Here is a 72,089-nt window from a genome sequence, read left to right as displayed (position 1 = left end):
CTGGATTGTCGGCGACGATTATTGCAACAAGAAGAAGACCTGTCCTTAGTTTTCATTTAGAAGCAAAATATGCAGAAATGGACTGCAAAATGAAATCTACGCGAAAAACTGGGTAAGGAGCACCTGGACTGCAAAAATCAACCCCGAAAAAGTCAACAATCAAAGTCAACGGTCAACTGCTAGTCAACAGTCAACGGTCGGTCAACGGTCAGGCAGATGACGTCAAAAGATGACGTGGCGATGACGTCAAAAGATCAATGGATGCTGACGCAGCTAGGGCTGACGTGGCAGAGGTGATGACGTCAGCAAATCAGGTTCCGGTGCGTGGGAGCGCGTGGCGGCGCGTGGCGTAGATAGGACGTGCGTGCAAGAAAACTACGGCGCGTGGTGGTGCGTGATCAGCATCACAACAGCTTTGAACGACGCGTGGGGGCACGTGCGGTCTCCGTTGGCGGTGAGGCTTCCACGAGTGTGTAGATCGGCGCAGGACGATCTCAGTGGTACCTTCAAAAATGAAATCGAAGCAATATTCGTAGCGGTGATGCAAAGAGCAGTGGTCTGTGCAGTGTGAAACTCCTTAACGACGGCGGCTGCAGGTCCGAAACCCAAGGACGACAGCTGGATGACGTCGGAGGTTCAACGGCGAGAGGTTGCGGTGGCAGTTGTGATGGCGGAAGCGTTAGTAAAAGAAAGGAAGTCTCACTAATGAAGACAAGACTGCTAAGAAAAGGTCAGAGCAGTGGCTCTGATACCATGTTAGAGATACTGAATGATTGTATTGTATTTCTCAAGTAATAGAATATACATATGTGCCTTTATATAGGAGGCAGAGTGTGTAGTGCAAGTAAGTGTGTTGTACAAGTAAACAAGGTGGGCCTAAAGCCCACATACCCTAATACACGTTAACACACGTAATTTTTCTTGAATTTTATTAATTATCTCTTCACACTTGCTATCATTGCAATAAGGCCATTCGGCTTGGTTCATGAAAACTTTTGAGATATATTGACCTTGATCTCCTTGTTCGTTTCTTGACAAATCTTCCATTATTTTCACCGCCGCAGCCACGTCCACGGGTCTCCACTTCTCAGATTATTCACAAATTTTGAGGATGTGCTGCATCATCAAATTTTCGCTGTAAAACATCGAATGGAAATTTCACCAGCAACGCCACACCTTCTAGATCTTAATCTCCTTTAAGCCCTCTAGGGCATGTGTTGCTGATCTGTCATTCTCAAAATGGCATTTAAGATACGCCATTTGAATCTTCAAAAACTGCTTCTTTAGATCCATAGTCATTGTATGCCAGTAATTCTTGAATCGCACCGTGTTGTATGATGAGTGAGGTTTAAGAATTTTGATTTTTTTCCTTGTTATAGCTCTTTCTTGGACCTCTTCCTTTCTTTCTTGCCGTTCTTAATCTCATGCTTTATAGTTGTCAAATACATGACATCTTGTCTCTTCATAATTTTGCCTTTTAGAACCCAAAGTTTTTTCTTGGAGTCATCATTAATACCCGTTGGGATCGATAGAGCAGAATTGCAGGTTTCCAGCGCCTCACTGTAACGAGCTAATCTATAGAGGACTTTTGCATGGGTGATGGAGAAGGGGAGCGACCCAAGACAATTCGTGGGACTCTATTAAGTGTTCATGCATCAAGGCCACCCTATCCCACAACCCAAGCTTCGCTCTTGCTCACAATGCCTTATGCTCCATCTATATGACTCTAGCTTTGCTCTTGCTCACAATGCCCTGTGCTCCATCTATATGACTGTTGAGGACTTGATGCATGAACACTTAATAGAGTCCCTGAAATCCTCCAACATTGCCATGATGAATTGTCTTGCATCGCTCCCCTTCTTCATCACCCATGCAAAAGTCCTCTATAGATTAGCCTGTTACTGTGAGGCGCTGGAAACATGCAATTCCGCTCTATCGATCCCAATAGGTATTAATGATGACTCCAAGAAAGAACTTCGGGTTTTGAAAGGAAAAATTATGAAGAGTCAAGATGCCATGTATTTGGCAACTGTAAAGCATGAGATTCAAGAATGGCAAGAAAGAAAGGAAGAGATCCAAGAAAGAGCTATAACAACAAGGCAAAAAATCAAAATTCTTAAACCTCACTCATCATATAACACGGCACGATTCAAGAATTACTGGCATACAATGACTATGGATCTAAAGAAGTAGTTTTTAAAGATTTAGGGGCCGTTTGGTAATATTGTTCTAGTAACGTTGTTTGTATTTTTTGGAAATATGTGTGGGTGAAAAAGTGTGTAAAAATATGTATGATGTTGTTTAAAAATTGAAAACATGGGCTTAAACATATATACCAAATGAGTCCTCAAATTCTTGGGTTTCTTGATTATTGGACAGTGGAGGTTGAGAGGGGGAAGTTGGTGTATTGGTTTTCATTTTGGAGGGAAGTGTGGTTTGAATCTAATTGCTTCTGTGAAGGGAGCTGATATGGGTGAACTGTAAATATATATATATATATATATATATATATATGAAGAGATAGAAAGGCCCGGAAGCCCAAAAAGGGAAAAAGGGAATTGACCTATATTTTTATTAGGTGAAAGTACACATATTGTACCTGCGCTTAATGACCCATATCTTTACTAGGTGAGAATACACATTCTATTTGGGCTAAATAATCCATAAAAGTTTTGGGTTTTATGGACGGACCGGTCGTAGGCTCATGCCGAAAAAATTGATGATTTATGCTTTTTATTAAATGAAAAATAAAAACAGTAGATGAGAATTATAAATGTTAATCTCAAATTCTTTGTAAAATGATGTGATTATTTTCTAACAAAGTATATATACCAAAACACAAATTTTATATTAAATGAAAAATAAGCATATGAATGCAAACATAAAAGCTACTAATCAAAAACCAACTCATAATTAATTATATTAAATGCCCAATAAATGAAACCACACAAATTTTTTATGTTCAAGCATTCAAGTTAAGTTAAAGAGAAATAATATGTCCACAATATTTTTACAACAAATTTTAAGTGGCAGGTTATTACTTGTTGTTATTGTTGGGGTAAAAAAGTAATTTTAGTGTTAGATTCAAATTTGAATTAATAACAACAAACCACTTATGATTTGTTGTGAAAATATTATAAAAATGTTGTGATGTAGTGCATCTCTTAGTTAAAACACATACAACATTAACATAAAACCTATTTTTATGTTCCAAAGTCCTTAACACTAAAGACATTCTAGGGACATGTGTATATCAGCAATAGCATTTGTGTATGATTTCACCTATATATGTAATAAAGGTGAGTTATGCTTCTGTAGCAATGAGCTTTGGGAGATTAAAAGTAAGAGAAAATGAGAGAAGCAAGAGTTTTATGCATAAATATTAAACAGGGAATGAATCCAATTGACAAGATTCAAATTAATTTACCAAGAATTCTTATCATGCATATATCAGACAGTAGCCTAACTTCCTGTTCATTTAAAGCAAACCAATTATCCAAGGGGACAAACTACCATGTGTTAAGAGCATCTACCAGTGGTCCAAGCATGAAGGCCATTTCCTCCCAATTAATTAACGTTCAAATCTGGAATAACTTCAAACAAAAAACAAACTCAATATCTAAAACATAGAGAATCTCATAGTATGGACAATCTTGTTTGGTTCTCCAAGAAATCAAGACTAGTCTTCCTTACTAAGATCAATTCCTATCTAATAAGCAATATGTGGCATTTCTATATAAAAAACAATACAAAGTGGAATGAAAGATTAAGATCTCTAGCAAATTCAAAATCAGCTATTTTTAGCAGATGAAAATTAAGGTGTTTTTTTATTCTTCTCCTCTTCTATGACCAATCCCTGCCTCCCACCTTAAAACTACATGTGATGTGACATGGAAGGCAAGAAATGATTTTTTAGGGGAAAAAATTTTAATGGCAACAGTTAGCAATGCAAAAGACACAGAAAAACATAGAAGCTCATGTTTTTAAGGCCTTACAGGTTCTCTAGCTTTGTTAGAGCACCAAAGCTACTTGGGATTAGGCCTCCATTAAGTGATTTAGCTTGAAGTAAACTGTAAAAGATAAAGTGCAGTCAACATAATATATTTTAAATACCTTAATGTAAAGAAAACTCAAATTAATATTGAAATGATAGTAATGCTAGGGAAATCGATGCACACAAGTCTTTCAGTTTTGTAAGAGTCCCAAATAATTCTAGAAACATTCTAGTAAAGCCATTATTAGATGCCCATCTGAACAAGAAAAGATCAATCCATAAATGAATTTACAACTAACATAAGAGATCTAATGATTCAATTCCTACTTACACAAAAAACCGATTAGTGTTTTGATCTGATAATAAAGAGTTATATTCAATAATACAATAGTGATAATATGAACTGTTAATAATTTTCTTCGAATTTTGTTGTGGGAAAGTAATAATATTAAATAGTATTCATTTTAGATTGAAATCATCTTTTATAAAAACTATTTTAGTTCACATATGAGTTTGGATATCAAACATCTACCTTTATGGCAAACATACAATCTTATTTATATTATATTATATAGAAATCATGTCTTTTAGTTCTATATATCAAATTGGATATCTCTAAAGAAAAACTTAAATTCATAGAATTCATGTTATACACAAATCATGTCTTGGAATTCATTTATATAAAAATGCTTGTAATGCCCCAGCCCATTGTAAAAAATGAAAAAGAAAAAAAGAAGGAAAAAAAAAGGGATCAGGTTTTATGGAGTCACACATGCCCACCTACCCGTTTGTTCCCCACCACATATCCTTACAAAATATCTCACTCTCTTCTCTTTGGCCAGCCATACCTCACTCTGCTCTCTTTTCTTCTCTTTTCTCACAAACACACTAAACAATGCTCTCTCACTCCCTCACACTTCCCCACCGGTACCACACTACCTACCACCATCTCCACCGTCATTTTTTCGGCAAGATCATCGGAAAAATCCTTAGGAATCTCTAAACATCTTCATCCATTTTATTTGAGATAAAAATTTCTAATCTTTTTGGTGGGTTTTTTATGCTTTTGCTAGAGGTTCTCTTTATCTAAACTTTAGAAATGATATTCATGTGATTTATGAGCTTTTTGGGTGATATTCTTGTGATTATGTATATGGGTTTTTATTTGGTGGACTTAATTTGATGAGTGGGTTATGAATTATATTGAAAATTAATAATATTCAAAAGTGTTATGAATTATTATGTTAAAAAAAATCCTAGTTAGATACACGATTTCATTAAAAAAAATTATCTTAAAAAGACGTGGTAAGTTATTTTCTGAAACAGAAAGAGAGTAAAAAAAAAAATTTAAGGGATATTTCTAAAAGGTTATAAATTATTATGAAAAAGGTACTAATTAAGAGTAAATTAAGGGCCGGATGAATCATAGTCAAATACACAATTTTCTAAGAAACACTCTTTAAAAGAAACTTCAGAATTGCCTTTTACAATTGGTGACTTTGTTGTATCTTAAAGGTAAATTGATCTTAATTCAAAAACTCTTTCGAACAGAGTAATTATCATCTTAAAGAAAGTGTTTTCAAGACATCTCAAAGTCATGTTATTTTCTGATCATTATCAATTTCCTTGACACTTCATGAATTGCACATAATTTGCAATTGATACAAGCTGAATGAATATCAGACACACTAACCTTATATGCATGCATATCTACGAATGTTTTAAGCTCAGCCCGTCCAAGAAGTAGGGAATGCCTTTCACCAAGAAGCCAATCCAACAGCTGCTACATGAAGAAGCCTCGAGTTATATTGTTAACGTGCTTCTCAAAAAAAAAAAAAAAAGAGTTATATTGTTAACAAACGATGCCCTTTTACCTTTTAAAGACATTATTTTTCTTATATTACTTAGATCAAGCATATAATCTTTGTCAATTTTCACTGAAGGAGACAATAAGAACTTTCTCTTGGTATATATATATATAAGGCAAGATATTTTGGTAATAATGTAATGTGTGGTTGAAATTTGTTTCTAGTACTCCTTACAAACGATTCATCCTTTATACTTTTTGAATGACATAAAGAGGAAGTAGATATAAGTTAATCCATCTCCTATATTAGAAATAAGATCTTAATAATATAAGAAAAGTGTAATTTTATCAAGAACCTATCAACATTACGTTGAGAATGAACCAAACTGGACCTAATGGACTGAAATGGGCGAACTAGACTGGAGTGGCCAAATGTTAAAATCATTTGAAATCTGAAGATCTGTTTGGTCTAATTTTCCTTTCATCCCTTTGTTCATGTATCCGCTTTATGTACAAGTTTAATGTTACTAATACGGATTTTAAATCTCTGATATAGATAAGCCCTATCATTATAATAAAAAATTTCATTTAATTAAATGGATTGGTAAGGTTGGTGATATCTAAAATGGCATACTTCATTCTCAAATGCCAAAAAGCAGACTAATACTTTTAGTTTTAAGAATTAATATCAAATATGCTTATAAAAAAAAAAAGAATTAATATCAAATAATTTAACTCATTCATAATAGCCTTTGTGCCATGGCCACAAAACAATCCATCACTTAAAAATAATTTAGAGGCCAAACTACAACCAGGGGAAAGAAAACTACAAAATATTGCTCTTTGGTAAATGTGAGACCTTCCAATTTCTGCATTCTCCATGATGGAACTTGTTGGAAAGTTTAAAAATTTTGAGGGTTTGAACTTGGGTAATTACTCCAAGTTAACAATTCTCCCTTCTAGTTTAAATTTTATAAATTGTTATAAATATACCTATATCCTTAACTTTGTGGCGTTTTTCCCCCTTCTTATGCAATGGCATTCTCCTAGATGGATTCAACGAAAACAAATTTTCCTTGCTAAATAATCTCAAAAAGTTGAGGCAAAAATAACTATATATATCATCAATGAGTTTAGTCAATTTGGTTGAAAGATTTCTGCATGATTTTCCTGCAGTAAAAAACCTGACAATACCGTCATGGTCCAGAAAATTATTAGACATGTGTTATTGATCCTCTCTCTCTCTCTTTCTCATATTTCTTTTTTACAATTATTTGTACCATTTTAGATGGGTTGCTGGCAATTTTCCATTGGAAAGGTTGAGAATTTAGATTGGGAAGAAGATTCTGACAATTCTAAGTGGATTGCTTTGTTAAGAAATATGGACTACTAGACAACTACTTTCAAAATTAAAGGATTGATGTTGAAGAAAGGTTTAGATGACATTTTGATCACAAACAATTTATTCATCAGAATATGCATCTTCATTTTGCATTAATTTGTTATGCTTTCTATTTGGTGATTATCAATTCCAGTTACTAAGAACAGTATCTATGTCATGAAATTTTCTTCATGGATTTGTCTTCCAGTTTCCCTTATTTTTCCTCTCGTATGTTGACAATATATAACAATGGTCAATGGTACAGCAACCACTGACCAAACACAAATTTGTGTCACAGTTGCCATAAATCATTCACATATGCACATTTCATTTGCAAACATAAACAAAACTATTAAGCGATTGAATTATTATGTTAATCTGCAAAGGTGGTATGTTTCATGGGTCAAATGTTCCTGAAGAAGTACATTGAGACACAAATTTACTGGACACTTGGACGTGGTAGTACTCTTCTTAATGTTTCATCATTAAGAAAGAAGAAGGCAATAGCATATTAAAGCAAGCTCATGGTACCTCTCAGAGAGAAATGACAGTATGTGTCCCATTCTGTTAAAGATTTCCAACCTCCATTACCGGACTCTCTTTCCTATCTGCTGCCAGTCGCATGGGTGTTAGAGAACTGAACACAGTGCAAACTAAGATTGAAAGGGGAAAATTCCAACTAAGATTAATCACATGCATCAAGAGTTTTTCAACAAATATCAATAGTGTTTCATCCAAGACAATTTATTACTTCTAAATGGGTCTAGTCAGATTCAAGTTCTCTTGGGTGCTACTCTCTCATCCAATTTGACACCCTGAGCTTGATAAAAATATTTCCAGTGAAAGTCATCAAAGTTGATGCGTCTAAGGGACATTTTTTCCATATTTCCTGCACTGCTTCCAGCTTTATTTAGCTCAGCAAGGCGCTTTTGTTTGGCCTCATTCTCAATCTGCCTCTGATACTCCAAATGCTCTTCAAGCATTCTTTGCTCTTTCTCCTCCTCAGGTGTAAGTTTCCGTTCCTCTTGCTCCAATTCATCAGTGGTTACAGGACCAACAATCTCAGGATTAGGAGGATCATCTCCACCATGTGCAGCATGAAAGGAACTGAAGTAAAACACAATGAACTTTATTTCAGCCTAGAGATTGGGAGCACATATGGCCACATATTCACACAATTTACATGTGTTTTAGTCAATGAGAATGTTAAACTAATAACAAACAAAAGGACTTACATTTGCTCCAAATTTTCCTGCTTCTCCTCACTACATGCAGTTGCCTACAATAGAAAATTGATATTTTTGGGATGTTAGTTTGTATAATCGATTCTCTTTGTTTTGTGGGAACCGGGAACTCCCTGCTGATCTATATCTTTTTTTTCTTTATTTCTATTTCAAACAAGTATGCGTTTTATCAAATTTAATTAAACCCAATCTCAGGAGCTTTCCTATTTCTTAATTTATTAGTCATCCAATTATTCCATTCCTTATTAAAGAAAAAAATATTAAATATTGTTAAATGTCTGTTTAATTATGCAGTTATCTAGCTGCTGTGATAATCTGTTTCAATGTGTGTTTGTTCAATGTCTAACGTATGTCATATGCATTAGATTACTCAATTTATGACTCTTTCACAGTTCATATCCTAAATTACTGCTATTCTAATAAACTTGATCCACATTTTCCTAACTTGGCTACTCTACATCTGAAATACCCATTTCTTTTAGTATCTTCCAGTTTTGTTTCAACTTTTAACTCTAGCTCCTCCATATCTTAAGTCTTATGCATCCAATTAAAGTATATTAGTCCAATTTCTGCCTATTATGTTAATATTTAACATGTTTAGATGCTTTTTAGTTCCTGCCCTTTCTCCATTTATTCATATTAATTTATACTTGGCTAGCTTTAGACAACTGCAATTACCATAAAAACGAAACAGAACAATAACTACTTTTAATTCTTCTGACTTCCTGTGATCTTTTTTCTTCTTTTCGTCCTTGGATTTTTCCTGTCCTTGTCTTGCATTACCTCCTCCTTTGTCAGAGTTTTTCTTGTCATTAAGATCAAGTTCTGATAACAATGCTGCTTCTGCAGCCTTAGACTTCTTTTCTGCATCCTTGTTAGCCAGATCTTCCATTTGTGCCTATTGATGGAGAATATTACACCAAAAACATCAAATCATATCCGGTAAGAAGGTAGATAAATGAAAACCTTCAGCAAAACAGCACAGAGAATCCAACACAAACCCGCATAAATGACTTCAGCAGGGGCACCATAATTGATCGGTAGTGATAAGCAGTTACCATATCAATTTTCTTCCCTGTCTGCTGCATAGCAGTAGTTGTTGTCCTGATTATAGCATCAAATTTGTAAAGCTGCAACAACAAACATTATGAAATTCAATCATCCTTTGGAATATAACAATTCATCAAGAAAGATATTTAATATCAAACACAAACACTACAAAGAGAGACTTTGAATTTCAGATTAAACAACTTGGAAAATTTGCCCTGTTCTTAAATTTGGCTATATCATACCTTTTCAACTATTTCATCAATCTGCTTTTTGATCCCCAGTTTTATTTCATTGTCCACAGGTTTTCTCAAAATATTCCATATGATATCCAACTCGAAAATATCATCATTTGTCCTCTGAATGTGCCTATGCCTCTCTAACAAGAGATACTCGTAACTCAATGATTTGTACCCTGACATCTCTTCTCGTCTCTTATCTTCTTCAACACACAAACTCTCCAAATTCTGCCATACCTTAATGTCTCTCAAATACTGTATTTTTTTTCTCACAAATGTTCTGCATCCGATGAAATTCAGCCTCATAGATTTTGAAAAACTCTTTCCCTTGACTTCTACTGGTTTCTCTCAAATTTGTCCACTGCTTCAATTGCTCCCCAATATTAGTAACCCCCTTCAATAACCAATCCACAATATCATCTTTACATTCATCATCATTTAATTCGGTTTCCTCATCAGCACTAGAAGTAATAACAACAGCTCCATCATTTGGCACAACAAGCTCTCCACGCAACATTCTCTTGTCCAAAACTACACAAGAGAAGTCCTCATTGAATACGACCTTCTCATGATTAGCAAAACAAGGCTCACCCCTGACCCCATCCTTCGCAAGACTGAAGCAGAGACTCTGTAACCCACAAGTATTGTCGAGATCATCCAAGAACTCGAACACAAGATTAAGCTCCGGGATGTCAAGAAAGCACGTGGAGAGCAGCGTCTGGTTCATCCAATGTTCCTCAAGCAGCTGTTCCGGGATTCGCTTCTTCAGAATTTCCATTATGAGGTCCATCAACCTCGAAAAATAACTTGAAACAAAACATCTAAGCTCCAAGAACATGTGTAACCTTGCTCGAATTCTATTAATCATGTCGGCACGCCCTCTATCTTTGCAATAAGGCCAGTCCTCCTGGAACATGAAAATTTCAGACTCATTTAGGCCTTCATCTTCACACTTGTTTCTTGACAAATCTTCCATCATTTTCTTAGCGGCAACCACGTCCACGGGTCTCCATTTTCTTGATTCACCGATGTCATGGACTGAATCTAATACAATTTCTGCCTCTACAGATCGTAACTCATCGGATAAAGTCCCTAAATGCACACTCTTCATATGATCCGCATTCAATTTGACTTCGAAAAACCTCTCGCTGCAAAGACAACACGTCCAATACTGTGGCCTTGGCAAGATTCAAGGCTTACGGGGAAAGAGAGAATCTTTTTTCTTTTATTGGGAATGGTAGTCTTTTCTGGCTATAAACCCGAGTTTTAAGTGACAGCAGCTAAGGGCGCCGAGAGCAAGCGCGGAGTTTGGGTGGTGGGATACGGTGGCCTTGGCAAGATTCAAGGCTTCTCATCGTAGAATATTTATGTTGTTCTCATCGTAGAATTCAATCATAGTGTCACACACTTCTTTTGTGATGGTGGGTGATTGATCATCAACATCGTATTTGGAAGTTGAGAGGGTGATGGGGGTGCACGTGCATTATGTTTCTTGGTGTTCATTTTGGAGGGAAATGGAGAATAGAGAAGGAATGGTTTTGGTTTGAATCTATTGCTTTTGTGAAGAAAGCCGAAATGGGTAAAGTAAATGTATGTATGTATATATATATATGAAGAAAAACAAAGGCCCGAAAGCCCAAGAGAGAAAAAAGAGAATGGACCTATCACAAATGGGCCTTATGAAGATGAGGTACCCCACAAGGCCACAAGTAAGTTTGAAATCCATGATCCTTAAGTTGGACATCACGATCTGCAATGTGCAATTCAGCTGGGCTAAATTCCCCATAAATCTAAATGGACTATAACCACAAACAAGTATAGTTTTACGTAGGCTGAAATATATGAAGAGAAACAAATGCCTAAAAGCCCAAGATCGAGAAAACAAATGGTATTAAGCAATCACAAAATGGGCCTTATGCCCCACGTTTCTCACCGTATTTATATTTTAAACGGCAGAAATTTTTTATTCAAAACAAAGCAAACTATACACTAGGAGCAAACTTGCTCTGTACAAGATGGAGGCATCGGAAATAGGGAAATGGATCCCCTCCATTTCCCTTTGAAATGGAGAGGCTCCAGTTCACGGTGGGGATTGAGTCCAAAATGATCCACGCTCAAAAATTGGACACATCATTTAAAATGTGTCACCACACTTAATTGGAGTTCAGTTGACTTAACTGGGGTTTAACTCAACCGAACAAAAAAAACTCAAGTTAAACTCTTAACCCTTACCAACTGTTCAAACTCTCTCTCTCTCAAATTTCAAACTCTCTCAACCTCCCACTTCTAGGATACTCAACTCAAACCCATCAGCAAAATCAAAGGAAAAAATTAGCTCACCAGAGATCCCGACACCCATACACGCATCCTCTTTAAACCCAGATCAAAGAGAGAGTAAGGGTTGGGGTTTGGAGAGAATCGGGTGTAGAGAGAGACGCTTTTCAGACCCAAATCAGAGAAGGTTAGGGTTCGGGTTTGTCCTCTTTAAATCCAGATCAGAGAGAGAGTAAGGGTTGGGGTTTGGAGAGAATCGGGTGTAGAGAGAGACATTGATGCTTTTTAGACCCAAATCAGAGAAGGTTAGGGTTTGGGTTTGGAGAAAATCGGGAGGGAAATGAGATTGAGAGACAGAGAAAGAGATTTTGGTCGAAGGAGAGAAGAAGCCACCATCGGAGGTGGTGGTTGCGGTGAGCCAACCTTGCCGATTTGGTTCAGGCCCAAATCAGAGAAGGTTAAGGTTTGGGTTTTGGGAAAATCGGGAAAGAGAGAAGTTGGTGCTCAATCTCCAAGGCTATCGCTAGCAGCCACTGTGTTCCGCTCCACCAATTCCGGCCGTGGTTCCGATGAAGTTCCTCTATCTCCCTCTTTGATTTTTCCTTATTTTAATTTTCTCAACAAAAAAAAAAAGATTTTTTAATTTTTAGTATTTTATTAGGATTTTGTTTTCTTTTGATAAAGAAATTGAATTCCCTGTTGTGCTTGGGAAAAAAATAATGTGGAATTTGTGTTATTGGCTACAGATTGTTCTTGGTCGAGCTTCATCTTGCAACCACCCTACTGCTGGCGGCGGTGCATATAGACGGTGTTTACACCATTGGTGGCCGCTGGTACCCTTCTTTTTCTCTTTATTTTCTCTTCTTTTTATTTGCTTTTTAGATATGACTGAAACCCCCATTTTGTTTCAATTTTTATTAGTGACTAGGTTTCCTTCTGCATAAAACAATGGAGGTTTTTGGGTACAGCCAAATGTGCTGTGATTGAAGGGAAAGTGGCTTGCTTGTAGTTGTTGTGTGTTGTTGTCTTTGACATCAGTAAAGTAATTGTGTTGCTTGGTATATGCTAAAAAAATTATTATGAAATTTCTCTTTTTGTCCTAATTTTTCTTAGGTACCTATTATTTTCCTAAATTGCAGATGGGTATTTTGCATGTTGTAGTTCATTTTAAAGCTATAAACTGTGGCTCTTGATAGGCTAACTTGAGGGGAAAATTTTTGCTTGCTTGAATTGTTACCAATCATACTTAACAAGTTTAGCCCAAATTTTAAGTAGTCAATTTAGATTTTTATATGTTAAGGCCTCCCTCAAACATTCTGGGTTTTTGGTTCAAAAGAATGTTTGAAAATTTGGTGAAATGTTTTTTCTTTTAATAAATCTTCAAATATTTCTAGATGAACTTTAATTCTTGGGCATTTCAATGTTATACGGATATGTTACTGATTTATGAACTCTAATTCTAATTGGGCATTTCTAAGTTATACAAATATGGTACTGATCTATACAATAAAGCAGAGATTGCATTTAAATTTAGGCACAAATGAGCTTATGAACAAGAGTTTGTTTTATGAATTTTCCCCATTTATTGTGGCCAAAGCTTAGATGGATTAATAGCTATATGTCTCTTGTTTTCTTGTTAACAGAATCTGTATGTATATATGGTGGTTTACCTACTTGTTTTCCTTTTAAATAAACAAGCATATATCTTTTGTCATTTTTCACCATGAGAGGACTAAATCCCAAACTTTTGTGAAGTTTTGCTTTGCTGATTTAAAGTTGTTATATATTCATCATAATCTTTAAGTTGATGAATGCGTTTTACCATTGTCAAACTAATTCATGAATTTTTCTAATTCATGTTCCATGTTTTTCTTGATTAGCTATAAACCGAAAATTACTTCAAATAATGATTTTTTTAATTGCTTAATGGTGAGCGAGTATTTGCTCTAGCAGACATTTGAAATGAATTCCTCAAAAGTTAGGATTTTTTTTTTTTTTTTTTGTCCAAATTGGAGTATTTCTTGATCTGTTTTTTTTTTTTTTTTTTTTTTTTTTTTTTTTTTTTTTTTTTTTTTCATGTGTATGATAGTATGATGAGTTTAAGTGTTTATAGTCTAGCTGCTTGTGCAGACTGTGAGCAGAGTAACATTAAGACTAAACATGCCTTTACAGGTATGGTTTTCTTTTTTGGAACTGTCATAAATACTGAAGTGTTCAGGGTTGATGCATTGTTTCTTTTTTATTCTACTCGTGATCGGTGCATTGTTCTTTTTTCTTGCATATGATTAATGATGCCATATACAAACAATATTGAAAAACAAGTAACAATAATTTTGTGCATCATGGTGTAGGGCTTCGAGTAACAATTGATTGCAAGCCAGAAAATGGACACTTAAAGACAAGAGGGGTAGGGAAACTCGATGAAGAAGGAAAGTTCAAAATGTCTATTCATCGTAAGATTGTAAAAGATGGCAAACTGAATGAAGAATGCTATTCACAGCTTCACAGTGCATTAGCTGCACCATGCCCTGCACATAATGGCCTAGAGTCTTCAAAAGTAGTATTGTGACATTTGTTATTGTAAGGATTGTAAGGATTGAATTTTGATTGTAAGGATTGTGATAGTTGTTATTGTAAGGATTGAATTTAAGGATTGAATTTTAATTGTAAGGATTGTGACAGGTGGAATGTGGATATTTACAGATATTTGTAAGTAAAGATTTTGATAGTTGTGGGCTATTGGTATTTGTAGATATTTTTAAGTAGGTGTAAGGGTGTGCTGCATAGGTGGTGCGGGTAAAGCCACTGTGTGTAAGGGTGTGTAGGGGACTCTGCATGTGGGTGTGCACAAGTAGTCAGTTGGTTATGTGGAGTGTTTATAAGAAGAGGAAAAGGATAGTAAAACTCATGCAGATAAGGATTGTAAAACTCATGCAAAAGAAAAATTGACACACCAATTAACATGCATACAGCTCAAAACTTGTCATATTTGTATAAATTTTTTCTCCTCACAGCAACACTTACATATGAAAACAACTCTTGCCTAGCATAACAATTATGTAAAAAAACATATTTATGCCATGCAATACCAGACCTATGCAGTAACATGAATTATGCAGTAACAGTAACATCAATTATGCAGTAACAGTAACATAATTATGCAATAATTTTAACAGTAATTATGCAAAAACTTTAACAATAATTATGCAGTAAAAGTAACAGTAATTATGCAGTAACTTTTAACAGTAATTATGCAGTAAAAACAACTCTTGCCTAGCATAACAATTATGCAGAAAAACATATTTATGCCATGCAGTAACATCAATTATGCAGTAACAGTAACATCAATTATGCAGTAACTTCAACATTATGCAGTAACAGTAATATTAATTATGCAGTAACTTTAACAGTAATTATGCAGTAAAGTAACAGTAATTATGCAGTAACTTTTAACAGTAATTATGCAGTAAAAACAACTCTTGCCTAGCATAACAATTATGCAGAAAAACATATTTATGCCATGCAATACTAGACCTATGCAGTAACATCAATTATGCAGTAACAGTAACATCAATTATGCAGTAACTTCAACATTATGCAGTAACAGTAATATTAATTATGCAGTAACTTTAACAGTAATTATACAGTAAAAGTAATAGTAATTATGCAGTAACTTTAACAGTAATTATGCAGTAAAAACAACTCTTGCCTAGCATAACAATTATGCAGAAAAACATATTTATGCCATGCAATACCAGACCTATGCAGTAACATCAATTATGCAGTAATAGTAACATCAATTATGCAGTAACTTTAACAGTAATTATGCAGTAAAAGTAACAGTACTTATGCAGAAATTATGCAGAAATAGTAACAATTTTTGCAGCAACAAATAATTATGCAGAAATTAACACCTTGCAAAGATACATCTGACATGCAAATTAAGTATTCTTTCCAAATAATAAAAAATCTAAACATTTTGAATATGACTAAATTTTGGACCATCAAAACTCCAGTCCTAAACTAGGAAAATTACAAATCAAGAACACTTAATCTGGACATGCATCCTAGATTATAAAACATGATCCTAAACTAGAGACCTCCACTTGCAACACTTTCTTGAGTCAAGAGACCTCCAGCGCCATTAATTTTGTCGTTGGAGCCTACAACACTTGATGTACTCTCTAAATGTGATGCTAATGCAACACTTGCAGATGAGCCTCCTTGATGTACTGCAGAACTTGTAGAAACCGACTACAAAAAATCCAATTACACATTACACATATCACAAGCTTAGTATTAAAATTATCAAATCATGCATCTAAACTATTATTAATATCAAAATAAAATATATAATTGTAAATATCTTTACCATTAAAAGTTGTGTAAAACTAGTAATATTTCCAGAAAATATATCCTCAGTTTCCTTTTGTGCCATGACGTCATGTGCATATATTTCCTGTAAAAATTGTACTAGTTTAGCAACAATAATAATATACTATATTAATGTGTAAAAATAAAACAGAATGGTGAAAATAAGGATAATTGAAGATTACCTCCTGCACTTTTCTTTTCTTTGTTTGCTTCTTTGATGTGCCTTCCTTTGGTTTCCTCATCTTTTCTATCCATGATTTCGTCCTACGCTTTTTATTACGATGAACCTCTCTTTTCTTTATCCCTTTTGGTACAATCGTAATCGAAGCACATAATTGATCTTTTTTGTTTGCAAAATCAGTGGAAGGCCTAATGATGTCTTCTTCTACATTAGCTTTGCAATTCCTAAGGTCACAAAGTTTTTTTTTCAAATCTGCAATTGCTAAGCTTAGGATATTATGGACTTCTTTAGTTTCACACGCCTCATTCACCAATTGAATATATTTTGGACATAAATTTCGAAATCGATCTACATATTCCAGTTGAGTATCTGAGTTAATGTTATGTGTTGTGCAATTTTTTCCGCTTCCATCTTTTGCATCTCTTCTCCACCTCTTCATGATATATCTATTAGGAATCAACTTGATATCTAATACATCAAGAACTTTCAAACCATGCCTACATAAAATACCAAATGACTCAAACTTTCTGCAACTACAAGATAGAGTCTTATCTAATGGATTCCACATGACCTCATATTTTCCATTTTGATTGAAAACTCCAACCACATAACTATGTGTTTGACTCACATTGCGTTCTAGGATGGAAAGTGCCATTACCTCTTCAACTTCTGTCTGAAATAAATCAAACAACTTAGGTGTGTACACTGTTGCTACTTGGTTAAGCACAGGAGAGCTTTTGAGCTTTAATCTTGGAAATTTCTGTCAAGAGTTGTATTCTGCTTCTAACTCCTTATCCCGCTTTTGATTGACAATTGTTTCAAAATGAGTGAAAAACTCTACTATATTAAGATCAGTACGCAAGCAATCCTTCAAGTCAGTATTGAAACTCTCACTAAGCTGGGTTGTCTTCATTCCTGCAGTGAAAGTTCTCTTAACATATGCTTGGGCCCATTTTTCCTTCAATTTAAATAGATCAATTAGCCATTTATTTTCACGAACATTGTACTTATCTAGCATTTCATTCCAAGCTGTAAGAAATTCATCTTCACCGTTATACTCATAGATACATGCTAAGAAATCAGCGTTAAATTGAGGCTCAGTTTTTAGTAAATGACCCAAGTGTTTCTCAGCATTCTGCCACATATGTCAACTACACAATGCATGATATGTCTCAGGCATGACTACTTTTATTGCAGCTGACATTGCTGCATCTTGATCTGTGAAAATAGTGATTGGCTTTTTTTCAGACATTGCTTCTAAGAAAGTCTCAAATAACCATACAAAAGACTCAATCGTTTCATTATATAAAAGTGCACCTCCAAATACAACAGTTTCTCTATGGTGATTGAGACCCAAAAATACTCCAAGTGGCCTTGCATCTCTATTTGTGCTATACGTTGTATTAAACGTTATTACATCACCGAAGTGGCTATAGTCAATGATCATTCTTGCATCGCCCCAAAAGATATTAGTAATCAACTCTTCACAGTCCAATTGAGTAGCAAAATAATATGAAGGATTTTCCTTAAGTTGACGACTAAAATATCTTCCCAAGCTAGCAGCTGCCCCATGCTCCATGTCTCTCTATCGCTTACTACGTAAGTAGTTTTTATGATTTTGCTTGGTAAAACCAAGATTTTCATATCCACCAACTTGCTTACTAAGAAGCTCATAAGATTGCTTTAGTCTTAATCCCGATTCATGTGCCAAATCAATTTCAATAGCATGAGTTGCATCCACTTTCTGTTGTGATGGCATCATGTGCACAGTTGATGGAAGGTGGAGATAATGGTTATGCTCAGCAATAAATTCACTCACCACATATTTTTTACTATCTCGATTAAGTACAATAACCAAACGTGCTTCACAACCACATCTTGTTTTTGCTCGTGGATTCTTTACATTCTGATCTCTCTTGTCTTTGCCTCGAACTCCCTCCTTTGCACACACAAATCTTCTTGAAGTAACCACACCAGTCTTTTTACATTTATTTACATACTCTTTTCTAATACTAAAACCAGCCTTTCAGCCATATTCATTATAAAAACCATATGCAATCTCATCCGCTTCAAATTCCATCCCTTTAAATGGGGTAGATTCCATGGGCACATGAGAAGGAACATGTATTCCCATCATTATCCCTAGAAAAAATTGAACATAAATTTATTATAACTTTCACCTATCATTTATTTTCAAAATAGAGATGATGTAAAAAAAAAAAAAAAATTAAGGATGTAATGAATGATCAACATACTAATGAGGATGTACCTCATATGAGAGAAATGTTATATATTTTTGTTACTAAACATAAAAATTCAAGATGACCAAGCATGATTTCAACTTAACTCACTCAAAGGGCAGTCAATTTAAACATGATAGTAATAAACATGTTCTTTAAAATCTTGCATTCATAATATGCCATCAAGAATCATTATAAAGGAATCTTCTTATTATGATTAAAGAACTTATTTATTATGAGATGTTTTTTTTTTTTTCAAAGGAGAAATTTATTAATTGAAATATCTAAACCTTGTGATCAACACCACAACAGTATCTTTTTGATCACCTCTCTATATATGTCCATAATCCACATTAAGCATACAAGTAATCATTTTTTAATTTCACATGAACTCATCATTGATACTATTTTCTTATGAACCGATTATAATAGACTATATTAACAGCTGTGGAAATATATATATTTTTTTAAATTGTGCCACTAAACTTATTGATTACACTATGAATTAGGATCATGTGTGTAAGGATTTTAGTGTTGATCCATTCCATAACATTTTATGGTAATAAATTCAAATTTATTGATGTAATTTTATCCGTTTGAAAATCTAGTTAGTTTTCTAATTTATATTTAGAGCTACTCAAAGAAATGCTTACTAAAAAGGTTTGCTTGAGCAAAAGATCGATGAAGTGCGATGTGAGGTGTGCTCAAGCAAGATGGTAAACTTGCTTAAGTGGAACATTAAAGGTCCGAGATTTTGCATGTCTCTCGCTTGAGTGAGGTCGTAAAAATATACTTTTCTAATCTACTTTCCGAAGTGGTTTCTCCATTAAAGATATTCTTCTTTGATTTTCCACTTCATCACCAAATGTTATGTCATGCTTAATGTGCTTTTTATATTACTTATTGATTTGTTAATTACTTAACTATAGTTAAAAATTAATTGTTTGAGTGGATCACTTCACCAATATAATTTGATAATTTTGCTCATTAATTCACATTGGGGTCTAAACAGAAATTTCAATGTTCAATCTTATTTAATTATAAAGTATGGTGAGATTTATCACAAAATATTTGACAAGATACTTACCTTTTTGAGTGACAAATTTACTTTGATAAAGTTCCCTTATCAGCAAATCTCTACAATTAGTCATTTAAATATCAAAGTTGCACGTGTTAATGACAGGTGTTTTTTTTTTTTTTTTTTTTCAAAAAAGCTACTAAAAAAGGCATATTCATTGGTCATAAGGGCCATGACTAGAGTACACTTGCTATACCATCCTTTTGTTTTTAGGGAAAGCATTCAAAAATTAACTCATTTTCTTTTTTTGTGAGTAAAACTCGTTTTCTTATGTTCAGTAATCAGGGGCAGCTGCACATACATTTTAGGGGTTCATATTAGGGGGTTCAAATGAACCCCCTGACTTGAAAAAATTTATTTGAACATCAGCTACTATGAAGAAGGTCTTTGATCAAACCATTAGGGACCTGTAAGTCTTAACTGTGATTCTTATTGTGTAGTTTCTTATCATGGCAATCTCATTGCTATTTGAGTGTTTTGTTTTCTTGATTCATCATTGGCAATATTGGTGAGAAAAGATTATTCTTTGGATAGTTTCTTTTGAATTACATAGTTAGTTTTCGGAGTTTAGTCTTGTTTATTCATTCATTATATCTTGTTTCTCTATTATTATATGACAACAATTGCCTAAGACGTTAATTTTTTACTGCTTTTCTTACATTATAAGAGAGGTGAATAAGAAAGTGCTTAAAGTCCCTGGAATTGAGCAGCAGGTAAAAAATTTTCCTTTAATTTTTTTTGCTTATTTGGGTTTCCAAAACTTTGATTGATTCGTCTCTGTCAATATCTGGGGGCAATGGTGGTGAGGTTGAACAATAATTGCCCATGTGTTGTCCCTATGTTTATTATTGAAAGATCTTTGTCTGGTGATTATCACTCCTCTGTATTAGGCTATTGCTCCTTGACAACAATATAAATGCAGAAAAATGATCAAACATCAAATAAGATAAGCATAAACAAGTTTACGGATATACCTTTGTTTTGGCAAGATAGAAACAGAGATGCTTTGAAGCTGAACTTGTTCTCTGAACCTTCTGCGAAGCTCTTTTTTTTTTTTTTTTTTTGGTTAAAATCTATGAAGCTTTGAACGTGGGATGGCAAGATAGAAATAGAGATGTCTTACATTCTTTGAACCTTCTGTGAAGCTTTTTTTTTGGTTAAAATCTATGAAGCATTGAACGTGGGATATATCTCTAACCTTCTGTGAAGCTTTTCCCTTCTATAAGTTTTTTTTTTTTTTTTTTTTTTTTTTTTTTTTTTTTTTTTTTTTTTTTTTTTTTTTTTTTTTTTCAGTGCACAGATATACCTCTAACTCTGTTTCACTTTTCCCTCCAAAAAGTTTTTTTTTGTCCGGTTGAGTTAAATAAATCCTTCGGTTTAAGTGTTTAACTGGGGTTAAGTGTAGTGTTTTCATTTTAAATGATGTGGCACTTTTTTAGCCCTTGATAATTTTGAACTCAATGCCCACCGTGAACTGGAGCCTCTCCATTGCACTTTGAAATGGAGAGGATCCGGTTCCGGAGGCATCTCACCAACTGAAAGGCTTCTGAAACAATACCTAATCTCTAGCATACATGACATGTTCTAGAGCAGATACAATATCTACCCAGTCTACCGTAAAAAAATCACAACAACGTTCCCATATATTTATCTATCTGTACAGAATTAAGAAGAAATGGGGGGCATTCCTCCACCCAAATTCCTATAGAATTTCTCTTGAGAGCTTCCTTTGCTATTACATGAGCTGCTTGATTACATAAAAAATTTGTAAAGCTAAAAATTTGTTCCGAAAGGGGTAAGACATTTCTTAGGATTTTGTAGAGCTAGGAATATATCTGCGTAATCACCTCCAAGCATTATATCATACAAACTCAAGTCAGCAGCAAAAGATAAAGCAAGTAGGGCAGCTTCAGCCATGAGTTGCACTTTGTCTCCATAATTCTGGAATTTTGTACAGCAAACCGCAATAGTCTCACCTTCACCATCTCTGATTATAATGCCTCCAGTTGGCTCATTCTTCTTTTTCTCAATGGCAATGTTAATCTTGCATAGATGGGATGGAGGGGGTTTCCATTTATTACTTTAAACATGTGGGCAATTTGTTGGCAATCTGTTGCAGTAAGCTTTCCATATTAGAATTTTGATCCGCAATGGAAGTTTCACCTCCCATATACCCTTCCACAGAAATTGACTGTTATTTGGATTTGAACATTCCCCTGCTGTGTGGCATTTTTAACAGTGACTACTCCACAAGTTGTCCCATCCCATATCAATATGTCTTTATGATTTCTATGACTTAGAGGGATGGATTTACTAATTTGAGCCTCATTTGGTGTAAACACAGCATCAATAATTTCATGTTTCCAGCAACAAGTATTTCAGTCAATCAGGAGGTTTACTGTGGTATGATCAGGAAGGGAGTTTGGTGGGTTTTGCACCCTGTATGTGGTTGAGCATGGTAGCCAGCGATCCTTCTAAATCAGAATCTTCTCTCCTGTACCCACTCTCCATCTAGATCCTTGTTCAATGACATGTTTTGCTCCAACAATGTTTCTCCACGTGTATGAAGAATTTTGGGGAGTATTTGCTGTAAGAAAAGATGAACGCGGAAAATACTTCGCTTTTAGGACTCTAAACAGCAAAGAGTGGGGATTTTTTTTATTATCAATCTCCAACGTTGTCTAGCCAACATAGAAGGATTGAATAACTTGAGATTTTTGAATCCCAATCCTCCTTTCTTACGCTTGCATAATTTAGGTCAACCAATCCAATGTATCTTTTTTTCTTGTTCTTTTTGGCCCTACCAAAATTGACTCACCATTGAGGTAATTTTAGCACATAGTCCATCCGGAAGCTTGAAGTAACTCATGGCGTAAGTAGGGATAGCATGTATGATGGCTATTGAGGACTACTTTTTCATGCCTCATGGCATTACTTCATTGGCAACTCACGCCACATCAATATATTATTGATTTTTGGGTATATTTATTTAAAACCCAAAATAAGCTTATATTTTATTCAACTACAACAACTGAGCTCATATGGCCCACAACATCTTCACTTTAAGAGGTAGATTTACGGTCCATATTTCCTCTTCATCAATTGGGCTCACGACCCACAACATCATCAACATCAATATACGAAATAGGCTCAAGCAATGAATCAAAACTCATGACCTGCATTACCTCTATCACATTAATGGAAAGCAGCTTTTCCAACAAAAGCTCGTATGTACAAAATGACAACAAAGCCTAAGGTACGTCATCTCATCTTTAGCTCATGATCCAAGCCCATGAGTCTATTTGGGGAAACTTTGGGAGTTATGGTTTGGAAGGCCAAGAAGTATGTTTAGTAAAATTTCAACGGTTTAAAGTTGATAAAAAAAACATCTTGTTTGGCATGTCTTCTCCAACTTCTTGAACTCTGACAAGTCAGTGTGTAGCGAGTAACATATGATAAGTCTCTTTTATCACATAAACACTTAAAATGATAAGACTCCCCATTACTCTTTGACTAAAACTTAATACTCATCGTATAAAAAATATTCAAAAACTCCAATCATCTAAATGCTAACAAAATAACTATTCATTTTATTTCCAGCTGTTGCCATACAAATTTAGAAACCTAATTATATTATTCCACATAAACCATATTACTACTTTCAGCTAAAATCCAACTCAAACACATGGCTAAATTTGATTGGCTATCTTCAATTTTCAAATATAAAATATTCATGAAATTTTTAATACCCAACTACCATCTGCCATAATCAGACCAAATATTCCCCTGCCAGCTGCCAGAGCAGAGCATTAAATGCTCCTTTTGCTCACCAAGATTAAGTCAAAACACAATAAGACCTTGACTAAATCTCTAAAGTTTCATTAATTAGCAATCAATCATTCTATTACTTACTAAAAATGCATTGTAGTAGAATTTTAGACCAAAAATATAAATACCCAAAAGAGGAAACCTTTCAAGCAGAACACCAGTAGTGTGTTCATCACTTGACACCTGGCTAAAAGTGACATCACCAACCATTTAATGCTCAAATCCCAGTAGCCAGATGCTATACCCAAAATAGCAAAATATCCTTAAAAGAGATATTACCATTTTCAGTTAAATTCATGAAATAAATACTGAATATTCTCTCCAACAACCTGACATCATCCAGCTGACCTCATCTACTTCAACCTCAAGCAATAATTGTCTTCTAACAGGTTGTGACAGCTTTTTCAGATAAATGTAACAATTTTTTCAGAACAAATGGGACAGCTGACCCAGCAGCCTTAGCATTACAGAATTTCTTTATTTGGTTAAAAATCAAAACCAACTAAAGAAAATATATTTTTCTTACTAAAATCCTTTCCTTTTTTGTTGGTCTTTCCTCCAACTGATATTACCCAAAACAGCAAAAACCCCTTAAAGCTGAACATATCATTTTCGGCTAAATCTTAGGATGGATTTACTAAAAATTTATTGTTGATTGGGACAAATTTTGGTTGAGATTCTTTTCTAAATACCCCCTTAAGCTCAGCTATAAATAGAACCCCCATCAATACACCAAAGCACACCAATAGAGAAGAACAATTCTCTCATAAACTTCTCTATTTTCCCTCTTCCTCTAATTATCTTCTTAAGCTCTTAATGAGGTTCTGAGTTTTTAGTTTCCAAATTAGAAACTAAGCTCTTTAGCCCTTAGCTCACAAATGCCCCTCATATCACTACTCATAAGCCTTTATCTATCCTCTAGTAGAAAATCCCAACAACATTGTTAAACACACTACAACACCATTACTCTTCTTATACTCATTCTCTCACTCTCCAAATTCAGAAAATACATCTATCTTGTTGCTCATATCTCCAAATACCTAAACACATCTCCATACTTTTCTCTTAGAAAATCTTTCCTCTTGGAAAGCAACACAAGCCATCACTATAATCTTTCCAGTAGCTCTAACATAATTCCTTTACCATCTTACATATGTCTCATACATCTCACAAAGTAAATATCTCACAAAATACTCATACAGATCTCTCATATTTCTTACAAATTACATCTCTCACAAATTATACATTCATATTCCTCATATATATATTACAAACTCATCTCTCACCAAGTATCCATACTTCTTACCCATACATATTACAAATACTACATCCCACAAAACATCTATAGCTTTTACCATCTCCATTCACCTTAAGAGATATCAAACACTCATACTAAAGCTCATCACATGGAAGGCACAAACCTATCTTACAAAAGCCATTTTCATGGAAGGCAATGTTATTCATAACTTCACAATAACTAAAAGAGCATTATCAAGGGGAAGTTCATTTAAGTGCATGATAAATGAGACAAACTTAACCAGCCTCTACACATAGCTAGACATACTCTCTCTCCCTCCAGTTGAACCCATTTTTTCCCTTCAATCTTGAACTAATCATGGCATATTGCCTCTCCACTGATAGAGTTATTTTGCCGGAATGCTATCAACTCATTGATGCTATACAGCTAGAGTTGCAAACCATAGAAAGATAAGTCACCACATTTACATATCTCTAAATTTACATTATTGAATATATGAACCTTTAAATACATATTACTTTATTTCAACTACTATTACAACTATTAATCAAAGCTATTATATCAAACACATATTATTTATTTATTCAACCATTATCATTTTTTTTTTTTTGAGAATACTAAGTATTAACACACACACACGGAGAGAGGGGAGAAAATTTTTTAAAGAAACTTACAGTGGTTGTTATTCATCCATTATCATGATTCTTAGACTTTGGGCTTCACCCATTTTGTAGGCCTAAAAATATGCCAAAAGCCATTGGACTATTTGGCCCAATATCGAGTTCTAGACACAACTTCCCATACAAATCTGGGTCTAGCAAGGTCACCCCTCCAGCGGACAACATGTGGCTGTGCAATGAAAAAGGGCCCCCGACAATGGCTTTAATCAAAATTTCTTTTCTTGCTTGTGAGAGATACTTGTGTTTCCAGCCATCTAGTTTGCGTTGGATCCGAGTTTTTTTGTCTACACTCCATACTTGTTTCTATGTTGGTCCTCATGATTGTAGTGATTTCTTTAGCAATGCTCTATTTACATTGTTGCTGAAAAACAATGAGATTTTGTCACAATTAAGCTTTTGCCCTAATACTTCTTCATACACTTGAAGGATCTTGTAGAACATAACAATCCCCTCTTCTTGCTCCACAGAATAATATACTATCACTTGCAAACAACAAATGTGATAAATAGGGTCCTCCCTTACTAATGGCCACACCTCTCAGTCCACCAGTATTTTTCAGCTTGCTTGATCAATACCGTAAGACCTTTTGCACAAATTAGGAACAAATAAGGTGATAGCGGGTCATCTTGTCTCAACTCTTTGCTAGGCTTGATATACCCCTTAGGCTCTCCATTCAACATAACAGAATATGTTACCAATGAGATACATTCCATGATGAGAGCCACGCATCTTTCTAAAAATCTCAATTTCAACATCATTTGTTTCAAATAATCCCACTCTACTCAGTCAAATGCCTTACCCATATCTAATTTTATTGCCATGTGAGCTATTTTACCTCTCCTTTTATTCTTCATATAGTGGAGAACCTCAAAAGCTAACAACACATTATCTGTGATCAAGCATCCTGGCATAGAAGCACTTTGGTTGTCTGATATAACATAAGGAAATACATTCTTGAATCTGTTTGCTAGCACCTTCGAGACAATCCTGTAGACCACGTTGCACAAATTGATGGGGTGAAATTGCGTCATAAAATATGGAGAAGTCATTTTTGGAATAAGAACTATGTGAGTGAAATTGATACTTCGAAGCATCTTCCCAAAATGGAGACAATCTAATACCGCATTTGTAACATCCTGGCCCACTATGTGCAAGAAATTTTGGAAAAATAAGGTCATCACGCCATCAGGCCAGGTGCTTTTAAGGGATGCATATGGAAGAGGGTGATTTTAACCTCATTCTCAATGAAAGGCTTTAACAGCTGTGAATTCATATCATCTGTTACCACACTTTCTACAAGCTCAGTTACCTTCTCAATGTAGATGGGATTGGATGAAGAGAAAAGAGATTGGAAGTACTCAGTTGTGATGTTTTCCAAACCCTCAGGAGTTGAAACCAAATCTCCTTCTCTGTTACGCAACTGGGATATTTGGTTGGTTCGTTTTCTTTGGCTTGCACAAGCGTGAAAAAACGTCGTATTTAGATTGCCATTTTGTAGCCAGTTCACCCTAGATCGTTGCTGCCAATAGGCTTCTTCTTGCTCAAGCAAGATATTAAGCTCACTACGCAGTTTTTTAGCTTCATCCCATTTAGTTTCATCATTCAGATCTTGTTCACATATTTGCAAATGAGCTTGTTTTCTTGTTAATGCATTTAGTATAGCTTGCACCTCAGTTTTCTTCCAAGCTAACAATTGCTTTCTATATTCTTTTTTTTTTTTTTTTTGGACTGACGGGACGTTACATGTGAAGCATTGAATTTCTTCATTACCTTTGAGGTAGAATCCTGCTTCATTGAGTGTCATGTGAATCAGCAAAGTTTTCTTAAGTATAGTAATTAGGTTTTTTCTAGTTATCTTTACTAGTTTAAATAATTCCAAACATTGGACTGTATTTTTGGATGGATCATTTGAAGACCTGATGATTCTAAGATGGGATCATAGTTGTGTTGCCAAAGTAAATAAATAATAAGGCAACTGAATTAGAAAGGAAATATGTGTGAAGTGATCTTTAAGGATGGTGAAGTGCTAGGCTGCGAAGCATATGATTGTGATTTGACTCTTGTGAGTGGCCACTAAGAAAGTATTTGAGGATAGCCACCCCTCCTTGAATCCCAGTTAGAGGAACACTAGGAAATGGCCTTTATTATATGAACTGGAATAAAGGATCTTCATAGTTTTCTTCATTTTGTGTATCAACCTTCTTGGTAGCTTTGTTAACTTTCTACCCAACAAATGTTGTTTCCCTTGAAATGCGCTGCCCTAATTTTTGTCTCTATGCACCTGACCAAAAATGATCTAGAAATTAGACTTGCTAGTGGCTAATGCACAAATATCTTCCATTATCTAATGTGTTATTAATCACATAAAAGTAATTCAAATGTTTATTTTTTAGTAGTTGAAGTGCACCAATCATATTCATCGTCGTTTGTAAAACTTTAGTATTAGTTTTAAAATTTTTCCCTTTTGACAGTAAACCAACACTTGATTCAACAAAAAGGCCTACTACCATTCAATCTCCACTTGGGACCAAACCATGCTAACTTGACTACACTACACTTCTGAAACAAATGAACCTCTGTCTCGCATTCTAAATCACAATAACAGCAGCTAGTATCACAAATCTAGACTTGAAAGTCATCTCCCTTTTAAAGTGAGACCATCAACCTTTCATGAATTTTGCTTTTCCATAGCATTTTCCACAAATTACCATTACTCTGATTGATCCAGTCTCATGTTATCGTTCCTGCCATTAGGAAGAGAGATAAAAATTTCATCTAAAAAGTGAGGATTACTACAGTGAGCACGTTGGAAAAAAGAGAGAAGATGGCATCAGTGCCTACTAAAAGTTTCAGGTATACGTTTTGATGACTTAAATCTCAAACTTTCTTAAGTGAAAAAATCATTATAAATAAAACAGAAACTGAAACATTAGCCGGACTCCCATTAAAAGCACACATACGTGCACACATACTCCTCCTTTCCAGTCAAACAATTCAATGAAAATTAAAACCAGATTTGTGAAAAACAAAGGGCAGAGTACCTATAACATATTTTCAAAATACAGTCATGGCTGGTGCAAACATTGTGGTTGATGAACAGAAAAAGTGAAAAAAAATCATGTCATTTAGATTGGTTAACTGCAATTATCATCATAAATGGTGAACCTTTATGATGATTATTGCAGAGATGCTTTTCTGCTCTTTTTTTTTTTTTTTTTTTTTTTTTTTATTTAGTAAATGGTAAATCTGATTGGCTAGAAGTAAATATCAAATATGGCGAATATGGGGTAGAAATGGTGAACCTTTCATTCAACCAGGAAATTCTTAAGAGTAAAAACTAGAAAGTAACTTTTTCCTTCAGTATCATTATCCTTTTGTTACACATAACCATAAGGCCACCTTTCTTATCTACATGCTCCTCTTGTATGTCTGTCCTAGTCAGATTCAGGTGGTTTGGAGTGCTACGGCTGTCCAAGTCCGCTTGATTTCTCATCTGATTTGGCCTCATTCTCTGCACTGGTACCAACCTCATTTTGCTCAGCAAGGCGCTTTTGTTTGGCCTCATTCTCAATCTGCCTCTGTAATTCCAGATGCTCTTCAAGCATTCTTAGATTTTTCTGCTCCTCAGGTGTAAGTTTCCTTTCCTCTTGCTCCAATTCGTCAGTGGTTACAGAAACAACAATCTCAGGATTAGGATTAGGAGGATCATCTCCCCCATGTGCAGCCGGAAAGGAACTGAAACACAGCAAAGTTGAAAACATGATGAGCTTTATTTAAGCCTAGAGATTGGGAGCACATATGGCCACAAATTTACACAACTTACATGTGTTTTAGTCAATGCAAATGTTAAAGTATGAACAAAACAAAGACTTACATTTGCTGCACATTTTCCTGCTGCTCCTCACTACCTCCAGTTGCCTACAATAAGAAATTGTATATTTTTGGGACATTAGTTTGCTTAATCGATTCTCTTTGTTTTGTGGGAACTGGGAACTCCCTTCAGATCTTATATTTTTCATTCTTTCTTTCTATTACAAACAGGTATGCATTTTATCAAACTCAGGTACTTTCCTATCTCTACTTTCTTAATTTATTAGTCATATCCAATTATTCCATTCCTTATTAAAGGAAAAAAAATTATGTTATATTTTGTTACATTGCTCTGCATCTGCGAAGTTTATATCTTAATACCATTCCTTTTACACAATCGTCCAGTTTTGTTTCAACTTTTAACTCTAGCTCCTCCATATCTTAAGTCTTAAAGCATCCAATTAAAGTATGTTTGTCCAATTTCTGTCATATTGTGTTAATATTTAACATGTTTAGAGGCTCTTATTTTCCCAGTTTTAGTTCCTGCCCTTCCTCCATTTATTCTGATTAATTTATACTTGGCTAGCTTAAGACAACTGTAATTACCATAAAGACGAAACAGAACAATAACCACTAAACAATACCTTAAATTCCTTTGCCTTTCTGTGATCTTTTTTCTTCTTTTTGACCTTGGATTTTCCCTGCCCTTGTGTTGAATTACCTCCTCCTTTGTCGGAGTTCTTCTTGTCATCAAGATTAAGTTCTGATAACAACTCTTTTTCTGCAGCCTTAGACTTCTCTTCGGCATCCTCATTAGCCAGATCTTCCAGGCGTGCCTATAAAAGGAGAATATTACACCAAAAACATCATATCATATATGGTGAGAAGGTAACTATATGAAAACCTTCAACGAAAAAGCACTCAAAATCGAATACAAACCTGCATGAATGACTTCAGCAGGGGTACCATAATTGATCGGTAGTCATAAGAAGTTACCGTATCAATTTTCTTGCCCGTCTGCTTCATAGCAATAGTAGTTGTCCTGATTATAGAATCGAATTTGTAAAGCTGCAACAACAAACATACAGAAATTTAATCATCCTATGGAATATAATATTTCATCAAGCAAAATATTTAATATCAAACACATAACTACACAGAAAGACATTGAATTTCACATCAAACAACTTGGAAAATTTGACATGTTCATAAATTTGGCTATACCATACCTTTTCAGCCAGCTCATCAATCTGCTTCTTGATCCCCAATTTTATTTCATTGTCCACATGATCTACTTTTAAAATATTCCATATGATATCCGACTCAACAATATCACCATCTGTCCTCTTAATGTGTTTATGCTGCTCTAACAAGAGATACTCGTAACTCCATGGTTTGTACCCTGAAATCTCTTCTCGTCTCTTGTCTTCTTCAACACAGATACTCTCCAAATTCTTCCATACCTTAATGTCTCTCAAATACTCTATTTTCTTTTCACAAAAGTTCTGCATCCGGTGAAATTCAGCCTCATAGATCTTGAAAAACTCCATCGCTTGACTTTTACTAGTTTCTCTAAAATTTGTCCACTGCATTAATCGCTCACCAATACTAATATTAGTACCACCCAATAACCAATCCACAATAGCATCTTTACATTCATCATCATTTAATACGGTTTCAGCATCAGCATTAGAAGTAATGGCGGCTCCATCATTTGGCACCACAAGCTCTCCGCGCAACATTCTCTTGTCGAAAACTACACAAGAGAAGTCCTCGTTGAATACAATCTTCTCATGATTAGCCACACAAGCCATACCTCTAACCTCATCCCTTGCAAGACTGACACTGAGACTCTGTAACCCACAAATATTATGGAGATCATCCAAGAACTCATACACACGATTAAGCTCTGAGATGTCAAGAAAGCATGCCGTGAGCACAGTGCGATCCATCCAATGTTCCTTAAGCAGCTGTTCCGGGATTCGCTTCTTAAGCATTTCCATTATCAAGTCCATGAACACTGAAAGATGACTTGAAACAAAAAATCTAATCTTCAAGTACACACGTAACCTTGATCGAATTTTATCAATTATCAGGTCACGCCTGGTATCCTCGCAATAAGGCCATTCCTTCTGGTTCATGAAAACTTCAGACTCTTCTAGGCCTTCATCTCCACGCTTGTTTCTTGACAAATCTTCCATCATTTTCTTAGCAGCAACAACGTCCACGGGTCTCCACTTTCTTGATTTAACGGTGTCATGGACTGAATCAAATTCAATTTCCGGCTCAACTGATCGAAGCTCATCGGATAAAGTCCCTAAATGCACACTCTTCATATGATCCGCATTCAATTCGACTTCGAAAAACCTCTCCCCGCAAAGACAACAAGTTGAAAACTTCCAATTTTTTGCCGCCTTCACATGCTCCAGCGCCTGCATCACCACCGCCACAGCCTCCGGTGAATCTTTCTTAGCAAATTGAAGTAATAGCTCCACACTCAGCAAATCCTTCTTCAGCTCCATACTCATCCTGTCATTCCAGTAAGCCTTGACTCGTGCCGCCACCGTGTCAACATTAGCCGCGACTTTCTTGACATTCTTGAGCTTTCTTTTGTTGTCCGTGTCCGACAAGGGTGTTTCCAAGTTCTTCCTCGCCGTAATAGCTCTCTGCTCGATCTCTTCCTTTCTGTCTTGTAGTTCTTGAATCTCACCCTTCATCTTTCCCAAAGATTTAGCGTCTACGAGATACTTGCTTTGCAATTTGATGAGTCTGAGCTGCTTTCTGAGCGATTCAATTTCGTGTTCCCCGTCAAGTTTCAATCTTTCTTCTACCACGGTGGGGTGTTCGATGGCCAAACCAGTGTCGCATGCTTCGATCACGGCTTCGAAGCCAGCATCGGCGTCGTATTGGGCTAATTTGACGAGTGCTACAACATGAAAGAACCAGAAGGAGAGGGAGACGGAGCATAACTCGACAGCTCGCTTGGAGGACTTGACGGAACTCCTGACATGTTCGAGTTGGAGAAGACGGTCGTCGTCGTCGTTGGCGTCGGCAGCGGGGCTGTCCAAATTGGCGACTTTTAATTGGATGAAGCTGAGGGCGCTGTGAGCGAGGGCGGAGTTTGGGTGGCGGGATAGGGTGGACTTGAGAAGACTCAAGGCTTCGGCGGGGTTGCCATTGTGGTTTGCACTCAGGGCATGATTGACTTCTTCGGTGATGGTGGGTGATTCATCATCAACGTCGGAGGAAGGAGGAGGTTGAGAGGGAGAGGGTGGTGCATTGTGTTTCTTGTTACTCATTTTTGGAGGGAAATGGAGAATAGAGAAAGTGTGGTTGTTTGAATCTAATTGCTTTTTCTTTTACAATCTAATGGTTGAAGTTAACCGAATATATGAAAAAAAAAGGAAACCAATCGTAAAATGGGCCTTAAGCCCACTCAATATCACTCATTCCAAACGACCCATGAATTTAAATGGGCTGAAAAAATGACCCATAAATAAAACCCACAAGCAAGTCAGTTTTTGCATAGGCTAAACTACCCTTATTTTCACAAATTTAAAATACAAATATACTAAATGAGACTGACCCATGAAAGGCCCAAAATCCCAAGAGGTGAAAAAGAAGAAGAAGGGAATTAAGCAATCATAAAAATGGGCCAGCATTTCTCATCTATATATATATAAAACCGAAGCCTCTGCTAGTTCCATAATTTTCCACGTCAGCATTTTTTTTTTTTTTTTAATTTTTAAATATGATTTTATTCTTTTTATAAAATATATATATAAATAGTCTCCGTCTATTGATAAGCAACTTTAAGTTTTTCTATCGATCTCTCTCTCTCTCACACAATGGCTGACAACTCCACTGCCACCACCACCACGACAGTGCCACTGCCTCAAGAAAACACCATGGCGACAGCTGCTACTCTGCCGTCACCACCGCCACAAGAAATCCCTGTTCCAAAGACGGAGATGAAACGCTGGGTGACGAAGAAGACGACGAGCCTTTGGAGGACACAGCTACAGCAGGACAAAGTCGTCGCCGAACTCAACGTCGAGGCCTTAACCATCGACGACACCAAAACGCTCACATCACTGCGGTACCATCAATCTCTCACATCACCAAGATTTGAATTTCTTTATTTCCCTGATCCTAATTAGGGTTTCGATCAACTCAATACCTTTGCTGCTACTTTTTGTTAAAATATAATAAAGTACTGATTTTGATTATAGTTTGAGATCCTGATTTGAATTTCTTTATTTGCCTGATCCTAATTAGGGTTTCGATCAACTCAATACCTTTGCTGCTACTTTTGGTTAAAATGTAATAAAGTACTGATTTTGATTATAGTTTGAGATCCTAATTAGGGTTTTGAATCTTTATCATTGATATTAATTTTTGTTTTGATGCTTATACAATGTGGCAAGAGATATAGTGTTCTATAGTTTTAATTCCTATTATTATGTTACTTGGAACATGAATGCAGAAACACATATGTATAGTTGAATCTGTCAAAAGAACTGCTGAAGGATTTATAAATTGAGATGAAATTCCAGAAGCCAAGTAAAATTCAAGCTATTAGTTTGCCCATGATTTTGACTCCTCCCCATAAGGATTTGATAGCCTAGGCGCATAATGGTTTTTCTGTCAATTTAAGGATTTCGTTTTTAATTAGGTTTTTCTGTCAATTTAGGGATTTCAATTCCTAATCCCTTTTTCTCTCTATTCATTTTTGTTGAAGTCAGGGAAACACTCATAGAAAATTAAATTCTACAAGTTTTGTAAGAAAGTGGAGATAGTATTGAAGAGGCTCCCAACTGTCAAAATCTGACAACAATCCTACAGGTTTTGCTTTACTTTCAAGTTTTGCTTTATTTTGCTATCTAGGTTTTTTAGCACATCTGATTTAGCTTAGCTTAATCGTATGTTTGATTAAATAATTATTTGGGCACCTAAAACGCCAGCCTTCTTTGTCTCCACTCAGTCCCCTAATTTTTTTTTTTTTCAAACCTTCATGTTTATTTTTGTGTTGTTCCTTCCTTGCAACAACAAAGCAGGTTTCATTCTTAATTTTTGTTCTTCCATTCACTTTTATTTAGATTTAATATTCCTGATTAATTTCTGCTTTTTTATTGCCTTTCTCTTCAGTCTTTTCCTCCATTCGAATCAAGGTTAAAGGTATGGTATTCGTTTGCCTCTGTACTAAATTTCTGAATTTTTTTTAGTATAGGGTTAGCTATTTGTCTATGTACATCTAATTTCTAAATATTGTAGTGTTCTCTTTACATTTAAAGAACTAATGAAACTCAATTTGAATTGGTACTTATCATGTATAAATAAATTTTTTTTTTGAATTTTTAGTAATTAATAATTGCATTGGTATGCTGTTGAGACACACAATCCAAATAAAATTGTAAAAGTGTCATGAAGGTTGGTTGAATTTTACTCTATTTTAATGATCATGTTGATTATATGTGCGCTTTACCTATAAACAATTGCATTGTTGTATCTTCTGGAGCTTTATTTTTATAGACTTAACTTGAATGTTTTAAAGCTAGAACTGACATGAGCACATTAACCATCCTGCCCCAGGAGGCAAATTTCATAATAGCTAAATCTCCAAGTTCTAAGTCTTTTTACTATGAAATCTTAAGTAAGTGACCAGGAAGACAGGGAAAGCCCTGAAACAGCAAACATATATGATTGGTAGTATTTAAAACATGAGCATTAAGAACCTTGGCTCTCAAATCTTCTTATTTATACCAAGTTAACTTGATTAACAATACTGGGGATTATGACATGTTCTAATTCTACACCTAATTACATACACATCTATGGGATTTATTTTTTATTTTTAATATCATTATTGGTTTATTTCAGTTTAATCTAAACTGTATATGTAATACTATGGCTCTATTTGGATTTTGAAGTATTATAGCTTATTACCAGAAGTATTTGCTATATAAAATGCAAAAACTGCATGTACTGCTCAAACTTATGCTTTAAATTTAATTTTTACTCTTCAGCTTGCTTTACTTTTGTAAATTAAAGGGTTTAGGGGTTTATCTAACAAACTAAGTCTTGAGTCTAAATATTCAGAGGATAAATGATTTTCACAGCAAGTAGGACTTCATTTCTGATTGTAGTTGCTGTTGGATTCATATGTTATTTGTACTGCTCATTTTGCATCTATGTTCATCAAATTTTCACTTGCTTTGAACTTCTCCAATCCCAAAACAAAGAGAGAAGGAATGAAAATTCCACTGACATGAGCACCAGCCTAAGCACCATCTTTACCAGTTACAACTCCAGCTTCCAATTCAATATAACAAATTCTGCCAACACAGATGGAATGATATCAAAATTTGATTGATCCAGATAGGCTTTTCAGTTTTTTATGATGGGTTTTGCTTGGTTTTGTATTTTGTATTATGCATAATTGGTTGTTGTGCATTTGGTTGGAGTCAGTGATACGCTATTGTTATGATGAATATTTGTGCATAGTACTTTCAAATGATCATCTAAACAACATTTACAAGCAATAAAATTTTAGTGTTTAAACAATTTACAACTATTAACGCATGATAGATAACATTATTCTAACAGTAAGACTCCAGCATTACTTCTTTTTTTTATTTTATTTTTTATTATAGATTAAAAGTTCTGGTTTTAAACATAATTGTCATTGAACTGTTCATGCTCTTTTCCCAGTTAATTGAAGTACTTTTATTAATTTATTGTCAATATTCCTTCCCAAATTCAGAGCCCAGATTCTATTTCCAGAATTCTCTTAAAATAGTAGTGTCTAAATACAATATAATTTTACCTTTTAGGGTAAAAACAACTTCAGAAAAAATAGCAATATTCATAAATAACAACAAATCCAATTTGGGAAGTCAAAATAGCCATAACTCACCCAAATATATCACATGATTTTTTTTTTCATGATTGGTCCTGCATGATGGGCACACTTCACATGTCAATTGTCAAATAATTGTACATTGTATGCATGACTATATTTGAGGAATACTATAATCTCAGCTGCTTACAAATATGATATTTAAGATGTATATGTTGTGGCCTATCTTAAACCTCAAATGAAATGGAATTGTATTGTGTTTTGGTTTAGGTTCTTTAAATTTGGGTTTAGATATGATTTAGGTCTGGGTATTTTGATTGGATTGGATTGGATTACATTGCATTTAGGTTTTGGCTTAGATTCAGTTTGAGTAAGAAATTTGGGTTAGAATTGTTTTTAATATCAGTTACCTGTGTTAGATTTGGTATTTCTTTTGGATATTTGGGTTAAATTTGTTTTGAGTATGTCTTGGCTCCAAAGAGAAATCTCTGGAGATCTACATGGATTGATTTAGTTCTGAAGAACATAGATTCATGTTACCAAAAAATAAAGCTCTGTTTGTCATTTCATTTATGCTGTTTTTAATTTTTTTGTTGAAATATATTCCCCTCTTTATATTTTCATTTCCCATGTTTCTTTTCTACCATTGTTGTCAAGTTTTTTCAGTATATATTTTTCTAAAATTAAAATTTTTCCTGGGTTATGATATAAAGGCCATGTTGTTCACATATCACAATGAGTAGGTCAATTTTATTATTAAATTGTATTTCGTTAGTATACACACACACTCTGTAATGTTAGAGATGAGTTTTGTCATATTTGATCAACGAGGCTAATAATGCAAACTTTGCATCTGAATTGGATTTCCATTTCTACTTTAGTATGTCAAATATTTGAGCTTCAAGTCTCAATATCTATTTATTTCAATTTTTTGTTTAATGATGTGCTCTGCCTGTTTGTTAAAAGAACTGAGTCAATAAATTTTTCAGAAATTGTTGTTTCCTTTATGGCATGAGATTAACAATATGAACTATTTGAACTACCCTTTATTCTTTTGTTATGGAATTGTTGTTTTAAATTTTAATGCATCTTAATTTGTGATAATATCTTGCTATCTTGGAGGGTTAGTCATGTTGTGCAAGTCCACTAGATTCACCATGTACATTCTCATTTTTGTAAGATTTCAACTTTTTTTAAAAAAAAAAATCTGAATTTTAAAAATCGTTCACTGGGTGAATTACTAAATACTCCTCAATGTCATTTTGTCTTTGTAAGTGCATCAAAAATCTAACAAAGAGGTACTTAAGAAGATTTTTGACATCGTGAGAAAGATAGAAAGAATTCAGGTAATTTCAAATGTAGTTAATCCAGGTGATTTAGGTTTCAGTAATATTTCAAACATGATTTACATATGATCTATAAAAGACTTTGTCTGGCCTTCCACTGCAACAAAATTCCAAACCAACATAATTTTTTGCTCCCAAAAACACCATCTAAAACAGGTATTTTGGTTGGATTGATTTTGAACTTATGGTCTTTCAAAAATGGCATTAAATATGATTAGTTTTGGGTATTTTGGTCGGATTGATTTTAAATCTTTGATTTTTATTTCTAGGTTAGATTTTGTTTTGATAAAGGTATTTGGTTAGAATTTGCTATCTTTAGGATATTTTTGTCACATTTGGTTTGCTTTTTTGTTTAGAGTATTTGGGTTAATGGGTTTTGGGTATTTTTCAATGATGTTTTTAAAATAGAGAAAAAGAAACACAATCATGCCTTTCTTTTCCTTTTTCTTAAGAGATGGGAATGGTGACAATCTTTAAGTTTGGAAGACTATTTGTTTCCTCGATGATGGTTACCAATTCCTGTAGATAACCATAAGTCCATAAGGCTCATTAAAAATCCTCTGGGCTTGAGTTTAATGGTAGAGTGAATTACGTCCATGGAAATAATAGTGATTTTAATGATTCAATGTGAGTGTGTGTATATATTTTATCCTTACTGTGTTTGTTTAATCCATATAATCATGTTAAAATTAGAGATATGCACATGTTTTGATCCTTGCCACTTTGAAATGTACATATATATTCTTGATTGCCATTTTGATTTATAGCTGATATTTCTGCTATAATTGTTAAAATTATGCTATAAACTTGATTTTATTGTGCTTTGCTAAGTTTGATGCTGAAATAAGCTTTATTCTAAATTACTGTATTATGGGTATATAGAAAAAGGCATATAAGAATATTTTGGGTTTAGGCTTACTGCTTATGTCCTTCGTATAATAGTATAATGAAATAATGTTTGTAGATATTGATTTAAAGGTGATTGCTTTTGCTTTCTCTTGAAAAAAAGTTTCAGTGCATATGGTGGTATCTTGAATCTACCTATTCAATTCTTATTTAGTTTCTTTTCTTTTTGTTGCATTCATTTCTTAAGTTGTATTGTAGCCATTGTAATTTGATATTGAGGTTAACATAGTTCTATGGTGCATAGGCTTATATAAAATGTGAGTACTTTTTTTTTCTCAATGGATTTTCTTGCCTCATATTTTAAGTTCATAAATTGATGTATTATGTGATTATACCATTTAGTTGAGTTATGATGCCAGCAATTTATTCTATTTGTATTCTATTATTGTATTTATGAACTAAATGAGTTATGATGCTAGCAATTTGCTGCTATGGAACTCATTTGACTAAAGCAAATAAAATTTGAGCTGACAATTTTTTCTTTTAATGTTTCCCTTTTTAGGTGTATCTCTTGAACCTGTTTGGTTTCCTGTTAATTGGAAATGTTCATAGTTTGCATAATACTACATTCATAAATCCAACATATCAGATGAGGCGCTTTAGAAAAATTGGAGTCATCACTGTAATGGATGGGCTAATTCATGAAATGTGCCCCCTTTAAATTTTTTTATTGATGTAAGTTGCGTAAGCTTTTTGTTGTAAAATTGGTAGTACCTTTAGCATTTTCCATATGTTCTTACGTTTCAATGCTTTGATTGGGGAGTTTTGTTTTGTGTGCTAATATTTTGGATGGGAATGATTATACATGGGGAATTATTATTGCAAAACTGGTAGAAGCACATGGTAGATTAATGTTAAGCTTTATTTTGAAGCAAGTAAAAAGAAGATGCGCTAAATAGGTTTGGTTTGAGGATAAGAAATATATATATATATATATATATATATTGCTAGAAGGGTAAAGATTGTTGAGGGATTGAGATAGTATCAAAAACTATAAGTGTGTTCCAAGATTAACTATCCTGTGCATCGCACGGGTTAGCGACTAGTTGTATTTATTAGGATTTAAGAAGGATCGATAATCACACAACTCATTCCTATAAATAATAATAATAATAATCACACAACTCATAGCAAAAAAACTAAATGAATGGTGAATTTAAATGGGCTAAGAGATGAATAAACAAGTGGTACTTCATGATTTGTAAAATTAAGTTGGATTTCATGATTTGTAATGCACACTTAAGACTAAAATTCACGAGAAGTAGGATTTTTCGTAGGTAAAATTACTTATATTTTCACCGAGTTAAAATCTTATTTTATTTAGGCTTATAAACCATAAAAGTCTTTGGCTTTATGGTCCAGGTCTTGTTTATGATGTTTAGACAGAGCAATCGAGGAAAAATAAAATTTAACCATGCAATATTAAGAACTACCAAGCACGCAAGATAGAAAATTAAACCTATGCACAGTACAAACAAACACTACAAAAAACATGCAGGTTATAGTTGCGTTTTTTTTAGCCGCGTTTTATAAGTACCCTATAGCTGTGTTTGTTATAAATGCAACTAAAATTATGAACCTATAGCCGTGTTTTATAAATCGTAGCTATAGGACAGTTCTGTAGCCATGTTTTTAGTGTCGTTTTATCAGGTAGGGCCTATGACTGCATTTGAAAAATACAGCTATAATTATATATTTCCACGCATCGCGTGGGTTTGCAACTAGTTATTAATAATACTGTAACAGCTAAAAAAGTCAATAATATCCACTTCTTTGGCTCTTCCTCTCCTCATTTAAGTGAATTACTTCTTCATACCTATTCAACTGCCACTTTTCTTTAAAAAAATCAAAAGACAATATATCCGAACTATCAAAACACCCTTATATTAATAATTTTAAAGTAGCTGAAAAATTATTAATATCCACATCAATTATTTTTACCTTCACATAGTAAAAGATTAAATGAAATGTTGGGAAATGGGATTTTTAAATTGGGCAACTTTATTTTGTTATGTAATTTATATTATTACCAGAGGACATATCCTTGGTAGCTATGTTGTTGTTGTTGTTTTTGTTTTTTGTTTTTTTTTTGTTTTTTTTTTTTTTTTTTTTTTTGTTCTAATGCAGTACTGTAACATTTCATTTTTTTTTTTTTTTGAGAATACTAAATATTTTTAACACAAACACACACTGGGAGAAGGGAAAAGGTTTTAAAGAAATTTACAGTTGTGTATATCCAAATGGACTTAACTTTTGAATATACAGCACAAACTTTAAACTTCTTTAACACACACACTGTAACGTTTCATGATAACACTTTATGTGGAATTTTTTATTTATTTATTTGAATTTAAGTGCATCAACAACTGTGTAAATTTTTAGTAGTAATTCATAGAATAATTGATGCTGTATGTTCATGCTTTGATTGTGTAAATTTCAAGTAGTATTACGGATTTGGGTTGTAACTTATAAGTTGTTTAGGAACTCTATACAATCTTATTCTTTAGATGATTAAAAACATATACTGTTACCATCAATTTATTTTTCTCCTCTCTCTCTCTCTCTCTCTCTCTTATATTCTAGTCTGCTTCAGGTGCTCTGAGGTGCTTCAGGTGTTCAAGATTAATTGATTTCTCATCTAAATTGACACCTGAGCTTGATCAAAATTTATCTGTTTAAGAGCACCAAAGTTGATGCTACTTAAAGGCACTTCCTCTGACACATTTCTGTGATATTTTCCTTCTTTTTAACCAGTTCTGGCAAGCATGTCTGAAAAAGAGAAAGAAGGAAAGAATTATTAGGAAAAGTTTCAATGTTAGACCATTATTTGATGTTTTCCAGGAAATTCAAAATTGAAAATCGTACAGAAGCAAGATGATACATGCAATTACTATTCACATATAATAATAATAATAATTCATACAAGGGAAAACCACTAAAACTTGATTTCAAATAATACCTTCTTAAACTTCCACACTAACCAAGCAAGGGGGGTGGGTGGGGTGGGGAAGGGAAAGAGAGAGAGAGAGAGGCATCTAAAATTTAGCAATATGGACCATCTTGTCAAATTAAGTGCAAATTTAAAAAATGATTGACCCAAATTTTGAATAACATTGAAATCCCAAAAACCAAAAATTTTTTTTCTCATAATTTTCCATCATCCAAAAATGAGAAAAGAGCCGAGTAATATACTTCTATTATCTAAAAGAGATGAAAAAAAAGGAATGCAGAATTTTGTGGAGATCTCAATTTCTTTATTAAAAAAAAAAAAAAATGAAATACATGAGACTCCCCCAATTTACAAAACCATGCAAATCTTAGTTCAAGAAAACAATATATAAACCATATCAGATTCATCGCCATAAAATCATAAAATTATCAAATAGTCTTTCACGCTACAAATTCTTAGATTGAGCTTATTTAACTGAATACTTGTTTATGCCTTTTCAATTGCCACTTTCCTTAAAAAATTAAAAGATAATATATATGAACTATCAAAAGTCTCTTATACTTTAATTATTAATAATATTGAAACAACGAAAAAGTCAATAATATCCACTTCTTTGGCTCTTCCTCTCCTCATTTAAGTGAATTACTTCTTCTTACCTATTCAATTGCCTCTTTCCATAAAAAAAAAAAAAAAAAAAAAAAAAAAGTATATTCAAACTTTCAAAACTCCTATATAAATAAATTATTAATAATTTTAAAGTAGCTGAAAAATTATTAATATCCACATTCTTCACATAGTAAAAGATGAAATGAAATGTTGGGAAATGAGAATTTTAAATTGGGCAACTTTATTTTGTTATGTAACTTATATAATTACCGGAGGACATATCCTTGGTAGCCATTTTTTTTTTTTTTTTGTTGAATTTAAGTGCATCAATAACTATGTAAATTTTAAGTAGTAATTCAAAGAATAATTGATGTTGTATGCTCATGCTTTGATTGTGTAAATTTCAAGCAATATTGTGGATTTGGGTTGTAACTTATAAGTTGTTTAGGAATTCTATACAATCAACTTCTTTAGATGATTAAAATTATATACTATTACCATCAATTTATTTGTCTTCTCTCTCTCTCTCTCTCTCTCTCTCTCTCTCTCTCTGTTAAATATTATATATGTATTTAAAAAAAAATAAGAAATGAGAGAAAATATATATGTAAATAATGTGAAAGAGAGGGAGAAAGGTTGGAGAAATTGTCACAATAAGTTGGAAAATTAATAATAAGATGAAAATGACAAATTTATAGAGATGAGAACAAAAAGAGTCAAAATAAATGAAGATAAAGGGACAGAGGAAGATTGATATTAAGATAAAGAGTAATGGGAAGATGAAAAGATGAAAGGGAGGGAGAAATGTTTGAGAAATTGTAACAATAATTTGGAAAATTGATAATAAGATAGAAAGTTAAAAGAAATGACATTTTTTATTTTTAAATAATGAAGTTTTTAATTCACCTTAAATGAGTAAATTATAGAAAAAAATTATAAAGGTTTTAGATATATATATATATATATATAGATTTCCCTCAAATTTATGAGTAAGTTGGGATAGGAACAAAAAAATATAATTATTTAGAACTCATTAGCACGTTTCTTAATTGGGCTGCCCCTCTAACATTGTTGATCGATTGAATGAAATCATTGGATGATCTAAACCCTTGATTTGATTATATTTTCTCACCTTATTGTTGTCTCTAGCATATGCAAATATATCAACCGAGAAGTAAGATCATCCTCACAATAAAGAGTCAAAGAGAGATAAGCCAACTCACAAGTCTAATTTTTTATTGGATATGATATCTTCCTTCCTCCATATATAGGAGCCTTCATGGGCGAGCATTACATGCAACTCAATTACAAGCAATGGCCAAAACACTCAGTTCTCTCCTTTATATCTATCTCACTTTCGCTTTCTGTGTCATCTACACTGATGCCGCGACCCCTAGTAACTTCACCTATGTATGTGATCCTGCCAGGTATGCCCAACTTGGATTGGATATCAAATCACTCCCCTTTTGTGACAAGAATCTTTCCTACCAAGTCCGAGCAAGAGATTTGGTGAGACAAATGACATTGTACGAGAAGGTACGACAACTAGGAAATCGTGCTTACGGAGTCCCAAGATTAGGGATACCTGAATACCAGTGGTGGTCTGAGGCACTCCATGGTTTGTCCAATGCTGGTCCAGGTACCTTTTTTGATAATTCAGTTCCACATGCAACCAGCTATCCCACGCCAATTCTCACAACGGCTTCATTCAACGAGTCATTGTGGAACACAATTGGGAAGGTATAGGAGCATTTTGTTGAAAAATAAAAATATAAATACACTGTTTAAGTTTTTCAGAACTTAAAAAGGTTTAAAGTAATCATTTTTAATCAATATTCATATGTATATAATAGTTTAAAGTGATATTTTTTTTCTTTCCTTTTTTTTTGTGTGCTCTAATTCTTAGGATTTTCTCTAAACTTAAGAATTTTTAAAAAATAGTAAATTATTCTTTCAAACAGTTTGTATTTTTAAATTTAAAATTATTTGTAGTATAGATGAGCTAAAATTTGTTACACAATGTAGGCTGTTTCCACAGAAGCACGAGCATTATACAATTTAGGGCATGCTGGATTAACATTTTGGAGTCCAACCATTAACGTAGCAAGGGATCCAAGATGGGGAAGAATCATTGAGACACCTGGTGAAGATCCATTCGTAGTTGGCACCTATGCTGTGAATTACGTGAGAGGCTTGCAGGATGTTGAGGGAACTGAGAGTAATAAATATAAGGATTTAAACTCAAGACCACTTAAAGTTTCTGCATGTTGCAAGCACTTTACTGCCTATGATCTTGACAATTGGAAAGGAATTGAGCGCTATAGTTTTGATGCTAGGGTAACTACTATATGAAAATCATAATTCTAAAGTTGATATACCACTATGATTCAAAAAAAAAAAAAAAATACTAAAGCAAAGTTTTTATTTTATTTTATTATTATTTGAAGGTGACGGAACAAGATTTGGTTGAGACATTTAACCGGCCCTTCCAAATGTGTGTTCAAAATGGTGATGTCAGTAGTGTCATGTGCTCTTTTAACCGTGTTAATGGCATACCTGCTTGTGCTGATCACAAACTCTTAAAGGAAACCGTTAGACAAGATTGGGATCTTCATGGGTACAATCTATCTAAATTCTAATCTCAATATTAAAGTACTAAAATTTAATTCGGATACTATTTTTGTAAGGCTAACATTACAATCGTTGCCAGATATATAGTTGCAGATTGTGATTCTGTTGAAGTAATGATTAAGGACCAAAAATGGCTAAACGTTGACAATGAAACTGCAGTTTCATACACACTACAAGCAGGTTATTAATAATGTTCCTTACCTATTCTTTTATTCGATTTCCTCGTTTGATTTTTTGTTCACAGATGTTTAATTTCTACCTGGTTTAGGTTTGGATTTGGATTGTGGAGTTTACTACACCGACAATGTTGAAAGTGCTGTGAAACATGGGAAGGTTGGGGAGGGAGATGTAGACCAGTCACTGCAATACCTCTATGTTGTGCTTATGAGGCTAGGAATATTTGATGGACAGCCTCAATACAATTCTCTCGGTATAAATGATGTGTGCACTAGCGCCCACATCGAATTAGCAGGAGAAGCAGCGAGGGAGGGAATTGTTCTTTTGAAGAATGACAATGGAGTTTTGCCATTGGCAACTAAAAGGAACGAAACCCTAGCAGTGGTTGGACCACATGCTAATGCTTCCGTTGCCATGATTGGAAACTATGCATTTAACCCATGGGACAAAGGTTCTCCATGTCGATACAGTACTCCACTTAATGGCTTCTCCAGTTATGGAAGTGTGAACTATGCAGTAGGATGCTCCGATGTTAAATGTGCTAATGGGAACTTGATAGGCGCAGCCGTGGAAGCCGCCAAAACTGCTGATGCCACCATAATTGTTGCGGGGATAGATTTATCAATTGAGGCAGAGACCAGAGACAGGTTGGACATCCTCCTTCCTGGAAATCAAACTGATCTTATCAACCAAGTTGCTGATGTTGCGAAAGGCCCAGTAGTTCTTGTAATCATGTCGGCTGGAGGTGTTGATATCTCCTTTGCTAAGAGTAACCCGAAAATCCATGCCATCTTGTGGGCTGGATATCCTGGAGCAGAAGGTGGTCAAGCCATTGCTGATGTTGTTTTTGGAAAATACAATCCAGGTAACATCTAATTTGATTCCTTACACCAATGCAAATCTTTTATCTCTAAGATTTTGCATCATTATTTACACCTTATTTTCTATGTTTTACAGGAGGAAGATTACCTCTTACTTGGTATCAAGCTGATTATGTTGACAAGATACCCCTAACATCCTTGCAATTAAGGCCAGACAATAGCAAAGGCTACCCAGGTCGAACATATAAATTCTACGATGGCCCTACTGTCTTCCCTTATGGTTATGGCCTCAGCTACACAAAATTCAACTATACACTAAAAGCCGCGCCATCAAAACTGCCGACAAAATTAAGTAAATTTCAACACTGCCGTGACCTACCATATAAAAATGGAACCATCAAGCCTAGCTGCCCAGCAATTTTAATAGATGACTTGAGATGTCATGAAAAATTCACATTTGACATTGAAGTAAAAAATGTGGGTAACAGAGATGGAGATGAAGTTGTGTTGATTTACTCACAGCCCCCACTTGGTATTCTTGGAACTCATATTAAGCAGTTGATTAAGTTCCAAAGGGTTTCTGTTGCAGCTAGGACGAGTAAGCTGGTTCATTTTGCCATTAATATTTGCCAGGGCTTGGGCATTGTAGACTCCAATGGTAATGCTGTCTTGCCATCTGGTTCCCACACAATCATCGTCGGTGATCATCAAATTGTACATCCAATTCAGTTAACATATAATTAGAGGTGTGCGGAATGAGACTTTTAATTGAATAAAGATTGTTGTAAAGTCAATTTTGTTCAAGACTTTCATATATTGAGTAAGATTGTTTTAAACTTTTAACACAACTTCTTTCCCTTCATTACTCCTTGTGGTTTGGGTTTTACTAATGCGTGTTGACTCTATGCATTTGCGGCTTTTGTGCAAATAATGTGAATGATTTGTAAATAGAAAAGAAAAACAGTAACTTAAACACTAAAAAATGTAATCATTATTTTAATCTTGATTTCAAAGGATATATGTATATATATATATATATATATATTTTTTTTTTTTTGAGGGGAAAAATATAGAGAAAACTCAAATCAAATATATATAAACAAAAAGTTTACTTTAAAGCAATCAATAAATTCCGAAAACATAATCACAGATGACTTCCTTATTTGATAAAATGTTATAGGTGATTTTGGAATCCTTCCAAGTAGGGTATTTGAAGGTAGGGTATTTCATTTCTTTAATTTTTTAGAGGTGAGATGATATTCCATGTAGCCCAACATAATGAAATGATTCTGTGGGTATAGATAAACAAACTTTGGTGTCAAACCATATATAATTTATGCACGCATTCATGGTCTAGATTTTTACATATTGCACATAAACTATATTTTCTATTACATGCTCTATCATGTTCACATGCATAGATCCAATTGTTGTTTTGGGCTTAAGACCTATAAATCTCATTTATTTATCTCCTTCTTTCATTTTATTAAGAAAAAAAAAATCATTTCAAATTTGTTTGCACATCTATTTATCTCCATCTTATATACATGCTAATTGTGACTAGTATGTACTATATATATATATATATATATATTTATGTTTATATCTATACAGTATTTAAGTGGTTTTTCTTGTTTGGAATCCTTATTTCTATTGTTAAAAAATACTCCTAAATTTTAGGTTTAAGTCGAAATTGTAGCTACAAAATTTGAAGACAATACAATAAAAATATGAGAGATGCTACGTCTACAACATTTTTATAACAAATCACAGGTGATTAGTTGTTATTGGTTTAAATTTGAAACTAACACTAATATTACTTTTTTACCCCCGTAATAACAACCAATAACAACCTGTCATTTCCTATCCAAAAAAAAAAAAATAATAATAATAATAATAACCCGCCACTTAGGATTTGTTGTAAAAATGTTGTAAACATATCATTTCTCTAAAAATATATATATTTAACTCTTCTATAAAACTACCATTTTTTAAAACCAAAATTTTAGCCTCTTTTATCTTTGCATTTTTCAAATTTAGGGTTTTTTTTTTTTTTTTTAAATTTCCAAAACAAATGGCCGGAGGCTTTTAGCACCAAAAAAAATTAATTTTTTTTAAAAAATTTAGAAATTAAAAAGAAGTCATTAATAACTACATTTGACACATTTTGTTCCTAAAATTTAGCACACACTATTTCTATTTAGAAATATCTCACACATATCTTTTTCAGTTTCTTTGCACATGCTTTTATATTGCCTCAACTTTCTACTCACCTTATCACCATGTCCAATTTTAGGAAGGTTTCTTTCCTTTAATGTTATTGATCTACAGTATAATATTGTTATTTAAGAAATTTTCCCTATTTGGGATCCTTGTTTCCATGGTTTAAAAGTACTCCTAAATTTTAGATTTAAGCATAAACAAAATTTGGAGACAATAAAGTAAAAATTTATTTTTAACTCTCACATAAAACTACTCATTTTCAAAATCCTAAATTTTAATTGCTTTGATCTTTGCCTTTTTGAAATTTAGGTAATCTTTTTTTCTAATTTCCCAAAAAAAAAAATGGCCAAAAGATTTTAGCACCATCTGTAAACAACTTTAAAAAATTAACTAATATTTTAAATGCATTAATAACTACATTTAACACATCATTTTTCTGAAAAATTACCACACATTATCTATCTATCTATCTATCTATCTATATATATATATATATATATGTATATATATAGATAGATAGATAGATAGATATATTAATAACTAATTTTTTTAAATGCATTAATAACTACATTTAACACATCATTTTTCTGAAAAATTAGCACACATTATCTATATATATATATATAGAGAGAGAGAGAGAGAGAGAGAGAGAGAGAGAGGGAGAGAGAGAGAGAGAGAGATAAGCCGTGGTTGTGTTAATTGACTTCACTAAATTGCAAAAATAATTTTAGAATTTTAAAAATTTATGTATAACTAGATAAAGACCTGTGCACTGCATGGTTTTAGCATAAATTTATAGAATAAATATTTCATCTGATAAAAAATAGTAAAATAAATAATTATTATAATAAAAAGAAATAAATTGTATTGATATAATAATTATCAAATAAAAAATGATAACATCTAAATCAAAAAATTATTATTTTGTAACAAAACAATTGGCTCTAATAAGAATTTTGTATCTTTGTTGAATACCTCTTTGTAGACTATATTTCTAAGGTATCCCTGTTCTTGTTTGTCAATTTTCTTTATTAGAAAATTTAATGATTAATAAAAATCATGTCAAACCATATTTAATGATTTATAAAAATAAAATAAAAAACTAAATGGACAAACGTCCTTCTTCTATAGGCCAAAGTGTATAACTATAATATTGAGCCAAAGCTATTTCAATCGGAAAAAAAATCAAATTGTTTCGAACAATTTATCATCAAATTTATATCAAGACATGCTTAATAATAAGCTAAAAATAAAATTGTTCTCTAAATCAAAATTGAGAGGATGAAAGCAACATATCACCATTGGAACCCATGTCATAAAACACAAAATAATTTAAAAAAATCATGTCTAAGCATATTTAATAATTTATTCTCAAACTATAATCATATAAATTGTACAAAACTTAAGTAAATTAGGTTAAACAAAAAACAAAAAAATACACAAAACTTATTTAATTTAATGGATAAATAATTAGAGTAAACAAATATATACTTGGAAGGTTATAGGTAAAATAAGAGAAGAATAGAGAAAAAAGAATCATATAGTAGGTATTCATTATGAATTATTTGATATATATACACACACACCCCATATTGAAGAAGTTGATATTAACAAAAAGTCTAATGTTAGCTGAATAGGATTTTATATGGATAAAGTTATGTTGAGTTTAACTTCTTTTTCGGATAACTTTAAACTTTTATTAAGCTAATTATAACTAAAAAAAAAAAAAAAAATCTATCCTATTTCCTAATTGCCATCATTCAAGATCACTTATTTCTTTTTAGTTTGAATTAACACATCGTTAGTGTTTTGGATAAAAAGGAATCTTTTTTTGTTTTTCTCATTACAAAGTTAAATACCCTTAATTCTCTTTACATTACCAGAAGTTCATATATCTGAAAATAAACATATTAGTATTACATAGAAACTAAACAATTCAGAAGAATGGAAATGCCAAGGAGTAAATAGTAAATACTGGCACTCCAAGCCAATTATGTATGCAGTAATGCAAGCCAACCAAGTTCAGCAGCACATTGCACTTAGGTTTGAATAGAAACATTTGGACATTTGCTGGTTTTTTCTTTTACGTGAGTGCAGTAATATAATTAAAAAAAAAAAAAGAATTAGTTGAAGATTTTAGATTGTAATTGATATATATATATATATATATATATATATTATCAACTTATAAATTATAATAAGAAAAAGATTAGATAAAGAATTTGATTGTAATCAAATTAAAATTTTATCAACTTAGAAATTATAGGAAAAGAAGATAAGAATAAAAAAAATTATATCTATTTTTTAAAAATATAAAAAAATTTATGCATTTTGGTGATGTCACTTGGCGCAACCATGACTTCTAAACCCAATTTTAATTATATAATATATAATATGATATGATTTTAACAAACTTATACTGAAACACTAACTTAAAAAACTAAAGTAAAAAAATAAAAGAACTAAAGGTAAGGAAACAGATAAAGTGATAAGTAATAAGTCATCTCAAATTCTCAATGAATGGCTATTTAAAATAATCAACTAAGGTAACAAATTGAATAGACAAGTATCTGAATGTATCTGAAGAGTGTATTGTGATAAATTGATACGTAAGTTGTTAAGTTCTAAAAATTTAGGTTTAAATGTTTAGAATCATATTTTATTGTGTTGGTAAATCGAGAATAAAACATGTCTAGTCTAAGTGTTTAGGCAATGCTTAAAAGTGGTGGTTTCAAGGTTCAACTCCATCTGACTGCAAAAAAAGGAAGTGTGGTTCTGTTTTGCTTGACTGATTGAAAATTAGGCTTGACTGATTGAAAATCACAGGTCTAGTTTTTCTGCAGAATTTTCAAACAGGCCCAAGCCCACAAAAACGTTTAGGGTTTCATCTAAACTTCTCCATATATAAAAGGGAAACCCTAGCCATGTTTTGAAAACATTTTGGAAGACTTGTGTGTTACGCTTTGTGAGATCTGAGAGGTTTTGTACTTTCTAATTACACAAGATTCTACTGGAGCAAGAACTACAATCAAGTGTTGGTAGAACATAATTGCTGCATCAAGATCATTACAGATGTTGATTTGAGTGGGATCTCAAAGTCACAGGCAAGGTGACTTGTGTTGCTGTAAATCCAAGAATAGAAGGAGTCCATGGATTTGGAGTTTTCACGTGGTCGTGTCAGTAAGTTATTACATGAGGTAACAATAGATTTAGGGTTAAATCTGATTGTAAAAACTTCAATTCTTTTATAGTGGATTTAGTTTATCTTGAGAATAGTTAGGTCAAATCTTCCTTATGTTTTTATCTTGAAATGGTTAGTTTCATTGATTTTCCTGAATCATCATATCGTGGTGTTATTTACTTTTCTGCTTTTGCGCATGATATGATTTATTTATGTTTAACCTATATGTGAATAATTAATCTAAGTAATATCACTTGGTTGATATATTAAGTTAAACAATCTAGTTTAAGGGGTCTAAACGAACATACAATTAGTATCAAAGTGGGTTAGCTTTTGTTTATATGTTTCTTAACCTAGAGTTGATCCTTGACCCTTGCTATCATGGAACACGGTCACTCTCTTATGATCCCTCTGCACTTTAATGGGAATAACTATGCTTACTAGAAGGTTATGATGAAAGCCTTCTTGAAATCTATTAACGAGAGAGTATGGTTGTCTGTTGAAAACGGTTGGGAAAGACCAACCACTACTATTGGTGAATGGACTACTACCCAAAAGGAAGCGACAAGCTTTAATAGTAAGGCTATGAATGTGATATTCAATGCTGTTTCCATGGAAGAATTTAAGAGGATCTCAAGTGTGAAGATTGCTCACACTAATTGGAACATCTTGCAAACAATGCATGAAGGCACTAAGGCAGTAAAAATCAATAAATTGCAGCAGTTGATTTCTAGATTTGAAAGCATTAGGATGTTTGATGATGAATCTTTTGATGAATTCTATGCTTAGTTGAATGATATTGTCAATTCTGTTTTTAATTTGGGTGAAGTTTATGATCAACCTAAAATTGTTAGGAAAATTCTTAGATCATTAACTGAGAATTTTAGATCTAAAGTGACTGCCACAACTAAAAGTAAAGATGTTGACTCTATTCCTATAGATGAACTGGTAGGATCTCTTCAATCCTATGAATCTGACTTATCAAAATTTAATAAATCTAAATCTATGGCTTTAAAATCTGTTGATGATGTTGATGATTGTGGATTTGATGATAAACTCTCTTCTACTATGATTACTTATCTTGCCAAGAAGATTAGAATTTTTTTTTGAAATAATAATAGGAGGGCAAAAAATAGAAACAATGTTGATACTATGAATGTTAAGAAGAATGACATTGCCAAAAACAACAATTCTAAAAAATCAAAAAATAAAGTAGGTCAATCTTCTATTAGTTCTTTAGGACAACAGTGTTATGGTTGTCAAGGCTATGGTCACTAAAATATGAATGTCCAACTTTCTTAAGATCCAATGGTAAAGCTATGTCTGTTACTCTGAGTGATGATGAAGCTTCTGATCATGAGTCTGAAAGTGATCAAGAAGGAAACTTCATGGCCTTCACTGCTACTACTATAGTAAGTGAAATTGAGAATGCTGATGAGAACCCTTCTGATGGGGAACTCTCTGAGAATGCTGATTTAAAAGAGGCTTATAACAAGCTATGCAAGATTGCAGCTAAAGATGCTATGAGTGTTGAATTAGGGTTGAAAAAGATAAACACTCTTAAACAAGAAAAGAATAATTTGCTGCTAAAGCTGTTTGATGCTAATGAACTCTTGAACTTTGATAAGATTGAGAATATGACTTTGCTTAAAATGGTTAAAAGTTTAGAATTAGAATTATTTGTTGCTAGAAAACAAATAGATAGGACTTTTACTTCTAAACTAAATGATATGTTACATGTTCAAAAGTTTGTTTCAGATAAGATAGGTTTAGGGTTTGTTGAGAGTGGATCTACTACTGTGGTTAATCCTCATAAGTTTGTACCTACTACATCATTTTCTGTTGTTCATCCAACTCTTTCTGAAGTTAAGGAAGTAGTTCCAGCTTCTAGAAGAACTAGGGTAGATCTAAGTGAGTCTAAACCTAAGAATCCCAATCAATCTGGAAGCAAGAAAAACCACAAATCCTAGTGGTTTTGTCACTTTGTGGTGGAGTTGGGCATACTAGACCGAATTGCTTTAAGTTGCAAGTTTTAAACCAAGCTTCCAAACAAAAAGTGCCAGTGCCAAAAGCACAAGGTCCTATGGCACTAATACATGAGTTGGTAAAAGTTCTTAATCTTTATACCAATACTGGAGCCGAAATTAGGGTAAATTCTAATAGAAATCTCAACTCCAAGTTTGCATCTAAAAAGGTATGGATGCAAAAGACTCAGCCTTAGTGAATTTTTTTGACATGGTTCTTGTGTTAATTCTTTCTATCTCTTGTGATCAACATTGTTTTTCTTTAGGTTTGCATTTGCATAACATTCATACATTGCATTCTAGGGTTGTTTTTGTTGTTTTTTAGTTTTTTAGTTTTTTTTTTTTTTTTTTTTTTTTTTATAGATAAAAAAGTTCTTTGTATTATACATCTTCAAGATGTGTATTTGAGGTTGGCCTATGAAATTTACATCTCATGATTATGTACCTTGTTTAGCTTTGATGAGCTTTATTTTTCTGCACTATGCTAGTTTGTGATATGTAGTGCTTATATTGTGTGAGTTGTTTATGGTTTTTAATCACATACTCTTGATTTTGAAATCACATTCTTTTGATTGTAAAGACTAAAAAATCCTAAAAGAAATGCATAAATAACCATCTCATCGCTGTTACTCGCAAATCATGAACACTTGTGTGCAAATCATAAAAACCATGCTTGGTAAGGTATAGCACTTGCACAACAAAATACTTAAGATGTTATTGTACATTAGTTAAAATAAGCAAAAAAAAAAAAAAAAAAAAATAGAAGGTAAAAGAAAAATATGCTTCAAAAGAAAAAGAAAAAGCAAAATAAAAAAAGAAAAAAATTGCATGGTTGCAAGCATGTTTTCTAGGAGATGTGGGAGTTCTATGATGAAAATGGACAAATACCACCATTTTGCAAAATTTGTAGCAATTTAGCACTATTTCAGAACTAACTAGCAATCTACCACTTTTCTAGTACTCAAGTTTAACAAACTTAAGTTCTAAATGGTACTCGAGTTTATGAAACTTGAGTTCCTAGAAGTTTTGCTACCATGGCATAGGCTGACCTGGCATTTGGATTAAAAAATTCCACTTGGTACTCGAGTCCTAGGAAGTCGAGTATTGTGTTGTGGTACTCGAGTTTCTACAACTTGAGTATGGCTCGGGTTGCACGGCACTAAAAACACAAAAGATGACTTTATTTGTCACTTTCACTTCTCACTCTCACTTACTAGAACACACTCTCACTCTCCTTCACACCCAAACATAAAAACCCCAAACCCTCACTTCATTGGCGGCAGAAAACCCATCGGCGAAAGAAGACTCTCGTCAGCGACCTCTCACTCAGCTCTCTCACTATCTCGAACTGAGGTCAGTTTTTTAGCTTTAGGTTTACGTCTTTCATTTGAAACTTTAATGGATTCAAAATTAGAAATATTGAAAAAAAAAAAATAGAGCTAATATTGTGTTTCTATCAATAGAAGTGCAAAGAAGTAAGACTCAAAAGTACTTTTCTCCTTTTTTCTTATTTTTAATTATTTTGGGGCTTGAGAAACAAGATTGTTATATATCTTAGCTTAATATATTTGGGTTATTTCAAATTTGGAAGAAAGGTAAATGTAAGACTCAAAAGTTTTGTTCATTACTTATCAATGTGTTTTAATCATTTCCAGTTGTGGATTTTAAGATTAAGCTGCTCACAAACAATTGGTGGGAAAAGATTGAAGCTTAGTATTTAAGACACAGGATTATTTTGAATTGTAATTCATATTAATCTTTGATTAATGATACTTCTAGAAGTGATAGTTTATGGTAACATGTAATATTTTTCTTCACAGCTTTTGATGCATAAATAGATTGTTTGTACATTAGACAATCTCTACAACAGAAATTGTTCATTACTTATCTCTCTCTCTCTCTCTCTCTCTCTCTATATATATATATATATATAGAGGTAAAGATTAGAGAAAATCCAATTACATTCTATAATTGAAATCCAATTTTGCACCATGTATCCTAAATTATTTATTTTTAGAGAGTTTTATTTCTTAATTTTGGAGTCAAATGTGGGACCATATCAATAGAGACAAACTGCTATCACTGGACCAGTAGTAATTACTCTCTTATTTGGTACAAAACCAGAGAACACTCACTTTCATTAAAAGAGAAAAAACAATGATAAAGGAGAAATAGTTTATTGGTTCCAATCTAGTAGATGGGGGAGGGTACTTGGGTTTTCTCTAAATTGTATTAATTTTATAGTGAAACTCTCTCTCTTTCTCTCTCTCCTATTATTTTCTTTTGAAAATAAATTGCATAGAATACATAGTGATTGATACATCCACTAACATTAAAAATTCTAAACTTTATTGATGCTGAAGTGAGTTTAGTTGTTCTTGTGGTTGATGGGATCCTTGTTGAACCAAACTGGTAGGGCTGGTTTTAATGGTGGTGGTGGGGTTGTGAAGGGGGTATTCAATTATGTTTCTTTATTTGTTAAATTGGTAGTTGTGTGGTAGAGTTGTTGAACTTGATTGCTTTGAAAATCTCTTATATATATTGCAAATTGGGATTGATCAAGAGAGGTTAGCTCTGCTTACATTGGCTTTGCTGGTTTTGAGAGGTTAATTACTTGAGAAAAGAAAATATATTTGTATTCGTTCAGGTGATAGTTGTTGATATTGTATTTTGTTTGCCCTCGATTTGCATGCCTCACCCCAAAAAATCCAAAAATATCATTTTCTCTCCATGGGTCCACGAAAGCATCCAGAATGATGTGGCATGACCCATTCGGGCACCAAAGCACACGAAGTACCTTTTTTAGCTAAAATGACCAAAATGCCCTTGGTCAGCCCTAGGTTTGACTGAAGGTCAAAAGAGGTCAAAACCCTCACAAAACCACATTTTTCATAATTTTACATCAATCCGAGATTCTTGGAGAATTTTGACAACTTTGACCAAGTTCGACCCGAAGTTAATCTTTGGTGGGCCTAAAAACCCTAATGTTGATTCGGCTGTCATGACAGGTTGAAACCAATGCCATTGTAGAGATTATCAAATTCTCATTCCAACGACTATTCATGGGTTGAAATCGGAGTTAGAATGGTTGAGATATCACAAAAAGCGGGTGATGCATCGATTGATGCACTACAAACTTCCGAGAGCCATAACTTTTGTTCTGATTGTTGGATTTTCAAGATCCATACCATTTCAGAAACATGAACCCAACATCTTTCCAGGGGTGTCTAGATCAACACTTTTTTAGGCCCTTTGAGGCCGACAGCCCTTGGAGGGCTGTCGTCTCGTAAAGCGTGCACCCCTCAGACCAAAGGGAGTGACATTTTGCTGAATTTTACTCTTTGTCCAGCTTCTCTACACGTATTTTCTCTCTTCCAAACACACACACACACACACACAAAAACCCAAAAACCACATCAAAGCTTCTTGATTCTTCCCTCTAAAATATAAGGTATTATTCTTATACCCAATCTTCCTTTTCTTGGTTCTACGCTTTGGATTTGGGGTTTAGGGGTGTAGATGTAGCCTTTTTAGATATCATCCACACCCTTAACCTTCTAAATCTCTTTCTAGCATTTATCTTGCTATTTTTACTTGAATAACATGATTTATTGCTTTCTTTAACATGTTTCTTGCTTTATGTGTGTTTCTAGCTTAGATTTTTTGGTTGTTATGTCTTATGCCATGTTTTATACTTAGATCTACATCCTTACATGCTATGTTTAGATCTATGTGCTTAGGGTTTTATGCCATGCTTCCCTTTGTTTCGTTCCTCATTTTGCTTTATGTTGATGCTAGGGATATGTGCTCACATGCTTGTCGTGCTTTACTTGAATCTATGTGTCTATGTGCTCTTTGCCATGTTTTATACTTAGATCCACATTCGTACATGTCTATATGCTTGAATCCATGTTCTATCATGTCTATGGTTATGCCTTGCTTATTTCTACATGTTTACATGCACGTTTCTATGCCTGTATGTCTAGATCTAGGTTTTGACATGCTTGTGTGCTTGGATCTATGCTCTACATGTTTCATGTTATTTTCCATGTGCTTGTGCATTCCATGCCATGTGTGTGCCTAGACTAGGCTATGTTTGTCATGCCATGTGCTATTGTAGCCTTTTTGTCTCTTTATCTTTCTTTCTTGTGTTTTTGGCCTATTGGTTCAGACCTGATCTAGACCCTATGGTTTTTGTCATCCTCCATACACCCTAGCCTATATCAAAGGTTTTGGATCACCCTATTTGCATGTCTATGCTTGCTTGCTTCTATGCTTTATGCTTGTGTTAGCCTCTCTTATTCTAGGCTTTGCCATGTTTGACGCCATTAGCAAGTTTGTGGTTGTGTGGTTATGTGGTTATGTCCAACGCCCATGAGCCTTTGGTTGGATGTAACCATTTGGGAGGCATCTTCGAATGCCAGGTTGCTCTGTGCATACCTTTCTCCTTTTCCGCTCCATGCGATGATATGCTTACCATGCTTATTTGTGCCACCCGTTGGCTTTATCCGCATCTACACACGCTTGCTTACATGTCCGTGCATGAGTCTTTCTTGTTAGTGTGTCATCCATGCTTCAACACAATGAAACTATAGACATTTGATCCAAACCTACATTTATCCTTCGCGGACTCCACCTTTTGTTTGCTTTCTTGCTTGTTTGCCTTTTTGCCTTTTATTTGATTTCTTACTTGTTTGCCTTTTTGCTTGTTTGCTTGCTATCTTGCTTGCTTGCCTGCTCGCTTGTTTGCTCGCATCCTTGTTTCTATGCTTGCCATGTCTATTGCGCTTATCTACTTTATGCCTCTTTTATACGCACTTTGCATCTTTTCCTTCCATTGCTTATCTGTTGGCTTTTTGTCTTTGCCTTTGCATGTACACACATGGAGCGAGGACGCATGGAGCTAGGGCATAGTTTCCCAGGCATAAGCAAAAGGGCGCGGGCGCAAGCATGAGCCAAGCTACTACCGTCAACAGGTTTAGGAGTTTAGCCTTTCCCTTTGGTTATGTACTCTTTTAAACCCCTTCCTTCCTCCTCCCTTTCTCCCTTAGATGGTTTGTATTAGGTATATCGTGTTGTGTACCATTCGTCCCCATCTCTAAAGTATGGCGATCCTTGTTTATTTTCCCGAAGTTATATATTGGGCCATGCTTTAGCGACGTAGGTATTTACTTTCCTGCTTTGTGTGCTTGCATTGTGCATGATGTATGTATGTACATACACTTGCTCCCCTCTTCTGATGTGATTGTCATAGTCCGTGTCACCTAAGTCAAGTGATGCCTAATTTCCACCATGAAAGTAAGGTGACATGTCGTCGGATTTTCGCCGTAGAAATCTGGCACTTTGCTTGAACGTCTTAGGAAAGCATAGATTGGGACCACACCCATTCAAAAGCCAAACCTCAAAGCCTCCCCATATATGCAAAGCCCCGAAAACCAATTCCAAAATCATGTTTTTACTGCCAATTTTCGAAAATTAAGGTTTTATCAAAACAAAGGACTATCCTTGGACAGACATTATGGGGTGCCTAACACCTTCCCCACATGTAACCAAACTTCTAGACCTAAGAATCAATATTTTTTGCCATCCACATTAGATTAGGAAAAATGACCTTTTTCTTAACCTAGGATTGGTAATAAAATTAACTAGAAAAAGGTGTCCAATCACACCTTAGAAAATCCCAATGATTGGTGGCAACTCCACTCACCTTTGGTAATCACCTAAAATTTGGCCCAGACTCTTGCGATAACGCCAAAGGTAGACCTACCTTCCTCCACTGTGAGAGAGAGAGCACCCGAAGCTCCGTGAGAACACACACCATCATAAATCGAGAGGGGTCCTCTAACGGGGCCCTAAGCGTGTGGGAGCTATCGCCATGACGGCTGGTCGAATAAGGGCCCGCGACGACAGCGGCAGTCTTTCCACCACCTTTCAAATCGAGGTCGGGCATCGACAATAGTCACTTTGAAACTTATGTGATGAATAATGTAGAAATTGTGCTTATTTTCTATCTACATATCACCTTGTAAGTATCGCATACACTTACTAGTTGCACACACCATAAGAAAAACTTTGTTAAATTTGGTACATGTAATTGTATGTTAAGTTTTGTGGCCTTCCAAAATTAAACTTCTTGATGTGTTTAATGCATTTTGGGGAGTGAGGAAAGAAAAGATTAAAGAAATTTGATAAAGGTTGAATTTTTTGTAGAAAAGTTTGGTTTTGAAAATCATTTGAAGTCTTGAACATACATGTCATATCATAAAAACTGTTTTTCAAATGATTTTGCAAAAAAAAAAATTTCTAGAGAGAATTTTTCAAAATTTCGGTTAGAATTCGACCGATCGAGTCTATTTTTTGACCGATCGAAATGTGAAGAAGAAAATTAGGTTTTCAGCTTAAAGTCTCGGGTCCCCTCAATATTTCTTCCCAATTCCTTTCAACTTGTCAAACCTTTCTTCATGTACATTTCGATTCTTGTTTGATTCCTCTCAACCGATCGGATTTTGATTCTTAAAACACCTCATAGTACATGTATACAACTACTAATATTAACCTTTAATCATATTTTTTTTAAACACCTCATGAATAGACCCAAAATTATAATTATTCTTATCTACTTTTTTTATACATCTCTATCAATTTTTCGATAAATACAAAAATTAGTTGTTGTTATTTTTTATTTAAGTTACATATGATTCTTGATTAAACTGTGAATCACACAAGCATAACACTAGTGTGTGTATATCTCACATGCATCTTTTTCCTAAAAATTAGCACAAACTATCTCTATTTAAAATATCTCACATGTCTTTTATCCAATTTCTTTGCATAGGCTTTTATATTGTCTCAATTTTATGCTTATTTTAATTACCACCATTTCCAATTTTAAAATTTTTGTTTCTTTTGACATTATGGAGATTATTAATTTATTATTTGGTGTTTTTTTTTTTTTTTGGTAATATTTTACAAATCTCATGATTTATTTTAATCATTTTCTTTATCTATTTTTTTTTTTCACAATTCCTTTGATCTCTACAATTTTTCTCACTTCATCATCATCTTTCTTTTCAAAGAGGTGTGTTTCCTTCGACATTATTGAAGTTATTATTTTTTACATTGTTTATTTTTCTTTTCATAATTTTTTTTTTCTAATATTACATTTCTTTAATCTCTTTATCTTTTATTTATATATTAGCCTCTAAGCACGCACGTTGCGTGAGATTAGAGCTTCTTCTATTTTTTGGGGTAAACGTTAATAATTTGCATCTATTATAATTTAGAAATATATATTTTTAATTTTTAAACAAATAAAAATGATAAACTTTAGAGATAAGTGGTAGCTGTAATTTCTTTTGTGAAAGTTAAAGGAAAAAAAAATCCTAAATTTTAAGAGTTTTATTTTGGAATTCAAATGAAATTTCTTATTTGACATTTATAACTCTATTTCTAAATGAATTTGCCTTTCATTAATGAGGGTATTTTTGAATCACATAAAAGTCTAGTTTAAAAAGGAGAATCCTCTTTTATATATATACTAGCTTCATCACACGCGTTTCGCACATGCGATGAGGCTTTTTCTTTTTTAGTGGTCCTATTTTGTAGCCAAAAAAAAAAAAAGGTGTTTTATTTAATATATATATTTTTTATTTTGAAAATTTAATTTATAAGTGAGGCTTTTTTTAGTGGTCCTATTTTGTAACCAAAAAAAAAAAAAAGTGTTTTTATTTTATATATATAATTTTTATTTTGAAATTTTAATTTATAAGTGAAAAAAGTAATTTAAAAATCAATAGGAGTGTGACCCTATTTTTTAGGCAATTTTTTAGTAGGAGTTAGAGTTGCATTTTTATTGGATTGTCCTTTATTTTTGTCTCTACTTAAACATAGGGATGTAGGGGCATTTTAGAATTATTAAAATGAGAAATCCAAATAGGGGATTCCCCTTAAATAGTGACTAGCCTCATCACACACGCCTTGCGCATGCGATGAGGCTTTTTTTTTTTTAAGCAAAAAAAAAAAAAAAAAAACTCTTTGTTTTTATTTTATATATATAATTCTTATTTTGATAATCTAATTTATAAGTAGATAAAACAATTTAAAAATTAACAGGAGAGTAGTCCTATTTTTTAGGCAATGTTATAGTGGGAGTTAGAGTTGCATTTTTACCTAATTGTCTTTTAGTTTTGTCTTTATGTAAACATAGGGATGTAGGGGTACTTTTGAACTAAAAAACGAGAAATCCAAATAGGGAAAGCCCTTTAAATAGTAGTGTGTGTGTGTATATATATATATATATATATATATAAAAGATAGTAGTACTTATTTATATCCCCAATTTTCGGTCAATAATTTTGTAAAATTCATTGATAGTTACTAGATTAAAGTCAAATCACTATCCACCCCAAGCCATATATAGAGATTAGAATTCGAAACCAAATTGCAACTAAAAAAAAAAAAAAAAAAAGAAAGAAAAAAAAGAAGGAAAGTAGTTTATTATATATAGTAAAAATGTCATTTTCCTTAATTGTTTTTTCCAAAATAAATCATAATTAAATATTGTTTAAATCAAAAGAGAAGATAATGAATAAGTAAATAACGATAAAGACAACTCTATGGAAGAGTAGTGAAAATATTGTAGGAAATTCTTTATTCCCACAACATTTTTTTAAAATAACATTTATGGAAGTTCCCACAACAATTTTAAGTGTTATGCCTTTCTTATCCAAAAAAAAAAAAAACAAAAAAACAAAAATGTGTTATGCCTCATGATTTAAAACCATAGGAACTTTTGTATCTACATCCCAACACCCCTAGGAATTTTTGTAATTGAAAAATGTACCAACTCCAAATTATGATGAATGAAAATTAGTAACTTTTAGAGAAAAAAAAAAAAAAATAGAAGAACCCAAAAAAGAAGGAGTTTCTCTCTAATGTTTATATTTTCAAAATTCATATTCAATAAAAATATTTAGGAGAAGTTTGAAGGGTTTTTATTCAAATTACTTTGGAAAGAAATATTTTCCAAGTCCTTATAACCAATGTCCCCAAAAAAGAGGGGGGGGGGGGGGGGGGGAGTGGGGAAAGGCCATTATATTTGAAAAGAAAAGGGTACAAGAGTGATTGGAGAAATTTAAGGATTCCTTAGTGCACGTTTATGGTCAAAAGAGAACAAAATTATTTTAATCTAGGATGGATTTCATAACAGTTTAAATGGAAATAAAACTTTTTTTCCCTAAAAGGGTCATCACATAACCCACAGCGGATTGATATCAAGTGCAATACCTAGGGTATTGCATCTGATGCAATTGGTATGGATGGTTGAGATTTAAAGTTGCAAAAATCAACTTTATATCTCAACCATTAAATATAAAAAAGGGATAAAACCCTTTTTCGTCTCTATATTTTCACACGATTCTCACTTTGGTCCCTAACTTTTTTTTTCATCGCTTTTAGTCCCTAAAATCAAAAAAGCAATCTTGTTTTTGTCCCTACCATCAGTGTCCTAACAGCAAAATCTTAGGTGGCAGACGGAATAACCTATTAGCTGACGTGGCGTTGATGTCGCACTGATGTGGCGATTAAAATATTATTAAAAAAAATATTATTTGGCATTTTTATATGCCACATCAACATTTTAATTTTTTTTTTAAAAGCCACGTCAGAAATTTAAAAAAAATTAAATTTAAAGAAAAACCTTAAATCTAATTAATTTAAAATTTTAATTAAAATTTTATTTTCTTAATATTCATGTATCTTCAACTTGTTCTTCCTGTTCTTCAACTTGTTCTTTGTGTTCTTCATAGACCAAACCCAGCAACCAAGAACTCGAACCCACATCAGAAGAACACAAACAAAAACAAGAAGAAAAAATTAAATTAAATACTAGTAGAAAATTTTCTTCATGTTCTTCCCAAATCCAAGAAGCAACCAAACCAATCTCTAGCAAACCCCAAATCCAAATCCAAATCCAGCAACCAATCCCAATCTCCATCAAATCTAGAAAAACAAAAAATAAATCCAAGAAACAAACCCATAAACACAGTAACTAACCCAATCTCTAGCAAACCCATAAACCCAAAAATTTTCTTGGGAAACAAACACACAAAAAACCCATAAAATCAAAAAACTTCACTTCCTCTCGAACAAAATGTACTCACTCATAGCCACACATCACTTCAGTACTCAAATGCTAATCATGAAATCCAAAAAAATAAGCAATGATGTGCTCAAATCCAACTCTCACAAAAATCATAGACAAATCACAGTGAAAAAGATAAGTGAAAATAATAGGAAATTTGAAAAAAAAAAAAAAAAAAAAAAACCCGTGAACATCAAAATAGAGCACGCTGATCTTGAAGGCTAAGCTTCTTGTAGCCAAAGAACTAGCCGAAGAAAATCTACCAATAATCCCCAAAACCAAGCCACGGCACCATCGCATTCCTCTACAAAGCGGCTAAACGGACCCAAGCCAACCCGCGGAGGAGAAAGCATGCTGCGAGAGCAGATGAGTCCTTCTCAACAACCCAAGGAAGAGAGCCATAACCATATTGGCGATCTCTTCTGTTCTCGAGGCATCCACGTGGAGGAGGCGGAGACCGAGGTTGGCGGTGAAGGTGGAGTCGACGAAGCCAAGGCAAAGGATGAGTTGGTAAGGGCGGAGGCGGCGCTGGGTGGTGTGTGGGAGGTAGGCGAGGGAGTGGAGAATGGTGTGGCATTGTTGTAGAGGATCTTTGGTTTTGGTTTTGATTGCTACTGTTGCAGTGCTGTTCAACATTCTTCTTCTTCTTCTTCTTCTTCTTCTTCTTCTTCTTTGTTTGTTTTGGTTTAGGGGTTTAGGGTTGTGAATTTGGGGATTTACTGAGGGTAAGAGTGTAAAGAGAGAGAGGAGAAGAGAATTTGATTTGATCTGAGATTTGGGAAGCTCCAGCTTATTTTTGTGTTTGTGTTTGTTTTTTAATTAGATTTTTTTTTTTTTGAAACCATTTTTTAATTAGATTTAAGTTTTGTTTTTTAATTTTTTTTATTTTAGTTTAAATTTTCTGACGTGGCTTTTAAAAAAAATTTTAATGCTGACGTGGCATATAAAAATGCCAAATAATATTTTTTTTAATAATATTTTAATCGCCACATCAATGTTACATCATGCCACGTCAGCTAACAGGCTATTCCGTCTGTCACCTACGATTTTGCCGTTAGGGCACTGACGGTAGGGACAAAAACGAGATTGTTTTTTTGATTTTAGGGACTAAAAGTGGTGAAAAAAAAAGTTAGGGACCAAAGTGAGAATCGTGTGAAAATGTAAAGACGAAAAAATGTTTTATCCCTATAAAAAATGAGTGAAAGTAAAAGTTAAAAAAGTTTAAAAAAATTGTGAAAGAATTGGGTGAATTGCACGATGTAATTGCATATAGCAATTGCATTGAATCCCAATCCAGCCACAACTTACAAGTTGGCCCAATAGCCTGCTAAGCTTCTAGGCTTGATACTATTAAGGCATGTGGATAGCCCATAAACCTAGTAGGACAGTCCATGAGTTGATTTTTTTTGCCCATGGTTGCCCACTAGTCCGGTTGATTAGCCTAACCCATAAGGCTAACCAGTTAGCCTGACTTGTTAATCTGAAATTTATAACAAAATAATTCGTGTGGGTGGGTGGGAGTCGAACTTAAGACATTAGAAAATAATAAGATCACACACTTAACCACTAGGATATTTAAAATGATTTGGAAAATTATTCTTATTAAATATCTATTGGACAAAATTTAGTGACAAAGTTGATTGTAATCTAAGACTACAACTTTACTTAATATTTTTTTCTTGGAAGTGAATTTTGACAAATCTATCATTGGATTGCATCTTTTTTTTATATCATCATGCTTGCAAAATTTCTAGAAAATTAAAAATCAATAGTTATGTCATCAATACTTTTTTTAAATTGTAAAATTTTATAGTTTAAAGCTATGCATACTGTAGGGGCAAAGGCCCAAGATCATACAATGGGCCTTAGGTCCCGTATGAAAATTCGACCACGTCCGAGGAGAAGGTGTGGGTGCCAAAAGGGCTTCCGGCCCAATTCTTATGGGCCTAAAGATGTTTAAAAGGCAGTCTGAGGAGAAATGTCTCCTCGAACGTACCAAATATGGCTCAAACATGCACTCTGCCTGCTAGAAGGATCCACCCCTACGAGCATTAGTAACAAAGAAGAGTCCCACAAGCCTGTAAGAAGGAAGAAAGTGTAGGATGCCAAGGGAGAGGTTGCAGCTGCCACATTAAATGCATGACAGCTACTTTTCTGGCCGCATTAATGTGGAGAGGACTTGTGAACAGTGTTGCCTTGGCTGCTACAACTCATAGAAAGATGGGGGAGATGTCCGATGGGACAGGCACTCAAGTGAAGGTCCAGATGATCAACAAATGTAAGGCCTTAATGACTTCAAGGGGGGCTATATAAGAGAGGGGAGTCCCCATGAAGAAAGGGGGAGAGAAAAAAGGAACGAAAAACAGAAGAACAGTGCTAGAACCATAGCCTTTGAGCAAGGACTGATATATATCCTCCACGTCTCCTCGGACTGAATATCTTATGGATGGGAAGGGGGGTTTTCTTATTCTCGATTGTTGCATGGCCCAATTTTAGCTAGTGTACACTTCGTTTAGGCCTAGTTTTGTAGCACACTCTTTATAAATTCATTGTTTCGGGCTCCTTGGGCCAGAACCCCATACCTGTTGGGCCTGGGCCCTGAATCGTGACCCCACACATACAATATAAACTTTTAGATCATATAGTAAATAATATCCGATTGATAAAAAATTTGGCATATGTATTAAGAGCATAAAAAATATACTATTTAAAAGTTAGATTTTCAAAATATATAGTAATATTTATTTTATTGATTAAGATTGTAGTCTTAGGATACAACCAATTTTCTAACTAAACTTTCTCCATATATATTTTGCTAATAGCATGATAACATTGATTATGAAAAAGAAAAAAAGAAAAGAAAATGGATATGAATTTTGTTTATCAAAATATAGAAAAAGAAAAAGAAAATATTTAAAATCTCAATAACAATTTTATTAGGTTTTGTCAGTAAAAAAAAATTAAATAAGTTTTTGAAATCTTTTGATTCTTTCCTTAAAAAAAAACAAAAACAAAAACAAAAATTGATTTTTTCCTTTAAAAGAAAATTGATTCTTTTCTTGAAAGAGAAAAAAAAATAAAAAAGCTTACTAAAAAAACCCATCCCATTGGGCGAGCTCCCTAGAAATAAAATGGGCATTTCTCATGAGCAGGGCTATGAGGTTTTTCCTTTCAGCTTGACCTAACTTGGCTCATTGATTGGTCAATGACTTGTACAGGCTGCCCAGTAGGACCATGTGTCAAGTAAAAATGAGGTGGGTGGGCCCATTGGGAACCCTCAATTTTCCCCTTAAGAAGGTAAGGAGTACCAAATTGTGTCTTAGGTAGACTTAAAAACGACACCAATAATAAAATGATGCCGTATTGAATTATGTGCGTCTACATATAGAACTCTGATTATCCTCATCTATTTTTGTAACCACTTTCATTAATTATAGATCAAGTATTGAGTTGTTCAACTAGGAAGCCTGGAACTTCCTCTAATCATGTTTTAAAATCATGAGCAATGCCTACTAGTTAATATTGTGCTTAACCATGAGCAATCCTCTGACTTGGATGGAAGTGTTTTAAGAACTTTTCTTTTTCATTATCATCTATAGTACATATAATACAAATGTTGCATTTAATTTTACAAAGCTCCTATTGCACCACATCATCATTCATTTTCCTACGTTTATTGAGTTGCACCATGATTCAACTGAGACTTTGTCTCTCCACTTCAGAATTTAGTGTTTTTCTCTCCATTTTGCTGATTGTCGAGAAATTATTGTAATGCTTGTAGTAAAAGCAAACACAATGAATATATCCAAGCCTCAAGAGTGAGTTAGGATTGTTTGTTGCTTGGCCTCATGTCTCTCCATTCTTTGACACCCGCACCTATTTTGACCTTACCCTTACAAGTGTTTGATGAAATTCCAGTGAAATCTCAATGCTTTGTGACTAGTTTAGCTATTCATGATGCCCTTTGATTTGTAACAATTTCGACCCTGATCAATGGTATGTGGTTTATCAAACTCTTCTTTATTTTATATAAACATCTTATAGTCGTTGTTTGTTGTATTTCAGATACTGGAATTTATTTTATCTATTTGAGGACATTTTTTACCTCGAAATTGTAGAATGTCTTCCAGAGTTGGTGAACAGTGCACACAGCAAAAACCAAATGGTGTGTGCACTGTTCACCAACTCTATTTAAGGATTTTAAGCTTTATCACTGTCATGGTTTTAATGAATTAAAGGTTTCAAGTCTTCTTCGACTCAATAAGTTTTTTGTAATATCTTGCGAAAAGCTGTCAAGGATTGACATTGAAGCCCCAAGATTACATACTTTTGAGTTTTCAAATAGGAATGCAAGGCGACATTGTGAATTTTACAGTTGTCTTAAGCTAGCCAAGTATAAATTAATCAGAATAAATGGAGAAAGGGCAGGAACTAAAACTGGGAAAATAAGAGCATCTAGACATGTTCAATATTAACATAATACGACAGAAATTGGACTAACATACTTTAATTGGATGCTTAAGACTTAAGATATGGAGGAGCCAGAGTTAAAAGTTGAAACAAAACTGGAGGATAGTGTAAAAGGAATGGTATTAAGATATAAACTTTGCAGATGCAGAGCAATGTAACAAAATATAACATAATTTTTTTTCCTTTAATAAGGAATGAAATAATTGGATATGACTAATAAATTAAGAAACTAGAGATAGGAAAGCACCTGAGATTGGAATTAATTAAGTTTGATAAAACGCATACCTGTTTGAAATAGAAAGAAAGAAAGAAAGATATAAAATCTGAAGGGAGTTCCCAGTTCCCACAAAACAAAGAGAATCGATTAAGCAAACTAATGGAGGTAGTGAGGAGCAGCAGGAAAATGTGCAGCAAATGTAAGTCTTTCTTTTTGTTCATACTTTAACATTTGCATTGACTAAAACACATGTAAGTCGTGTAAATTTGTGGCCATATGTGCTCCCAATCCCTAGGCTTAAATAAAGCTCATCATGTTTTCAACTTCATCGTGATTCAGTTCCTTTCCGGCTGCACATGGGGGAAATGATCCTCCAAATCCTAATCCTGAGATTGTTGTTTCTGTAACCACTGATGAATTGGAGCAAGAGGAAAGGAAACTTACACCTGAGGAGCAGAAAAATATAAGAATGCTTGAAGAGCATCTGGAATTACAGAGGCAGATTGAGAATGAGGCCAAACAAAAGCGCCTTGCTGAGCAAAATAAGGTTGGTACCAGTGCAGAGAATGAGGCCAAATCAGATGAGAAATCAAGCGAACTTGGACAGCGGTAGCACTCCAAACCATCTGAATCTGACTAGGACAGACAGACAAGAGGAGCATGTAGATAAGAAAGGTGGCCTTTGGGTTATGTGTTACAAAAGGATAATGATACTGAAGGAAAAAGTTACTTTCTAGTTTTTAGTCTTAAGAATTTCCTGGTTGAATGAAAGGTTCACCATTTCTACCCCATATTCGCCATGTTTGATATTTACTTCTAGCCAATCAGGTTTACCATTTAATCAATCAAAAAAAAAAAAAAAAAAAAGAGCAGAAAAGCATCTCTGCAATAATCATCATAAAGGTTCACCATTTATGATGATAATTGCAATTAACCAATCTAAATGACATGAATTGTTTTCACTTTTTCTGTTCATCAACCACAATGTTTGCACCAGCCATGACTGTATTTTGTAAATATGTTATAGGTACTCTGCCCTTTGTTTTTCACAAATCTGGTTTTAATTTTCATTGAATTGTTTGACTGGAAAGGAGTATGTGTGCGCGTATGTGTGCTTTTAATGGGAGTCCGGCTAATGTTTCAGTTTCTGCTTTATTTATAATGATTTTTTCTCCTGAGAAAGTTTGAGATTTAAGTCATCAAAACGTATACCTGAAACTTTTAGTAGGCACTGATGCCATCTTCTCTTTTTTTTTTTCCAAAGCGCTCACTGTAGTAATCCTCACTTTTTAGATGAAATTTTTATCTCTCTTCCTAATGGCAGAAACGATAACATGAGACTGGATCAATCAGAGTAATGGTAATTTGTGGAAAATGCTATGGAAAAGAAAAAATCATGAAAGGTTGATGGTCTCACTTTAAAAGGGAGATGACTTTTCAAGTCTAGATTTGTGATACTAGCTGCTGTTATTGTGATTTAGAATGTGAGACAGAGGTTCATTTGTTTCAGAAGAGTAGTGTAGCCAAGTTAGCATGGTTTGGTCCCAAGTGGAGATTGAATGGTAGTAGGCCTTTTTGTTGAATCAAATGCTGGTTTACTGTCAAAAGGGAAAAATGCTAAAACTATTACTAAAGTTTTACAAACTACAATGAATATGATTGCTGCACTTCAACTACTAAAAATTAACCATTTGAATTACACTCAGATAATGGAGGGAATGGAGAATAGAGAAAGTGTGGTTGTTTGAATCTAATTGCTTTTTCTTTTACAATTAAGCGCTAATGGTTGAAGTTAATCGAAGATATGAAAAAAAAAAAAAACAAAGGCCAAGAGCCCAATATGAAAAAAAAGGATACCAATCATAAAATGGGCCTTAAGCCCACTCAATTCACTTGATTCCAAGCGACCCCATGAATTTAAATGGGCTGAAAAGCTAAATGGCCCATAAATAAAACCCACAAGCAAGTTTGTTTTTGCATAGGCTAAACTACATTTTTTTTTCTTTTTTTTTTTTTGCTGCGATAAGCTAAACTACCCTTATTTTCACAAAGTTAAAATACAAATATTTTATTTGGACTAAATGAGAATGACCCATAAAAGGCCCAAAATCCCAAGAGGTGAAAAAGAAGAAGGGAATTAAGCAATCACAAAATGGGCCCACATTTCTCATTGTATTTATTAGGATTTAAGAAGGATCAATAATCACACAACTCATAGCAAAAAACTAAATGAATGGTGAATTTAAATGGGCTAAAAGATTGATAAACAAGTGGTACTTCATGATTTGTAAAATTAATATGGACTTCTTGATTTGTAATGCGCACTTAAGTTAGACTAAAACTCACAAGGAGGATTTTTCATAGGTCAAATGAATCATATCAATATTCTTATTTTATTTAGGCTTATAAACCATAAAAGTCTTAGGCTTTATGGTCCATGAGGTCTTGTTTATGATGTTTAGACGGAGCAAGCGAGGAAAAAAATTTTTAATCATGCAATATTAAGAACTACCAAGCAAGCAAGACAGAAAATTAAACCTATGCACAGTACAAACAGAGTTGAATATCAAAGTAAATGAAATACTAAGGGGTTCATGAGGTCACACAAATGGTTGCATCGTCTACAATCCAAAACTAAATTAATTAGCTCATGTTACATGTAAAGGAAGAATCATGCTCTATTAATCAGGAAAGTATATACTTATTTAAGTCATTAATAATTTGTGTATCAATTAGTTCATGTTAATGACTAAACTATGCAAGTATCACCATTCCAATTGAGGATAACAACACCTCATTCCTTAAGTATCAAATTATGTATTGTAATTCTGATTAAGTTGTTAACAAATCACATAAGCCCGATAAATAATGGTACGATTCCAAATGACCCATGAATTTAAATGGGCTGAAAGACCCACAAATAAGTGATACAATGATCCCTTAAACTAAATTGGACTTCACGATTTTCCATGATGAAAGCTCGAAAATGTGTTAAAAACACAAGAGATGTTTAGACCCCCAAATAAAAGTTACAGCTCGATAGATTTTATACTAACTTAATTCTAAGTGCGGAATAGTGTAAATGCGAGCAGATAAACAAACAAGCTACTTTAACACATATTCATATAATCATAGTAGTAAAATGAAATGCAAAAGAGTAGGGAAGAAGAAAGCAAATACAGATAACACGTCAATGTGTTATTGAAGAGGAAACTGAAGAACTTGGCGAAAAATCTCTCCGCCGCCCTCTAAGCGATAATCAATCCACTAGACAATTAGTTGGGATACATGGGATAGCAAGAGACCCTCCAAGCCTAATCTATCCGCTATACCTAAGCCCTCCAAGCTCTTACTCCAACAAGGCTTCTCGGAACCGTGTCTTGTCTAGCTCTCCGGATCCCGCAACAAGCTCCATGTTGCATCTTCCATCCTTGGCTTCTTTCAATGCTTCCCAGCAACACCAAAACCTTACTTGACACTTTGAAAGGGTGTGGTAAGTGTTTGGGCTATCAACCTTTTAATGGTATGGAAATGGAGAGGTAGGAGTTGAGGAAATCCACAAGCTTATTTGTAGAGATATATGGGTATGATAATCTCTAACTCTCAAGGTGTTTGGCTAGGGTTTTTTATCAGAAGCACTTCTTAACATTTGTGGGTAATGTGGGTATATATAGTGTGGGTACAGAAAGTGTGTATCAGATAGTACAGTCTGGCAAAACAGAATGTTTCGCGGGAGTCTCACAGGAAGGCCTTACCCTCTAGATACTCGCGAAACACAGCTGTCTCCATCTGTACTGACTCTTCGCATTCTAGTCATGTGCAAGGTACATGCTTCACTTCGCGGGATGCTTAGCCGAGAGCTATCCGCGAGAAATCTTTTGGCTTCAATTGCTTGAGTCTTCACACTCTCTCTCTCTCTATCACACAACCCTTACAAACAAATCCCACAATAAATACATGGTACAAAAGATTGAATAAAATTATAATTAAATTTGGCACGGAATAAAAGCCAACAGAATACATATTTGTAAATCACAACTTTACACATGAGCATTTAAGTCGTTTGGCTAAATGACCCATGTATCTAAATGAGCTACAAGAT

At 33.7% G+C, this 72,089-nt stretch overlaps 3 protein-coding genes and 1 long non-coding RNA gene across 5 annotated transcripts; 2 read left to right on the top strand and 2 right to left on the bottom strand.

The window, feature by feature from the left end:
- The first annotated feature begins 11,788 nt into the window (after positions 1 to 11,788).
- LOC126725213 (uncharacterized) lies at positions 11,789 to 14,725 on the top strand. Of its 2 annotated transcripts, none has more exons than XR_007655357.1 (4): positions 11,789 to 12,179; positions 12,450 to 12,819; positions 14,076 to 14,158; positions 14,338 to 14,725. It is a non-coding gene; the product is annotated as an uncharacterized LOC126725213 (long non-coding RNA). The 2 variants fall into 2 exon arrangements; XR_007655356.1 differs by having other exon boundaries at positions 11,789 to 12,297.
- A 1,353-nt stretch (positions 14,726 to 16,078) lies between these two features.
- On the bottom strand, positions 16,079 to 17,196 carry LOC126727840 (protein FAR-RED IMPAIRED RESPONSE 1-like). Its single transcript, XM_050433751.1, has 3 exons — positions 16,543 to 17,196; positions 16,359 to 16,445; positions 16,079 to 16,240 (listed from the first exon to the last, which is right to left on the bottom strand). Exons 1-3 carry the CDS (start codon positions 17,194 to 17,196, stop codon positions 16,079 to 16,081), a joined length of 903 nt encoding a protein of 300 aa, XP_050289708.1.
- Positions 17,197 to 28,906: 11,710 nt separating this feature from the next.
- Positions 28,907 to 32,734, bottom strand: LOC126727839 (uncharacterized). The gene is made up of 5 exons (XM_050433750.1): positions 30,665 to 32,734; positions 30,375 to 30,503; positions 30,080 to 30,271; positions 29,500 to 29,543; positions 28,907 to 29,360 (listed from the first exon to the last, which is right to left on the bottom strand). Exons 1-5 carry the CDS (start codon positions 32,732 to 32,734, stop codon positions 29,087 to 29,089), a joined length of 2,709 nt encoding a protein of 902 aa, XP_050289707.1. The 3' UTR covers positions 28,907 to 29,086.
- A 10,769-nt stretch (positions 32,735 to 43,503) lies between these two features.
- On the top strand, positions 43,504 to 46,475 carry LOC126729018 (beta-xylosidase/alpha-L-arabinofuranosidase 2-like). The gene is made up of 6 exons (XM_050434780.1): positions 43,504 to 43,842; positions 44,128 to 44,439; positions 44,550 to 44,719; positions 44,813 to 44,913; positions 45,002 to 45,775; positions 45,868 to 46,475. The coding sequence occupies exons 1-6, from the start codon at positions 43,621 to 43,623 to the stop codon at positions 46,473 to 46,475; spliced, it is 2,187 nt and encodes a 728-aa protein (XP_050290737.1). The 5' UTR covers positions 43,504 to 43,620.
- Positions 46,476 to 72,089: the final 25,614 nt, after the last annotated feature.

This window comes from Quercus robur, chromosome 5, assembly GCF_932294415.1.
Source record: "Quercus robur chromosome 5, dhQueRobu3.1, whole genome shotgun sequence".
In the NCBI taxonomy this organism is placed as follows: Eukaryota; Viridiplantae; Streptophyta; class Magnoliopsida; order Fagales; family Fagaceae; genus Quercus; species Quercus robur.
This window is presented reverse-complemented; position numbering and strand designations above follow the sequence as displayed.

Bases quoted from the DNA above. Each gene is read 5' to 3' on its own strand.
- LOC126727840 (XM_050433751.1), bottom strand. From the start codon at position 17,196: ATGGCACTTTCCATCCTAGAACGCAATGTGAGTCAAACACATAGTTAT. The intron at 16,446-16,542 runs GTAATCTTCAAT...CAATTTTTACAG, and splicing joins AGAAAAGAAAAGTGCAGGAG to GAAATATATGCACATGACGT. The intron at 16,241-16,358 runs GTAAAGATATTT...GATTTTTTGTAG, and splicing joins GTTTTACACAACTTTTAATG to TCGGTTTCTACAAGTTCTGC.
- LOC126729018 (XM_050434780.1), top strand. From the start codon at position 43,621: ATGACATTGTACGAGAAGGTACGACAACTAGGAAATCGTGCTTACGGA. The intron at 44,720-44,812 runs GTACAATCTATC...AATCGTTGCCAG, and splicing joins CAAGATTGGGATCTTCATGG to ATATATAGTTGCAGATTGTG. The intron at 44,914-45,001 runs GTTATTAATAAT...TACCTGGTTTAG, and splicing joins TTCATACACACTACAAGCAG to GTTTGGATTTGGATTGTGGA.
- LOC126727839 (XM_050433750.1), bottom strand. From the start codon at position 32,734: ATGAGTAACAAGAAACACAATGCACCACCCTCTCCCTCTCAACCTCCT. The intron at 30,504-30,664 runs GTATGGTATAGC...TTGTTGTTGCAG, and splicing joins TTGATGAGCTGGCTGAAAAG to CTTTACAAATTCGATTCTAT. The intron at 29,361-29,499 runs GTAAGTCTTTGT...GCTGTGTTTCAG, and splicing joins CAGGAAAATGTGCAGCAAAT to TTCCTTTCCGGCTGCACATG.